This window comes from Canis lupus, chromosome 15 (assembly GCF_003254725.2).
Source record: "Canis lupus dingo isolate Sandy chromosome 15, ASM325472v2, whole genome shotgun sequence".
NCBI lineage: Eukaryota > Metazoa > Chordata > Mammalia > Carnivora > Canidae > Canis > Canis lupus.
This window is the reverse complement of record NC_064257.1, coordinates 4238288-4310376: the sequence shown is the minus strand read 5'-3', so window position 1 is coordinate 4310376 and position 72089 is coordinate 4238288. Positions and strand designations below refer to the sequence as shown.

Here is a 72089-nt window from a genome sequence, read left to right as displayed (position 1 = left end):
TGAGCCATTTCACCCAGCGGCCATTCAGTCTGAATGCACAAGTCTTCAGTTATAAAGGATTAAAGAAATACCATGTGTTTTTAGGATTTGAGTCAAGGAGGCTCCTTTGTTCACTGATCTTTTTCTCGCCATCTTCAAAAGTTTCTTCTCCGTCATCAGCTGCAGCTTCTTTACTCTGCTGGTATTCCAATACCAGATCAGCCTGTCACTTTCTACTTTCGTGAATCCCACCCCATCCATCTCTTCTCCTATAAACCAGTGAAGGAAGGCCTGGTGACCATTACAGAAAACCGTTCCCATATGAGTTTTTAAGAATTCATGAATAATGGTGATGTTGCCCCTAAGCATGGATGCCAGCTCCAAGCCCAAGGAGGGATTTCTCACATGACCACTCGGAGGCCCTGAAGAGTGCCCCACACAGCCGTCTTCTTGCTGTTGAGTAGCCACTCCTCAAAGTAGATCTGCTCTTGTTCTAAGCAGTCAGCATCTGCACTTCCTCCTCTTCTGTGGACATGGGGCCATGGAAGATAGTGACCACAGTGAGGCAGGGCCTATGTTTCAGCTCATGGGCTACTGATATATACTTACTTAGCATGGAACATTTGCTGAGTGAGTTCTGGCTCTGGGAGGACCCCATACTGCCAGATGCCTTTAGCTCTCAACAGAGCAATGTTGGCATGAAGAGTTGGTCTTTCTTTCAATCTTTCTTTCATTAAAAGAAACGGAGAGGTAGGTAATCTAAAGCTAGCATGGCAGCTTAATCATCATCAAGGACTCAGACCTCTTTCATCTTTCTGCTTCTCCATCCTTAGCCAGGGAATCCACCTTAAGTTGGGGTTTTAGCACTCCAAGTGGCAGTTAGGAAGGTGGGGAGAGCAAATAAGGGCATCCCGCCTGCCTCTCCCTTTTAAAGAAGTTTCCAGGAAGTTCCACCCAACAAGTTCCACTTATATTGCCTAGGTCGGGACTTTAAAACTAAGGCTATTTCCACTGTAAAGGGAGGTGGGAAATGTAGTCTCCTTGTCATGCGTACTATGACACTGAATAAAACCAAGAAGGGAGGAGCAGATTTTGGATGGGAAGATCACAGTCTCGGTCATATGGAAGGAAGTCACAGCATCCAGAGCAAGAGCACAGCTGGGCTGCTTGGGTCAATGATGTAGGAATCTCTTCTCCAGGGGACACACATAGTATTTGCTTTGTACTCATGTTCTTCTCACCTGCTGTCTGTGTAGCCTGTGGTTTCTGCTCCCTATAACTTGAGCCAACTCTAACCTCAACCGTGCATTTCAACTGGAATTCCCATCACTGCTGACCAGGTGCTGACTCTTATTTAAATTCTGGAGTAAGATGGTTTGGTTGGCCGATGGCTGGCCTTGGGGCAAGTGTCCAGCTCTGGTCCAAATATGTGCTTGGGAAAAGGGAAGGCAAGAACATGCAGAACATGGAGCAGCTCTTTAGAGGTTGGGAGGACTCTCTCAAAGGGGCTTAGGGCAAGGTGAATGATGACACATTCTTATTGTGTATGTTTGGTGGTAATGGTTATCAGAGGTTTGATATTATCCTGCCTCAACCCTCCACATAGTGGAGACACACAGTCATTTTAGGATTGCCAGCATAAAGTTTACCTAGAGTTAGTTCTAGATTTTAAAGTTGGTGGGATTGAAAAACTTCCACTTGGAGGATTATGAAAAGTATCTGCTTCTAGAGGGAAACAGGAAATTTTTGTTGAGAAGGCTCTCATTTCATTCTGTAAAGAGCCATTAAGGGCAATTCTTTCATACTCAAAATCACAACACTGTCTTAGGCTAGTAGGTATGTCCCACCGTTCCTGGGTAACCACAGAACCGGTGACATGGCCCAAATGTAAGCTGATATGTTGACTATTCCTGAGGTGCCATAGATCAGCTACATCTTTAGTAGGACCAGGCCCTTGTGGACAGATCATTCTTCTAGAAATAAATTTTAGAAGGATTACCCAGTAACGTCCCACTCATTTCTTGGGAGATGTCTGTGTGTCTTTTTCAAATATATGTTATTGAGATCATGAGCCTATATTCAACAAGGGGGTATGCCTGATATTCTTTTCATCTCACACTGGAGGTGAAAGACTGTGAAGTAGAACTGGAGGGGATTTGGTGTAATCTTTGGGAAACATACTATTGACTAATGTGACTACCTCTCAGGCTATGGGGCCTGACCTTGACCTGGGGATGGAGGTAGGGTATTTGCTTTGTAAGAGATAGATGTTCTCGCTGTCAATCTTCTGGGATGGAAATGAAGTGTGCCTCAGAATATGGAAAAGGTGGATCCTACAGTCTTTCCAGGGCTTATTGTCCATGGAGAGGGACAGAGTCAATACGGCCTTCCTTCTGGCCCAGGAACATGGCAGTAGTTCTGGAGGGGGAAGCAAATGTGGCCGGGGATGACTTAGTGGAGAGCACACATGATGGACTGTAGGAATAGGTCTATCTGATATCTGGTTCTAATTTTCTCTTTTCTTCTGTTAGCCTCATACCTGTACTTTCCCACTCCTGCCCACTGCCACACCCCCTTACCATGCAGAATGATCTCCGGGGGAATGAATAGAAGGTTTTGTATCCAGGCTTGGGTCAAAGCAGCAAAGAACAACTCAGAGCAGCATAGAGAAAGAGCTACAGAATAGCCAAAGATGACCTAAGAGAAACCTCCAGTAAAAGGTAGCAATCAGGGAAGCCTGGGTGGATCAGTGGTTGAGCATCTGCCTTCAGCTCAGGGCATGATCCCAGGGTTCTGGGATCGAGTCCCACATTGGGCTCCCTGCAGGGAGCCTGCTTCTCTCTCTCTCTGTGTGTGTCACTCATGAATAAATAAATAAAACCTTAAAAAAATAAAAAATTTAAAATATATAGCAATCAATAACCACTATCATTTAAATATCTTTAAAAGATAATTGACTGTTTAAAGGAAAAATAATAATAATGCATCATGAGGTGTGGTGTTGAAGCTGGATCTATGACTAGAGTAGTACAAAAGCTGGGAGAGAAGACGTAGACATGTTGAATGTACTAAGTTAAAGATGTATACCATAAACTCGAAAGCAATTACTAATATAGCACAACAAAGAGCTACCACTAATAAACTAACAAGAGATAAAGAGAATCAGAAAAATATACCCAATTAATTCAAAAGAAGGCTGAAAAAAGACAAACTAGGAATCAAAGAACAAAGGACAAACAAAGCAAAATAGATGGCAGATTTAAGCCCAATCACGTAAATAAAAACAACAAACTTACAAATGATCTATATAATCCAATTAAAAGGATTATTAGATTAGATTATAAAATAAATCTATTCTGCCTATAAGAAACCCACTTTATTTTTATTTTTTTTAGAAACCCACTTTATATATAAAGACACAAGTGGGTTAAAAGTAAAAGGATAGAAAAAGATACACCATGCTAACACATCGAAAGAAAGTTGGAGTGCCTATATTAATATCAAAATTGATTTCAGAATAGAGAATATTACCAGAAATAAAGCATATTATTTCAGAATCACAAAAGGGGCAATTTTTCAAGAAGACATAACAATCCTAAATGTTTACACACCCAATAACAGAGCAACAAAGTATGAAATGAAAGCTGATAGAACTTAAAGAGAAACAAATCCACAAAGATAGTCAAAGATTTCGGTATTCCTCTCTCAAAAGTTGTCAAAACAATAGGTGGAAAATCAATAAGAATATAGAAGCCTTGAACAGCATTATCACCCAACTTACTGTCATTTATAGAACATTCTACCCAGTAACAGAAGAATATACATTCTTTTCAAGTATATGTGGAACATTCACCATGATAGATCATATTCTAGACCATAAAACAAGTCTCAATACTTTCAAAGGATGCATGCCATCAAAGTATGTTTTCAGACCACAAATGTGTTAAATTAGAAATCAATAACAGGAAGATACATGGAAAATCTCTAAATATTTGGAAGTTAACACAATTTAAATATCCTATATCTCAAAGAAAAAAACAACGAAAAGAAAGTTAGAAAGTATTTTGGCCTGAACATAAGTGAAAATATACCATATCACAATTATGTGATGTAGCTAAATTAGCTTGAGGGAAATTTATAACATTAAATTCCTATCTTAAAAAAGAAGAATGGTCTCAAATCAAAGGCCTCAGCTTCCAACTTAAGAAACTAGATAACAGGGGTGCCTGGGTGGCTCAGTTGGTTAAGTATCTGCCTCCAGCTCCAGTCATGATCCCAGGGTCCTGGGATTGAGTGCTGCTTTGGGCTCCCTGCTCAGTGGGAGTCTGCTTCTCCCTTTACCTCTGCCCACCCTCCCCACTCACTCTCTCAAATAAATAAATAAAGTCTTAAAGAAAAAAGAAACTAGATAACAAAGAGTAAATGAAACCCAAAAGAAGCAGGAAAAAAAGAAATAATAAAAACCAGAGTGGAACTCAGAAAACAGTAGAGAATAGCAGTGAAATCAAGAGCTGGTTTTTTGAGATCTTAAAATTGATAAATCTCTAGCCAGCCTGATGAGAGAGAGAGAGAGAAGACACACTCTCATTAATTATTAAGAAAATGAAAATTTTAACTATAATAAGACACTCTATACATCCACCGGACTGTCTAAAAAGAATAACCATACCAAGTTTTGGCAAAGTAGTGGAACAACTGAACCTCATATGCTGCTGGGGGGAATGTAATAAAATGGCAGAACCACTTTGAAAACAGTTGGCAGTTTCTTAAAAGGTTAAACATTCACCCACCATATAACCTGGCCACTCCATTTGTAGGCACTCACCAGAAATGAAAGCATAAATCCATACAAAGAATCTTGTATAAATGTTCATAGCATCTTTATTTGTAATAGCCCAAACTTGGAAACAACCCAAATGTCCATCAACAGGTGAATTAATAGAAAAATTGTTGTACAGTCATACAGCAGAATCCAATCAGTAATAAGGAATCAAATATTGATACATGCAAGAATAGAAATGAATCTCACAATAATTTTATTGAATGAAAGAATCCAGACCACAAAAAAGAGTATATATGATGCTATTTCATTTATATAAAATTCTGTAAGTGAAAGCTAAATTATAGGGACAGAAAGTAGATCAGTGTTTGCCTGGGTAAGGAGAGATGGAGAAAGGGTTATAGAGGAGAACAGGGAAAATTTGGGGTGTGGCAGATATGTTCCTTTTCTTGATTGTGGTGATAACTTCACAGGTGTATACATGGGGCAAAAACTTACCAAACTATTTATTAAAATGTATCATTTATTATATGTCAGCTATCCCTCAATAAAGCTGCTAAATGCATGAAACTATCAGAAAAGATCAAGATTTGAAGAACCAAAGATAACCTAAAAATAAAATATAAGAACCAGTGAACCAGAAGACAGAACTGAAGATATCATCTGGACTGCAGCAGGATTAGTTAACGGGAGAACCAGAAAAAAGATAGAATATATGAAAGAAAATTTAGATGAAATGAGCATATTCTTAGAAAACATAACTTACCAAGAAGTAGAAAACCCAGAGTCCCATAATCATCAAAGAAATTGGAATAATTAAAAGTCTTCCCATAAAGGAAATTCCAGATCTGGAAGGTTTTCTCAGTGAGTTCTACTAAACATTCAAGGGAACAAATAGTCCAGTCTTATATAAGCATTCCAAAGCACCCAAAATGGGAGTAGGAGCTACCTGCTTTATGAAGTTAGCATCACCATGATGCCCACTTCTGACAAAGATAGTATGAGAGAAAGTAAATTATAGATCACTCTCCCTCATGAACCACAGGTGCCAAAAATCTTAAACAAAGCACCAGTCAGTGGCATCCAGTAATGTGTCTAAATGATAATACATCTGACCAAACTGGGTTGATTCCAGGAATTCAAGGTCAGTTTAACACACAGAAATTCTGAGTAGCTAGGAAAATCCATTTTTGTCCTCCTGCTACTTCTTCTTCCAGTTGTCATGTAGGACATATAGGCCGAACCATGAGGTGACCTTGAGGAGGAGAGCCATGCTCTAAGGATTGCAAAACAGGAAGATAGGAACCTGAATCCCCTATAGCACTGAAAAACCACTATGCCAGCCTTGGACTACTAACCTTCTGGCTTCTTCTATGTGAAAGCAAAATAAAATCCTATATTGTTTAAAGTATTGTCATACTTTTAAATATAAATATGTATACATATATATATATATTACATTAGCAGAAGCAAATCCTCATGAATTCTGACACCTGTAGCAGATTAGTGGAAATGAGAGGTGTCAGGAAAGATTTCATGGAGCATATAATGTTTGAGTTGGGGCTTGAAAAATAAGTAAAATTCTACTAGATAGAAAGGATTAGAAACAGGAAGGCATTCTAGACACAATACCAACAGTGTGGAAAGGTACAAAGAGTAAAATAGCATAGTTTGCTCAGAAAATAACAAGATAAGTATAGCATGTGTATTTCTTGAATATTCAGTTTGGGACTTAGGCCTGGGCTGGGCCTGGGCTGAATTCAACTGGAGGAGAAAAGGGTCACTTTGCAGCTCCATTACATGCAAACCAGCACCTCTGGGGGAAAGCAGTGACCTTTCGCAGGAGCTGTGTGAGTAAACACATATTAGCCAGGCAGGACACAACTCAATGAGGGGCAGCGAGACCTTGACTCCCAAGAAGGTGATTTGAGCTCGAGTCTTTGCCTTTAGAGCAGAGAATGTGCCTCAGACAAAAGTGACCACATAGTCCTTTCCCTGGTGGCTCTGCACAGGTGATCCTGCCTAAGCTCCCTGCACCTTCCACCAGTGGGGCAGAGTCCCCAAACAATACAGTTCCTAAGAAGGGAAGTCTCTGCAGAGGAATGGAGAAAAGGGCTCTCTGTCAGTATATTGGTGATTTGGTTGCATGACATTTTTTTCCTTGAGAATCAGGAAGCTTTAGAGGAAGTCAGACCCTATGGCATGTAATAGCACAATGCCATACACATTCCCATTTTCCTGAGTCGGTTGTGATATATTATTAATAGTGCCCCCTTTTACTCTCAGAAGTATCCTACTTTGTTTTTTGTTTTTGTCTTTGTTTTTTTTTAGAGAGAAAGAGAGAGAGAGAGAGCACACAGTGAAGGGGGAGGGGCAGAGGGAGAGAGAGAGTCTTAAGCAGACTCCAGGCTCAGAACAGAACCTGACCTGGGGCTGGATCTCATGACTCTGAGATCATGGACCTGAGCCAAAATGGAGTGAGACACTTAACTGACTGTGTCACCCAGGCATCTTAAAGTATCCTATTTCAGATAAAAAGTTTTATGATTACCCTACTCACTTGTGTAAGGACTTCATAATTTATAAAGGAGCTGTTATACCTTTGCTATTGCTTACAGTTATTTGGGGATAAAGCAAATAACTATCATTCCTTTTCTTCCAAAGAAATTTGGGGATCAGAAAGAGATTCATTTATCCTATTGTTTCAGACAGAGACACTCTGGGGGGGAGGAAAATGCTTCTATGGCATACTGAGATCAGTGTTAATTTTGTAAAGAATAGAGTCGAAATGATAACAGGAGGAATATGCATTTCTCAGATGAGACTGGACTGTGTAGTCTTTGGAAGAAAAGTGAAACTTGCTAGATGAAGCTATGACTGCCTTTGGTGATTCAAACTAAAACTAGCCATTAGAAATGGAATTGTGGTTGTAACTCTGCCCTGTGCTTGTCCATCACCCAGATAGTCAGAGGACTGGAGCCCTAGTCCTTCCATGGGTGCCAGAAGGAACCTGAGCAGGGGATACGACTCCTTCAGACTCTTCCACTAACTGTGGCTAAAGTTGGAGGGGTCTGAGTCTGCTAGGCACAAACTCTATAGGGATTATTAACCCCTTTTCCAATTGGAGATATTGACACTGAGGAGTTATGTTGACTTGCTTGAATCATAGCATTTATAAATGGCAGAAGTGGAGCTTGAAGATTAGGAGATTCCTTGATGAAAAAAATAGCTAAAGGCGCTCGAGGTTCCCCAGAGAAAACCCATGGCCTGAGATGAGGCAGGAAGAATTGGGAATTTTAGCCTGAAGACAAAGGAGCCTTGGAGGCACAGGCTATGATCTCTGTCATCAAACCCCTGATGGGCTGCCACATGGGAAAGAAATTATCCTATATAGGTTGGACCTAGAGAGTGAAACAAGGACTAATGAAGGGAAGATAAAAGGAAGCAGATGCCAATTTAACATAAAGAGAAGGAAACTAACATTTCCTGAATATCTATCTATGCCAGGCATTTTACACGTGTACTTTTGTTTAATTCTCACACAGAGAGAAAAATCTGTGAAGTAGATATGATCCTCATTTTTAAAAAATGAGGAACCAGGAGACTTCCAAGTTAAGGTAATAGTAGAGTAGCTTGTATTATACTAATTGTCTTACCCGCACTAATTATAAACTCTGGACAAAATAGAAAGAAAGTTAACTGAAGGTACTGGAAAATGACTAAAGCCAAGCAGAAACTAGAGGGGATTTGATTCTTGAAAGAAAGGAACCACACTGGGTAGTATCCATTTATCCAGCTTCTCATTTGAGGGCAGTTCCCAGTCTACGTGGTGCACTGGGGCACTTCTGAGAGAGCTCACACAGAAAGTTGCTGTTGTATTAGCCTAAGGAGTCAGGGGATGGACTTTGGGCCTGCCAGGGCAGTTGGAAATTGAAGAAGGGACATCCTAGAAAGGACCATAGAGAGAGGAGCTCCCAAAGCTGCATATACATGTCATTCTAATCCTTGGCTGACACCCTAACCCTGAATGTGTGGGTGAGACTCCAGGTAGCCAAGGGGGGAAACAATAGCTGGAATTCTGGGGGAAAAAAAGGACTGAGCAGAGGATTCAGAAGCTGCCTACCTTGGAGGTGGAGTTCAAAGTTGGAATGGAAGGGCCTCAGTAAGTACCTCAAGCTTTCCACTGAAACCTCAGAAGGACCACATTCTAGGATTAAGTACCACATCCGAAGATTAAGGCACTCATCCTGGGACTAAGGGAAAAACCAAAACAGACTTGCTTTAAAGACTGAAACTAAGTCCTCACAAGATCAAGGAATCCAGTGGTAATTTACCTACTTGCTAGAACAAACAGTGCTCTTCAGAGAAAAATAACAGAATGCAGAGTTCTTTATATATAATTAACTTTTTTAAAAAAAAAAAACTCTTAGATGTGTGAAGAAACAGACAAATATAACCTAGTGAAGAGGAAAATCAGTTGATAAAAACAAAGTGACAAATGAGGCAGATACTGAAATTAGCTGAAGAAAACATTAAAACAAGTATGAGAAACATGATAAACAATCTATAAGAAAAGGTGTGTTAATGTGTGAAGAGATAGGGAATTTGAGAATAAATATGTATACTGTGAAGAATGGAAAGGAAATTCTAGATCTGAAAAAATAAAGTATCTGAAATCTAAAAAATATTTATTAAAAAATATCATTGTAGATTGGATAAAAAAGAAGACAGAATCAGTGAACTGGAAGGCAGTTCAATAGAAATCATCCAAACTGATGCAAAGAGGGTGAAAATGGTTGAAAAACAATTAATAGAACCTCATTAATTTGTGAGATGGCATCAAATGGATGGACAAATGCACAACTACAGTCTCAGAAGGAGAAGAGTGAGGGATAGAGCAGAAAAAATAGTTGAAGAAATATTGGTCAAATATTTTCCAAATTTGATCAAAAAAGAAACCTACACATCCAGAAAGTTTATCACATCTCAAACAAAATAAATACATACAAAGAAATCACATATAGGCACATCAAAGTTAAATACCTAAAAACACAAGTAGACAGAAAAATCTTAAAAGCAGTCAAAAGGGGCAGCCCGGGTGGCTCAGCGGTTTAGCACCGCCTTCAGCCCAGGGTGTAATCCTGAAGACCTGGGATCGAGTCCCACGTCAGGCTTCCATATTCCATGTAGGAGCCTGCTTCTCCTTCTGCCTGTGTCTCTGCCTCTCTCTCTCTGTGTCTCTCACGAATAAATAAATAAATAAAATCTTAAAAAAAAAAAAAAAGCAGTCAAAAGTAGCTGATTCCTCATCACAAACAATGAGGTCAGAAGACATAATTAAAATGCTAAAAGAAAAACAGGAATAAAAATCCTACCAACATAACATTTTATATCAAGTGAAAATACCATACAAAAATGAAGATAAAATAATTTCAGATAAACAAAAGGCAAGATAATATATCATCAGGAGACCCAACTGCAAGAAATGCTTAAGAATGTTCTTTAAGCTGAAGAAAAATGAGACCATATGGAAATTCAAATCCACAGGAAAGAATAAAGGCACTGGAGATGGTAACTCCATGGAAAAATATAAAGGAAAGATTTTCTTTCTTTGTTTAAATATTGAAAAAGTTGAATCAATGAGACTTTCACTTCTGGCCAAGATGGAGTAAATGGGCTGCATTTAGCCTCCCACCTGAAACAAACAAATAAGACTGAACAAAATATGTGAAATAATGGCTCTGAAGGCCTTGGACATTATGTAATGAAGAACAGTGATCCCTAAGTGACAGGAAACAAATACATCCCTATTATTGATCCTGTTTACTGCCTGGAATAGCCTTGCCATGTTCCTGAGTCGAGGAGGCTGAAATGGAGGTCCAAGAAAACAAAGACATCTAGAATTCTCAATTCAGTGTATTGAAGACCTGAGCTGCACACAGGGAGAACTTCAGAAATCTGTAGACATTTCCCTTGGGTATTTCATTGAATAATTATCAGCACATGTATGTGAGAAACTATCTGAAGCCAAGAAAGGAATCACCCAAAAAGGTTAGAAGGAACAGTGCTTGCCACTCACACAGGTTAGAAGTAGTGCCCATCCCCAACACTCAGAGTGAAACACTTCATAAATCCTGGACATCAGTTAGAGTACAAGTAAAGTCTTGCCTTAGCAGAGGGAAATGTTGCTCTAGTCCCACCTAATTGGGCTTAAAAGGAAGAACCAAAAGGATTAAGCTGTTTGTAAGTAACTTAATCGCATCCTAAAACGAAGCTCAAGAATACCTTTAGGACCATAAAAATATTCAGCACCCAACAAGGTAAAATTTACAATATCACATAACCAGTAAAATAATTGTCAAGTACACAAAGAACCAGGAAAATAAAAATCACAATGAGGATAAAAATCAACCAAGAATGACTCAGAAATGATATAAATGATAGAATTAATAGACATGCTCCTTAATACAGTTATTAGGACTGTATTCCACTAACCCAAAAAAAGCTGAAGTAACTGCATTAATCTCCAAGTAAATTTTACCACAGAAAAATGTTAAAAGGGATAGAGATGGTCATTTCATAATGATAAAAGGGTTAATTCATAAGGACATAAAAATCTGAAATGTTTATGTACCTATTATCTCCAAAATAAAGTAAAAACTAATAGAACTGCAAGGAGAAATAGGTAAATCCACAATTATAGTTGGTGATTTCAGTCCTTCTCTCTCAATAATTGATAGAACAGGTAGATAAAAATTCAGTAAGGATGTAAAAGACTTGAACATTATCGCCAAATTTGACCCATTTAACATTTTTAGAACACTTCACCCAATAACAGCAAAATGCACATTTTCTTTCAAGTACACATTTACCAAGATAGAGCATAAAATATCTATGTCTGGGCCATAAATTATGTCTCAATACATTAAAAATGATTCAAGTCATACAAAGTATGTTCTGTGACCATAAATGGAATTGTGTTAGAAATCAATAACAGAAATATCTAAAAAGTTCCCCAATATTTGGAAACTATATACCACAGTTCTAAACAATTCTTGGGTCATAAAGTAATCAAAAAGTAAATTAGAAAGTATTTTGAACTGAAACAAAATGAAAACACAGAATTTTGAAATAATATGGAATACAGCCAAAGTAGTACTTAGAGGAAAATATATACTCCTATAGGAGAAAAGAAGAAAGGTATCAAATCAATGACTTCAGCTTTCACTCTAAGAAACTATAATAAAAAGAGCAAGTTGAACTCAAAGTAAGCAGTAAATATGGAAATAATAAATATCTGGATTGAAATGAATAAAATAAGAAAAAGAAAACAATAGAGAAAATCAATGTAACTAAGAGCAAGCTCTTTGAGAACATCACTAAATTGTTAAGCCTCTTGGAGGCTACTCAGGAAAAGAGAGACACAGTAAGAGACAGAGAGGATACAAATTACCCATATCAGGAATTAAAGAGGTGATATCTATAATTGGAGATACAGATTTTGGAGTCTACAGATTTTAAAAGTGTAGTAGGGTAATATTATGAACAACTTTATGCCAATAAATTATAAAATTTGGGAGATGGGCACATTTCTTAAGTGACTCAATCAGTCAAATCTCACTCAAGAAGAAATTGGTAATGTTAATTGACCTGTATTTATTAAAGAAGTCCAATTTATAACTAAAAACCTCCTCACAAAGAAAACCCCCAGCCCAGATAACTTCACTGGTGAATTATAACAAATAACTCAGAAGGAAAAAAAATACCAATTCTCTATAAACACTTCCAGAGGTATAAAGCCACTCCCCAGTCATTCTATGAGGCCGGTATTATTTTAATATCAAAACTAGACAGATATTAAGGAAAGAACACTAAAGACCAATTTCCATAGTGAGTATAGATGCAAAAAAATTTTTTTTTCATTTTATTGATTTATTTGAGAGAGAGAGAGAGAGCAGCGGGAAGGGGCAGGGGGAGAAGGAAAAGGAGTCTCGAGCAGACTCTGTGCTAAGCATGGAGCCTGACATGGGACTCCATCCCATGTCCTTGAGATCACGACCTGAGCCAAAACCAAGAGATGGATGCTTACCCGACTGCATCACTCAGGCACCCTGATGCAAAAAATTTTAACAAAATTTTGGCAAATCAAATGCAGAAATATATAAAAGTGGTAATAAATCATGACCAAGTAGAACTTAGTCCCTGGAATAAAAATTTTAGTTTGACATTATCAAATCAACAGACGTGGTTCATCATAACAAATTAAAAACCATACCATTTTTTCTCAATAGGTAGAGAAAAAGCATTTTTAAAAATTAGCATCTGTTCTAGATAAAAATTTTCACAGACTAGAAATAAAAGGGAACTTTCTTAACCTGATGAAGGGCATCTGAGAATATACAATAGTTACCATCATACTTCATGATGAAAAACTGAATACTTTCTTTCTAAGATCATGAAAAAAGCAAGGATGTTCACTCTCACTACCTCTATTCAACATTTCAGTAGAAGTACCAGCTAGGGTGATCAGGCAAGAAAAAGACATGAAAGCATCCAGAATGAAAAAGAAGAAGGAAGAATATCTTTATTCACAGATGACATAATTGCCTATGTGCAAAATTCTATGGAATAAAAATCAAAGACCTAGAACTATGAGGTTAGTAGAATTGCAAGATACAATGTATCTCATACAATATAATTACCCAGTATACAATAATTATGTGCAATTATGCAACATAAAATCAATATAATTCAGTTTATCAGCAACACAAAATTGGAAAAGGAAGTTAAAAGTAATAGCATTTACATTGCATCAGAAATAGGAAATAAGGATAAATCTGACAGAATAATTTAGATCTGTATACTTGAAAACCACAAAACACTTTTAAGAAAAATTAAAGAAGGGACGCCTGGGTGGCTCAGTGGTTGAGCATCTGCCTTCAGCTCAGGTCATGATCCCGGGGCCCTGGGATCGAATCCTGCATCAGGGTCCCCCATGGAGAGCCTGCTTCTCCCTCTGTCTGTGTCTCTGCCTCTCTCTGTGTATCTCTCATGAATGAATGAATGAATGAATGAATGAGAAAAGAAAAATTAAAGAAGATATAAGTAACTGGAGAGATGTGCCATGTTCATGTATTAGAAAATTTAATATTAATAAGAGTTAAAATCTCCCCAAATGGATTTATAGATGCAGCTGAATCCCCATCAGGCTTTGTTTTTCTTGTGGAAATTGAAGAGTCCATAATTCATATGGGAGTGCAAAAGATGTACAATAGCCAAAAGAACTTTGAAAATGAAGATCGATGTGGAAGGACGGACTATCTGATTGCAAGCCTTATTATAAAGATACTGTAATAAAGATAATGTGGTGTTTGCTTCAAGACAGATAAATGAATGAATGGGACACAACAGAGAGTTCAGAAATAAACACTCATATTATTTAGCCAATGGATTTCCAACAAAAAATACAGAACAATTTGGTAGAGAAAGAGGAGGCTCTTTTAACAAATGGTGTTTGGACAACTGGATAGCAATATGCAAATAAAAAAATCTTTTAGGGTGTCAGGGTCGGCCCAGGAGAGGCAGTGCTAGGGCAGTCTAACTGTATGACAAATGTAGGAAACAGCTCCACTGAAGACAGGGGAGGTTCTGACCTAAGTAACTTTGGAAATGAGTCTGTACAACTAAAGGTAACACAAAAAACAATCTGTAAATAACCACCGTACTCTAGTTGATAATGTTGTTTCCCATGAGGGTGTGAGTTCACAATGCTCATAGCACTAAGCTTGTGTACTGGAACCGGACAATTTGTGAATGGATGGCAGGTGGTAGGAGTCAGGTTTCTCCCTGTTGGAATGAGAGGTTACAAGTAAGCAAAGGGAGGAGGCTAGCATGGATTACAGTAAATGCATGAAGTAATCAATTAATAAGTAATTAAGCAAACATAAGCATGAACGCATGTTTTGATTAGTATAGGTATAAATGGCTATATACAGAGATATATAGAGAACCTAGAAACAAGGACTCACCAGTAGCAATGACCACATCTAATGCCCTGATTTTACTTTCTAATATCATCCTCCAATAGAAGGAACAAGGACTCTTTGGAGAAATGGTTGATTTCAGGACTGGAGCAGAAAATATATAAGACGATCCTGGAGTGTCTTGCAGTGTCACAAGAAGGCAAAAGCAAAAACACAGGGATGGGGGTATGTCCAAGGGATATTGGAGTTCCAGTGGCCAAGATTGGAGTTATGCAATCAAATAAATAAAGTAGTATTGGATTGTAACCCAAAGTATAAAATAAAGATCCACGAGTCCATAGTGACCTCAAGAAATGGCCGAATAAATTAATAAATGGAGCAGAAGAAACAAATCCCCCATGCAAAAGAATCCCAAATAAATTGTGCAGATAGCCTGTTCTCATGGAGCTGGAGCATGACTCCCCACAGACAGGTTCTGGGGAATGGTTGAAAGAGTTTGGGCTTTAATTTCAACTAATCGTGAGGGGGAGACCCCCTCCCAAACCTTGTTAGATGTGTGATCCCAAGCATTACCCTTTCTAAACTTTAGAGTTTTTATTTGCAAAATGGGGATAATAGTATCACTTAGCTACCTGTCAGAGTCGCTGTGAAGATGGAATGTCTATACGGTTCTCAGAATGGTGCCTGGGACATAGTACTCTATAAAATATGGTATTATTCTTTTTTTAAGGTAGTGTGTTCGCCTGTCCCAGCTGCTATAACAAGATCACACAGACTGGGTGGCTTGAACAACAGAAATTTATTTTCTCACCATTTGAAGGCTGGAAAGTGCACAATCATGGTCCAGCCAGGTTCCATTTCTGGTGAGAGCACTCTTCCTGCCTTTGCAGATGGCTGCTTTGTCCTCATGCGGCCTTTCCTCCATCCGTGCTTGGGGAAGGGAGAAGTCTGGGACAGAGATCTCTTTCTTTTCTTATAAGGCCACTAATCCTATCAGACTCTAAGGCCCCACTCTAAAACTGCATTTAACCTTAATTACTTCCGAAGGACCCCATCTCCAAATACAATCCCATTGGGGGTTAGCTCTTGATTTAGTAATTTTAGTAGGGGGACACAATTCAGTCCATAGCAGGTAGTATGAGATACAGAACAAGGCAACTTGAATTTTCATTCTAGCTGCACCGTTTGCTAGCTCTGTTGGGGAAATCTCTCAAGTTCCTCAGGTTTTGGGTTTTTTTTTTTCCATTTAAAAAAATTAAGGTATTATTTTTATCCAATAAAATTCACACATTTAAAAATACCGTTAAGTGAGCTTTTTAAAGCAAAATTTTAAAAAAAGTTTTTATTTTAGAACAGTTTTGGATTTACAGAAAAATTGCAAAGATAGTACAGAGAGTTCCCAGATACTCTGCACCCAGTTTCCCTATTATTAACATCTTAAATTAGTATAGTACGTTTGTTACCGTTAATGAAGGCATACTGACATATCACTAGTTAAAGTTCATACTTTATGTGGATTTTCTCCACTTTTTATGTGATATCCTTTCTCTGTTCCAGGATCCCATCCAGGACACCACATTACATTTAGTCATCTGTTTCCTTAGGCTCCTCATGGCTATGACAGTTTCTCAGACTCCCCTTGCTTTTTATTGATCTTGACAGTTTTGGGGGTACTGGTGGAGTGTTTCATACAATGCCCCTTACTGGGATTTTTCCAATGATTTTCTCATAATTTCACTGTGGTTATCGGTTTAGGGCTTAAGACTACAGAAGAGTATGCGCATCAAGGGTGCGTACTATCAACATGACTGATCACTGTTGCTGTTGACCTCCGTCACTTGGCTGCATTGGACAGTTTCTCCAAGTTACTCTCCCCTCCCCCTTTTCCATTTTACATTCTTTGGAAGGAAGTCACTATGCATAACTCATACTTAAGGGGCTCTACCTCCTTGAGAAAAAAAGATCTACATAAATTATTTGGAATTCTGCATGTGGAATCCGTCTCTTCTTCCCTATTTATTCATTCAATGTTTATGTTGGTACAGACTAACTGAAATATATTTTATTTTGGGGATTATAACCCAGCATTATTGTAATGTATTCTGTTGCTCTAATTGCCCCAGCTTTGGCCATTGGGAGCTCATTCAGATTGGCTCCTGTGTCCTTTTGACATGGTCTTGTCATTTTTCTTACCTTCTGTTTTTCTCTCTCTCTCCCTTGCTCACTCTCTCTCTCTTAGATCTTCTTCACTTGCTGTCAGTATAAGGTGTCTGAGGCTCATCTTGCATTTTCACATCCCAGTCCTAGAATCAGCTATTTCTCTATGGAGCCTTAGTTCTTGTTAATGGAGAGGGGTATTTAGAAACCAAGATCTGGACATTAGATGTGATTTTTGCTACTGGAGTGTCACCACTTCAAGGCTCCAAGGAAGTGGTGAGAAAAGGCAGTGTGCTTTGAGCTGAGTCCTGGAGGATGAGAAGAAGCAGCAGTCACTTTAGACCTAGCAGAGAGTTCCAGGCAGAAGAATTGCTAGTAAAAGAATATAAGGAACAGGCTTGTCTCATCAGAGGGATAAAAAGAGGGCTAGAGAGGCTAGAGCAGGTTGGAAGAGGAGAGGCATGAGAGGTGAGGGCAAGGAATGACCAGAACATGGTGGAGTTTGCAAACTAGAGGGGGCATCTGGACTTTCCTCACGGGGAAATAGAAGCCACTGAATGCTTTTAAACAGGGTTGATGCCAGTTGATATAGGTAGGATGATATAACTTGGGTCCAACTAACCAGGCTGAGGAGTCTAGTTTAGTGATCTGAACCAGTCCCAAAGCATTTAACTAGCAAAAGCTTTATCCTGCCTTAGATGAGACTGGCAGTTGGACAGATCTATGGGGTACTAGATTGCAGGGTGGGCCCTGGTGTGCACGAGCTTATAAAATAAGGCAGTTTCCTGCTATAAAGCTATGATTAGAACAAGCCCAAACTGATATGTGGAAAATGGAGTCCTAGGAAGTCCTCAGATTTTTAAGTTATCAAACATACTACCCAGCCCTGGTGCTGCTGCCCAATCTTGGATGATGTTGCTTGACCAAAGTCATCCTTGGGTGTGGTTCCCTAGCCTCTAAGCATTGTGCAGTCTAGTCTATAAGCTCTGCTCCAATAAAACCATTGTGCTTACTGGCCCAGAATACCCCACATCATGCACATGTGCCTCCTACCTCCTTCCTCTCAGTTCATCCATGTCCATAAGTTCATCTTCTAAGACCTGCTTTACATACACCTTCAGGAAGACTTTACCAGTGGACCCAGCTCTCTCTTCGGTGCAAGTCCAGTCCAGGTTGGGTGGCCTCTATTCCACAAGAAGATATGTGAGGCTTCCCTTCCACATTAAATAGAAAAGGTAGGCCTGTTGAAGTGTGGTATTAAGGGCATCCTCCACATCCTACCCTAGGTGGGCACCGGAATCAAGGAGGTTACTCAGAGGAAACAAAGGATGATATAGGTTGATCGAGTTGACACTGGTTGATGTAAGATCATATAGACCAGACCCAACTGATCAGCCTAAGGAGTCAAAGCTATTGTCCCAGAAAAATTAGGTATTGTTAGAAAATATAGAAAAATATAGAAAAAAATTGCTATAGACTTTTATGGTAAAGTGGAATATTTTGTGTTTGAGATTGCATATCTCTATGCTTTCTTGTAACCATTACTGTTTCTCCCACCATAAAGCAGTTGCCTTCAGAGGGTGTAGCTGAGAAAAAAAGAGTCCATATTTTAGCTTGGGAGCTTCTAAGTAGATACTTGTAAAACCAATAATGAAAGAAAGTGTTGAAAATGAAAGTTTTCAATCTAAAAGGTGAGCTTAAAGAAATAAAGGTTGTTGTAGATTTATTTGTTTACTGTTTTTATTATAAAAGTTTGGTATTGAAGTACAGAAAACAGATTTAAACACCAAACTATATAGTAGAGAAGAATACATGGTGATGTAAGTACATTTTCCTTCCCAAAATAGATGGGTCAGATGAGAAGATGGAGAATATGAAGGCCATGTATCTGGAGCTTAGATGCTGGTGGGGTGAGGGAGAGGGTAGGGTGGAGTCTCAGAGAAGAGGAATATAATACCCTGGCTTCCCAAGGAATAGCCTGGGGAGTCAGCAAGACTCTTAGGGGAGCTCTGATCCAACATGACCTGAGAGGAGCAATATCAGTGGCTGACTGAAATTTCTAGGCAACTGAGCTCCTGGCCTAAATCACAGAATATCATGCTTTCCAGCATGGTAAGAGAAACTCACACAGAGGTTTCTGTGGCTCCCAAGGATGAGGTTGGGCAGATCCAAAGGAAGCAAGAGTGAGGGAAAAGTGATCTGGGTTACCCTGAGGCCCTGAAGCCATCATCAGTTGTAAAAAGCTGATATCCAGAGAGAAGGAGGGAAGAAAGGAGGAACCCCCTCACTGTGGGGCCAGCAATTCAGAGCAAAGCTCATAGCTCCAGCACCATCTGACTATACTCACATTGCCATCTCCCCACTCCATCGCCCCAACCAAGATGACTGGAGAAGAGAAAGAAGAGGAAAAGAACCATAAATCCACTATATTTAAATCTGGAAGTCATATGATTTACCTTGAGTTGGGAAGATGTGGCTTTCTACTACTCAGAGGAAAGATGGATATGAGTTAACTAATCAGTTGTATTATTATTATCTATATTAATATATAATAATAATACACATTACTATTATTATATTAATAATAATAATAATAATACACATATATGGCATTTACTTCATGCCAGGCACCACTAAACACTTTAATGCACTAACTCATCTGGTCCTCCTAATACCTGTGTGAGATGGGGCACATTTTAGCACACCTGAGTTTCACAACCACTACTTGCAGCACTTAAATGCTTACAATATTTTATTTTATTTATTATGTTTCTCTTTGTACATGAAGAAATAAGGCTTTTGAAATAAGAATTAAATAATAAAAGACTTGCCCTAGGCCATATGCAATGGGCAAGTACAATACCTGGGCTTGAACCCAGAACTTCAATCACTTAGTTTGAGTTCTTTTCACTATCATAAGTGTTCAGTAAATATATATTTTAAATAATTGTATTTATCATCTTATTCTGGAGAAGAGAAGGGGAATTAGGACTGGCACTTGGAGTGATTTCACACTTAGAGCCTGATTGAAGTAAGAGAGCAAAAGATACTGTGAAGACATGTCGAGTGAAGGAGGAGATAAAACGGGGGAGTGTAATATCACAGTCCTCTAGAGAAGAGAGTGTTCTTAAAAGGAGACAGTGATCCCAGGAAAAATGGGCACAAGCAGTGCCCAGATCTTGGTTCCTAAATATCAATCTCCACTAAAAACAATGTGGCTGATGGCAGGGCTGGGGCAGGGAGACTACAAGGCGAGCCTGGAACTTCTTGTGCCAAAGAACAAAGAGGTGCTCCACTAACAAAATGCTGGGGGTCCTACGGAAATAAACAAAGACCACCCAAGTGAGATCAAGCAAAGTCTAGTTATTCAGAGCTTACAATAGGGTAAGAGTCGGCCACCCCACTTGCATTTTGGTAGAAACTCAAAGGCATGAACAAGAGTGGAAAAAGCTTCATAGTAGGGGAAAAGGAAGCCTTCAGGTATGCCCTAATTGGAGGCTGTTGGCATGGAGGAAGCTGTAGGTGGGCTAAATAGAAACAGGGTATGCTGTGTAATTGGTTAAGGGGCACATTCGGTTCTCTGGTTGGTCCTAAATTGGCAGCAGGGACAAAAATCAGGGAAATGGCAGTCATTAGTCAAATCCTGGCTATTGGGGGCTGATTGTTACAGAGGATAATGATTGGTTTCTTGGATCAGTTGCTAAAGATAGTAGTCTGACTTGTTAAGAATCTGACCTATAGTGATAAGGAAACAGATTAGCTTCCTGGGCTAGTTGCAGCAGATCATGGGTCAGAGTTCTATTTTTATGTATGGTCTGGCCATTGTTCATTTGTATATTCAGTCTCTTAGTAGGTTAGAAGAGAAGCAGGAGCCAACCTGAGAGAGCTCCCACTGGCCAATTTTAGAGTAATTTAGTTATTAAAGTGATTAATAACAGTAATGGATTATAACTCCTTGAATGAAAAAAATCAATAAATTCATAGATACAAAACCAGAAACCAAAAAGAAGTAAAGTGAGCAGGGCGAGAGGAGGGAAAATTTTCCTTACAGTGGAATACCAACTACGAAGTATACAGGAGATGAAAGAATAAGAAATTCAACATTTTGCAATAATTGATTCAGGTAAAAATCATTAATGGATCTAAGACTCTTTCATCGGGGGGTCCAGATCAGAGTACCTCACCACAGACCATCTGCTAAATACAAAAGGAAAGAAATCCCTTTACAGTGGGGGAGTCTGTGGGGTTCCACCTTAACTGAGTGATCGAAGCGGACGTGACCAGTGGTGGAGTCATGAATGGATCAGCGGATGAAGGCTATATGGGTGTTCATCAGAGTATTCTTGAAAATTTTCCATGGGTTTGAAAATTTCCAAAATAAAAAGATAAAAATATGCAAAAAAAAAAAAAAAAAAAAAAAGGAGGTGGTGGTCAACCATGCTGAATATTGCTGACAGGTCACATAAGAAGATTCAGGAACTGGCCATTGGATTTAGCAATATGGCGCACCCTGGTGACCAACAGGCAGTCCTGGAGGGGAGATGGGGCAGGGATTCAGTCAGGACTGAAAGGAACGCCCACGGAGGGAGTGGAGAAAGCAGCTTGAAACTTTTTTTTTTTTTATTGGAGTTCAATTTGCCAACATATAGCATATCACCCAGTGCTCATCCCGTCAAGTGCCCCCCTCAGTGCCCATCACCCAGTCACCCCAACCCCCGACTTGAAACTTTTTAAGACTCCCCCCCCCCCACCCCCGCACATTTAGGTTAGAACTGAAGGAAATAAGTGGATAGCTTCTGTTATGTCTTTTTCATCCTATTGTAATCATTAACTAGTATCTATGACTATTTAGACCAATCTGGCCCAGATTTAGTCCTGAAACCCGATAAAACACTTTGCTCCTGAGAACTTTACTCCCTCCATGGACTCTGGATTTGAAGTCAATTTTGTGTCAAAAGCTCATACGATCGTCTCCCCCTGCTGACTGGACATTCCCTCTGGGGGGAATGTCCCTAGTGGTTTTTTGCCACCCAGTGGGAGGTGGCCTCTCCCTCCCTTAGTTCACGAAGAAACTGATAAAGCACTTTGTAGCCCCATTCTCCGCAGGGGCGGCCTCCAATCCTACAGAGCTCTCTCTGCTTCATCATTTCTTCACCTCTCCTATTTTCCTCTTCACTGGCATGAATTAATTTAAGACTTTGTGTTTCTTATTCATTGTTGAAATCTGCATCCTTTGCCAAATCATTCTTTTGATACAGAGCCTAGAATTTCAAGCTATAAAATTCTAAGTTCATACATACCTATTGCCTCTCAGGAACACCATCTTCCAGGTCATTTAAAATATACCTATTGACCTACGCTAACAATAACAGGGTGCTCTCATGGTTTCTCCACATGTCAGTGTAATAAGTTTTTCTTAAGCCAATTCCAGGAATTGATGATGGTTCTGGTAGGATTTCCTGCAGAGAACCACGCATGGCCTTCTTAAATCCAGTCTCCAAATCTTTACGGTTTTCCTATGTATGATCAGAAAATGTTAAGAAGGACTCCGGATACACACCCTTCTCAAATCTCAAGCAATCCTACCAGCTTTGAAGGTCAAGAGTTTGAAATGTTGACTCATTTTTTTTTTATGTTGACTCATTTTTAATGCATAGAGGACCTGCCAGGTTATTTTATTCTCCCCACTTTACAGATGAGAAGACAGATACTCAGAAAGACCAAGCCTTTCTAGACCTAGAGGATTAGGGACCCAGGATTTAAAATCTGGGCAGCCCTGGTGGCTCAGTGGTTTAGCACCTTCGGCCCAGGGTGGGATCCTGGAGACCCGGGGTCGAGTCCCACATAGGGCTCCCTGCATGGAGCCTGCTTCTCCCTCTGCCTGGGTCTCTGCCTCTCTCTCTCTCTCTATGTTTCTCATGAATAAAGTAAATTTAAAAATAGTTAAAAATATAAAACCCGTGCTTTTCCCACTATGTCAAGCTGCCTTTGAAAAAGGATTTACTTCCTCCAATTGCTCAAAGGAATGAGGACTCAGGCTTTCAAATATTTTGCTGATTTTTTTTTTTTTTTTGGAAAGACTCAAATATGAACTCACCATACCTAAGAAGGATGTTACAGAGAGGTTGCATGTGAAGTTAATCTTTGTAAATTGAATCACATTGTAAATGCACCGGCTATTTAAATAATTCCTGAAGCAAATAATTTTGTATTTGTGACTGTGGATCTTCATCGGTGTATCCTATTTGCCTGCTGCAGAAATTACCTGTTCTCAACTATCCCGAAATGGAGGCAGAGACCATCACCTAGAAGCAGGGAATAGAATTGTATTTCAAGGGAGGGTCACTGCCCCACAGAAAGCACTCAAGATAACAGACAGAGGATGTCCAGCTCACAAGTAGCTTCAGTTGAGTGTGGCAGGTGTGTATGATATGTTCTCTTTGAATACCGTGGGCAAGGCTCCCAGAAACAGTGATGGAGGCAGAGGGGGCAGGAATGGAGAAAGAAATAATTAATGTCATGTGATTGGTTAAGGGGCCCATTAAAGGATGGAAAAGATGGAAGGAATAGGAAGCGAGGAGAATGGGCCAGGCCAAAGGAGAGGAGAGATTCTGAGAGGGAACACCAGCTAGAACTTGTGAGGATTAGGAGGAGATAGGAAAGAACCGGGAGATGGAGAGGGCGAGGGTGGGGAAGAGGAGGTGGGGAGATGGAGAGCCTCATGGCACATCTGTCCTGCTGGGCTGCCTCTCATCCGTGTCCTGCAAAAGCACTGGGTCCAGAGCCCCTCCTTCCCCACCCACGTCAGCTGTTCCCTTCTGCCAGGAGCCTGGTCTCAGGGCCCAGCTAGCCCTAGAATGATTCAGCACCCAGAACCCCTCCCATCTCCCAGTTCTTTTCTGGCCAGGGCTTTGCAGCAGCTGTTCACTCCCGTCCCTGGGAGGGCTGCCGCTAAGCCATCTCACCCAGAAAGTCCCCAGTCTCTCCCTGAAGCTTGAGACCTCAAGGCCAATTCCTCTGAGTATGACCAGCAAAGACAAAACCTGGAGGGCCTGTCTTCAGGTCTCTGATGGGCAGCCTTGTGCCATGAACCCTTCTCTGTGCAGCTTCAGAGGCCAGAAATAGGATCAATGAGGAGGGGCCTATGGATCTGGGTATAAGAAAGACCCTGCCAATCAACCTGCCTTAAGATGGAATCTGCTGCCCTAGGAGGGGGTGAGTTCCCCGTCACAGGCTGTATGTAATCATGCCAGCAGAAGCTGGATACCAAACCCACCTGTGATTGGGCTGAATGACTCAGATCTCTTCGGCGACTCTGATTTCTCCTGAAGCCCTTGGAAAATAGCTTTTAAAAATCCATCATTAGCCATGAAACCTTGCCCTATTTATGTGATTAGAGAAGTCTTCCCTTTGCATCAAGTTCAAGGAGCAAGTTAATCCGAGGCCTAGTCACATGATCCCAAATTCTGAGTCACTGGGCTTTGAATTAGTGGGGTTTCCCAGGGGAATTCAAACGTTCCACCCAGGAGACACGGGAAAGAAGGTTCGCGCCTTCCGTGGGAACACAGCCCAGGGAAAGACGAGGAGATGGCAGGCGACTGCCTCCTGTGCATCCCAATAGGCCTGCTGCTGCGCGGAGGCTCCGTGTTCCAGCCCCGGAACAGTTGGAACAGACGGCATTTCAGGAAAGGATTGAGGCAGACCTGCCAGTCACTCAGACATCCGGCATGAGTGGGGGCGGTTTCTCTGGGGCGTGTGCCAAGATCGGGGTGGCCCTGACCCTTCTGGAGATTGCCGTCAAAGCCATTGCTCCCACGAGGCCCGTCCTGGTGCCCCCTCCTCGGGCCCAGCATCACCCCGGGTGTGTGGCTCACACATGCTGCAACCCTGGGTGCTTCGTGTCTGTCTCCACTAGGCTGGCACGGAAGCCACACGCTGGGCATTTACCCCCCGGGATGGAAGCACGCTGAGGGCCCAAGAAAGCAGTACAAGGGCTTTTCTCCCGGTTCCTTGGATGCTCTTTGTTTTCCCCGATCTGGCCAGTTTGGGGTTGTTTGGTCTTTGCTTTCTCCCCCCCCCCCCCAAATAGCCCTACTTACCCCATTGCTGGGTCTTCTGGTTCTTGTTCTCAGTGCTGTCGTATGTCCCACTCCTCTCCACTGGCTTAGATAAACCCTCACACTGGGGTTCCAGCCTCCTCGGGATTCACCCCACCCCGTGCTGCCGAGAGGAGCTCTCTGCCCTTCTGGGTCCTGGGCTGGCCTTCTGTGCAATCCTTTTCCAGGGTCAGGGCCTGCGCCAGCCCAGCCTCTCTGTTTCTCCCCCAACCATCTGGACATGCTGAGAACCCCGTGACCACAGGCACTGTGTTCCATCCCTCTGTGGATCCCTGGCCCCTACAGCAGTAACGAGCAGTTAGGACATGCTTTCTTGCACAATGGGAGGTTTTAGAGAGGAGGACTTAGGAAAATTGGGGGTTGGGAGGTGGGCTAACTGAGAGATTTATTGGTTACCATTTCTCTCTCTCCCTCTCCTGCACAATAATTGATTAGATCTTATCATTACTTCTTAAAATGACCCTTGGGGATGGCCCAGTGGAGGCTAATGTCCTGGTGCCCTGGTCCAGCTGGGACGCAGCAGCTGCTGCCTAGGGCAGCACCACCATCTTACTGCATCTACTTCTCAGTCTCCCCTGGAATTGTCCCGAGTCACCCTCCTCGTTGTGGGCACCACTGGCTGGCAGTATCCAGCCACCATCCTGCCTTTAGACTCCCTCATTGCATCCAGGTGTCAGGGGAGCAGGGTGGAGGGAGCCTGATGCTCTGTTATTTATTTGTCCCGTAAACATGATTTCAATCTAATTCTGATTTCCACCTGCTGGATGACCCCCACAAATGAGCAGGAGATTGCTATGTTGCTGCACATCACACTGAATTTGGCCAACTTCAGAAATACCCTCCAGTAGATGCCTCCTTGCAAGTCACCAGGTCTTTTGTCATTACATCCCTTCCAGTGAGCAGCCCTGGGTTTTTTCTATTCAGTAGTCTTCTCACTTCCCCACATAAAACAAAATCCATACAATCCCTGTGGAGACTGGTGTGGATGCAGTTAAATAGCCTTTCATCATTGACTCCCAGCCCCTTTTCCAATGCACAGATCTGACTTAGGACAGAATAATATATTGCAGGCCACTCCAGCTCGAGAAATGTTTGTTGAGTGCCTACGGTGTGCTGAACCCCATGCCAGGATCTGGAGACCCAGCTGATTTAGGGGCTGACTTTCTGTTGCATGTATCACAGAGTCCAGGAGCTGGGTTAAGCAGCATTTAGCAAAGGGTGAGCATGAGTGCTGTTCATCTAGGACTTGGAGTTATCACTCAATGTTTTTCATTCAGTAAAAACTCTTCATACTAGCCTTGCTCGAGGTGCTAGGGAAAGAAATGAATAAGATGATTCGTGTTCCCAAAGAGCTCACCATCTGGGGGTGGAGGAGACAGACAAATAAAGAGAGGACTGCAGTAGCACGTGATGTGTGCTGTGATGGGAGGAAAATGTGGGATCTGGGGGACCGCACCTGACACGGACAAGGGAGGGGAGGCAGATACGAGGGAAGGCTTCCCAGAGTATGTGATGTTTGAGCTGAATCTTGAGGAATGAAATAGAGCTTGCCAAGGGGTAGAGACAAGCAACGTCCAGGCAGCACATGCAAAATCACAAGGAGAGGAAGCCTGTTCAGTCAGGAATGCTAATTACAGAAGCATCCAAGAGGAGGAATAGGAGAGATGCATCTTGTGCGGGAGACAAGGGTGAAATTATAAGGAGTTTCTTAGGTTAGCCAAGGAATCAGGCATTGTCCTAAAATGCTGGCATCCAAGAGATTGGCTGGAAGGCTTTTGTTATAACCCTGAAGAGAAATGATGAGGAACCAAACAAAGGGAGTAGCAAGCAGGGAGAATAGAGGCAAGGTGGTTCTAAGACACCTTTTGAAGGTTAAAGCTACAGGACTTGATGAGGCATTGAAAATAGGAGGGAAAGAGAGAAGGGTAGATTCAAAGATTGCATCCATGTCTCTGGCTCAAGTAAAGGGCAGATTACAAAGGCTTGTAAGAATAGTACTGATAATATAACAGGCATAATAATAACAGTGACAATAATAAAATAGTATTTAGAAGAAGAATCACTAATGTGGGGGTCTTGGGAGTAGAGCTATTAAACTCCTAAATAAAAAGCTAGGATAAAGCGATGGGGAGAAAAAAGTCATATGAAGGACCAAAAGGAAAAAGGAAATTAAATTGAAAAATTAAAGATAGGGATCCCTGGGTGGCGCAGCGGTTTGGTGCCTGCCTTTGGCCCAGGGCGTGATCCTGGAGACCCAGGATCGAATCCCATGTCGGGCTCCCGGAGCATGGAGCCTGTTTCTCCCTCTACCTGTGTCTCTGCCTCTCTCTCTCTCTCTCTCTCTCTGTGACTATCATAAACAAATAAAAATTAAAAAAAAAAAAGAAAAAAGAAAAATTAAAGATATTTTCAAAGATACATATAGAATATCTATAACAGAAGCAATAATCAAAGACATAATTTTTAAGAATGAATAAAAGCCAAATTTTTTTGAGCCATAATCAAAGTGAATATATAGATCAAAAGGATCCACCAAGTTATGAATAAAAATAAACGAAAGGAGGAATGGTAAAACCTTTCAATACAGTTGAGTTTCTGATGATTTATTCTTATATTTCTGATAGCTTTTTGCTCTATATTTTCGGATGCAAAGTTATCTTGTGCCTAAGAGTTCTTGAAATTGCACTTTCATGGCAAAGTGTGCATTCTGTCAAAAAAAATGCAAGGTTTCCAGCTCTTACTAGCACGTGGAAGCAAATGACACCATAATTTCAACCAATCTTGCTCCCACACATAGGATCTACAGACTTCCTTGGTCTCTTTCTGTTGTACTTAGGAGTCCGCCAGGGAAGGTGTTCACATTTGCTCATTAACAAATTCACTCCACAGAATACCCTCTCTGCGCCACCCAGCACCCACTTAGGAGCTCTATATCCTCTAGAAACATAATTTCCCATCAGAATTCTGTTGAGGACTGCCATGTCCATCTGATGCCTCTACCCTTCCTCTAGGTTCATGAATGATATTGATATCTACCTTTCTTATAGCACTTTTATCTGTTCTTGGCATCAAGAAAATGCCAGCCTAGTAAAATGAGTTGGGAGGCGTTCCTCTGCTCCTATTTTTTTAGTTTGTGGAGGATTGTGTTTGGTAAAAATCTATCATTGAAGCCATCCATGCCTGCAGTTTTCTTTGCGGAAAGATTTTGAAATTATGAATTCTTTCTTAAACAAATATATGAGACAACGCAGATTTTTCTATTTATTCTTCAGTCAGTTTTAAATTTGTGTCTTTCAAGGAATGTATTTTAAATTTGTGTCTTTCAACTTCATCTAAGTTGTTGAATGTATTGGTATAATATTGTTGCAATATTTTCTTCTCCTTTAATGTCTGTAGGATCTGTAGGGATGTCCTCTTTCTTTCATGGTTGATCATTTTTGTCCTTCCTCTTTTAGTCTTGATAAGTCCAACTAAAGGTTTGTTCATTTTGTTGACCTTTTGAAATAACCAGCTTTTGGTTTCACTGATTTTCTCTATGTTTATTTTCTATTTTATTGAACTCCACTCATTAGTTTCCCTGCTTCTGCTTATCTTAGGTTTAATTTGTTTTTCTTTTCCTAGCTTCTAGCTTTTCATGGAACCATGATCTATAAGACACATCCAGGCAGAAGTCTGGAATACCTGTAGAGCTTACCTTGTTTGTTTCCCCTTTTTAAAAAATATTTTTTAAATATTTTATTTATTTATTCATGAGAGACACAGAGAGAGAGAGAGGCAGAGAGAGAAGCAGACTCCACTCAAGGAGCCCGACGTGGGACTCGATCCCAGGTCTCCAAATTCACATCCTGGACTGAAGGCGGCGTTAAACCGCCGAGCCACCAGGGCTGCCCTGTTTCCCTTTTCTAAAGAATCACAGCACTGCAATACCATTGTCCAATGCCTGGAAAGAGTTATTTCATATCTTTTGTCTAGATCCCTATATGGTGGGAGGAAATGTGGGAGGTGATCCCAATTGCTCCATGATGGCTATAAGTGGAAGTTCCACTGCCCCTCTTCTGGGCATGTATGGGATACAACCATGAATCTATTTGGTAAGCACCCCAGTTTTATGCTCTACACCAGTGACAGTAGGCTAGAGCCCTTCTGATGCCAAATTGCATTTCTCTCTTAGATTACTGTAATAGCTTCTAAAATATCTATTCTCTCTCCAGACTCACTCATTCCATATGGCTGCCAGAGTGATACTTTGGAAACACCAATCATATTGTATGGTAATCAATGCAAAATTGAAGTGAATGAATATCCCTCGCCACCTTTTATGTTATATTCTAAGGATCTCAAGGACACATTTAAATATTTAATTATAGTTTCCATGCTTTGTACAAGACGTAGATTAGAAAAATAACAAAGAATGGACCAAAAGGCGAATCCCAATAATAGATACCACACTGTCCTAAGGAATGCTTCACCTTGTGGTAATTATGATTTCCTTCCCAGGTCACATCGTTGCACCTGGTTTCTTTATCTATAGTGATGAACCCCCTAGAATCTCAGGCAAAAATATTTTTGGCACAGAAAGGGCTATCATCTTTTTAGGTATGCCTCAACCACTGTATCTCAACCACTGTAGTGGACACAGCTTGAGTTCTCTCCTAAGAGACCCTCAGCCTCAGTTCACATCTCAAGAAAAATACTCAGCGAATCCTAAGTCCCACTCAGGCTAAAGCTGGGATTCCCTCTACATGAAACAAGACTCTTTTTCTTGTTTCTTTATTGCTTTGAATTAAACTTTGCCCAATTAATGTTGGGGTCCTTGATTTCTGTTTGCCTGAAGCATCTGCCCATCTTTTTTTTTTTAATTACTTTTCCTAACTTTTATTTATTTTTTTAAATTTTTTTTATGATAGTCACAGAGAGAGAGAGAGAGAGAGGCAGAGACACAGGCAGAGGGAGAAGCAGGCTCCATGCACCGGGAGCCCGACGTGGGATTCGATCCCGGGTCTCCAGGATCGTGCCCCGGGCCAAAGGCAGGCGCCAAACCGCTGCGCCACCCAGGGATCCCTTTTCCTAACTTTTAGTTGATTGTCTTGTAAATAGAGTATAGTTATTGTTTGCTTGTTTTTTTTTTTTTCAGAGGGAGAGGGAGAGAGAGAGAGAGAAAGAAGGACAGCAAACAGCAAGGAGGGGCAGAGAGAGAATCTTAAGCCCAACATGGAGTTCAGTTTCATGACCCTGAGATCATGACCTGAGTCAAAGTCAGGAGTCGGACACTTAACTGACTGAGCCACCCAGGTGCCCTGAGTATAGTTGAATTTTATTTTTATAAAATCTGAAAGTCTTTGCATTTAATAGGGGATTTGATACATTTCTACACATTGTTATAGCTAGCCATTTCATTTTCTCTTGTTATCTTGTGGTAACTGTCTTGTCTCCTTTTTTACCTGCCTATTGGTAGATGAATTCTATTTTGTTTGCATTTATTTCTCTAATGTATTAGAAGATAAATGTTGGTGCCAACCCCACTATTTATAACCTTGACATTTTTCCAAAATAATTCCTAATTTACATTCTTTTAATTATCAGAATCAAGTGTGGATTGGAGTCTTCTGAGATCTTCTTATTGAAGAGAAATAGTTAAGTATACTTTTACTCTCTTCTTTCAGTTCCCTGCTGCATCTTTTTTTTCTTTTTTTTACTCAGGTCTTAGAGGTGGATTACTATACCCTACTATTCTCCTTTTATATCATATAAAACTCTTTTTTCAAGATAAATATTAGAAATTTGGGGGATACCTAGGCTTTCACAGTTGTTTAGATTTATCCTCATTATTCTGGTTTCATTATTCTCTCCTAGACATTTTACCTTTTAGATCAGGATTTCTCCATCTTTGGACCCTTAATTTCGTTCATATCTGTCTCTTCTGTGGCACATGTATGGGTGCTTTCTGCTTTGCAGTTGTGGCAGAGATAGTTAATCCGATGCCTACTCATCCTCTGCTTCCTTCTTAATAGAACTCTAATTTTGTTGGAGGGATAGAATGAATACTACACCCCCAAAAGAAATCCAAAAAACCCCCAAAACAAAAAACATCTCACTACATTTTCTATTTTCTTTTGCAGATGGGGTGACCAAATAAAAGCAGAAATTTAATGCAAGGTTTCTAGAAAAGCTCAAAGTAGCTGGCTTAATTGAAACGTGCATTCTTTTTTTTGCTCTTTTGTCCCCTTTCTCATCCTTTTTTTCCTGGAATGAAAACATAATGGCTGTGGCTCTGGCATCCATCCTGTGACTGTGAGGTGATGTTGAAGATGGAAGGCGCAGTAAAGGGGATAGAACGGAAGAATGGAAGGAGACTGGGTCCTTGATGATGCTATTATGTCACTGCTGGCCCTGAATTAGTTATCACTAAACCTCATGTTACATGAAAAACAACCAACAACAACCAAAACAACCTCCTACCTGCTTTAGCCACTCTTATTTGGAGCCTCTCTTTTTAGCAGCTAACATGCAATTCCTAGCTTTACAGCAAAGGATGGGAGAAGGACGTTGCATATTGAAAAAAAAGCAAAAACGTGGAGGTGTGAAAGTACAGTGAGGTCAGAGAATAACAAAAACACCAATGTGCCTGGAATCCAGGATACATGGCAAGATACAGAGGACATCAAAAGCCTAAGTAGGAGGGCATGTCCCAAATCTATTCACCTCTAAGAAGCAGGATAAAATTCAAATCCCATTATCCTGGTATTCAAAGCCTTTCACCTCTTGGCTGCCATGTTTCCAGCCTTATTGGCCACTTCTCCATACCCAGAATTCCAGACACATGGCATTGCTGCAATTCATGAATTTTTCATCTTCGGGTCTTTGTACTTGCTTCTCCCTTTTCCCCGCTTCTCTGTCTGACTAACGCGCGTTCGGTGCTATAGACAAAGCCCAAGATTACCCCTGTCCCTGTCCCATGGATCTGGCTGCAGCACTGCTCCTTGACTTCGCACAGCTTTCCATTACTAGCCCTAGGAGACACCTCATACTCTACTTAGGGACTTGCTTATCTGCCTCTGCTCAGAGATCACCGGCTTCTAAAGGTAAGAACGCTCTCATCTTTAATTACCGTGCTCACCAGACATCAGACAACCTACTACATATCAAATCCTCAATAGGTAATTGTTCATTGGATGAATGATTGAGGGACCAATGGGATGGAAAGCGTTGATAGCAGGTTAAGGAATTCAGACTCTATCCTTGAAGCCATGGGGGTACTAGAATGAAATGGGAAGCATGTGTGGTTTGGAAACTCTGCTCCAATGGCTAGGACGAGGGAGGGACTGGAAACCAGGAAAGCCCAGAAGGGGGAAGACTTGTCAGGAGGCCTAGCTCGGGCAGTTCCTGGCGAGGGGCCCCTGCCCTGTCCTGAAATGGTTAAGGTGGTCAAGGCACACGCCTCTGCAGAGGAGAAATTTCCCTGTCCTTGCCTAAGTGAATGGCTGGGATTAAAGTGACAGCCCACCTTAGTGATGGCGGCATAATTGGTTGTTCAGCTCTGTCCTTGTCAGAGCGCTGACAGTTCTGCAGATGTCCTGCTCGGCTCTCCAAAGGTTAGCCTCAGCTGGTGCGGCTGTTCATTAATCATTCCTCCCTGACAGGCCTCGGTGCAGCCCACAGCTGCCACGCCAGCCCCCGCAGGCCCGCCCCACCCAGCCAGGCTGGAGGCAGCGTGCACTCCGCTCCCCCGGGGGGCTGGTCCCCACATGGGGAGACAGGCGGTCTGTGTCCTCTCCACCCCGCCTGCTACTATGCTGAGCGAGAAACACTGATAACGGAATTTCCCTGGGTTCCTGCTTCCCAGAACTAGGGTCTGAATCACCTTACAAGCTATCCTGACATCCTTGACTTTATCTGCTCCTCTCCTCCACCCTCACAGAAGCTTCTTACTGAGATGAGGGCAACCCTAGCCCAAGAGCTCCAGAAAGACAAGAAGGCCAATGGCTTTGGGCCGCTCATGCTGGGAAGATGCAGAGCCTGGCTTAGGGCTTGAATCCTGGGCAGAGTGCGCATTGCCTCCATGCTGTGAATTCCATAAACTGTAAAAGATGCTTGTGAGTCACTATTTGTGACTCAAAACAGAACTTGTGTATTTGTGCATAGGCTGGTTCTAGCCCAGGAATATCAAGGAAAGGACGACTCTTTTGGTCCTTGGGGCAGTATAACCTGACAGCAGGCTGAGGAATCTGATTTCCTGGGTTTGAAAGAGGCCAGTTCCTCTCTGGGGCTCCCTCCCTTTCTCTCTCCCAACTAAAGTCAACATGACGAACCACGCCAAGATGGCAGGTGGGATTCTAGTCAGAGCAAAGAGGTTGGTGGAAGGCTGGAGGTCTAGGTGTGGGGAAAAGAGAACAGGGAGGAGAGGGCCTGCCTTGGGACCGAGCAAAAATTAGAATCTGGGTCAGGAAGTGTGGTCAGAGAGGGGGGCAGGGTTGCAGTTGGGAGCATGTGGTAGGGTTGATTAGAAAACATCATCTGCCCATGCCCAGACCGAGGGTGGAATGCCTCTCTCAGCATCCCCGGCCCAGGCTCCAAATATCCTCAAGACCTCCTCCCACTTTCCCTTTTCTTTTCCCTTTTAGTTTTTCCTGATTTCCAGGCTCTGATTTTGGCCCTGTGCCTCGTTTCCCCCTTCTCCCTTTGCTGCCTCGTTTGATGTCCAGAATGGATCAGGTCTTGCTCCCCAGCCAACCAGACCCCAGATTAGGAATTCTACCGAGGTTCCCTGCACAGCCTTCCTTCAAGAGTAAAAGCATGTTCCCAAGGCCTGGGTCTCAGCTACAGGCTGCCAGTAGGCTTGTGCACAATGCAGGAGTCATCATTTCCCCCCATTGATTAGCTGTCCACCCGCAAAGTTTCCAGAGGAGCAAACAAGGACACTGGGAGATTAGCATTCAGCTAGTCTTTTGGACTCTAAACCACAAACACCTGCATTTTCCCATCCAAACACCCTACGTACTGTCAGCCCAGAAACCAAGAGAGTCCAAACCGAGCTCCCTCAAACTCACACTCAGATAAATAAGAGACTTTCTCCCAGTGCTTCCAACGACAATGGCCACCTCCCACATTACCCAGCACCTTTCCTCCTACATCATTCTGCTTCCTCTTCCCACTGGCTTCTGGAGGGAGGTAATACCATCCTTATTTTATGTGGGAGAAAACTAAGGTTTAGAGAAGCTAAATGACTTGCCCAAGAGCAAGCACACAGCTAGTATATAGGCACTGGCATGCTTGAAGCCAAGCCCGTAACTTTGCAGGTTTTATCTCCTTCCTTTTCTTTTTTTTTTTTTTTTAAGATTTTATTTATTTACTCATGAGAGACACAGGGAGAGAGAGGAGAGAGAGAGAGAGAGAGAGAGACAGGCAGAGGGAGAAGCAGGCTCCATGCAGGGAGCCCGATGCGGGACTTGATCCCGGGACTCCAGGATCACACCCTGAGCTGAAGGCGGCGCTAAACCGCTGAGCCACCCGGGCTGCCCTCTCCTTCCTTTTCAACGTGCTCTTACTGATGGGCTTGCTGTGACTTTAAGTCAGGGTTTTTGAAAGTGGCACTCCTGGCTTCTGGGGCCTATAATTCTTGGCTATGGGCACTGTCCTGTGCATTGTAAGACGTTTAGCAGCATCCCTGGCTTCAACCCACCAGATGCAGCAGCATCTCCTGCCCCAGTTATGACACCAAAAACACCTCCTGACCTTGCCAGGTGTGGCAACATCACCTCCAGTGGAGAACATCTGTCTCTGTCTTCCCATGCTGTGGTGGCCTACCTGAAGCCAGGGGCTGTTTTCCGTGCATGGGCCAGAGATGCCTCACTACGTGAGGAGAAGGCAAGAAACAGAGCAAGGTCAGACTCCTCAGGAAGACCACTGGCCATGATAATGCAAAATGAGAAGGGCATTTTTCAGCAGAAATCTGAGAGATGTATACTGGAGGAGCGTTCCATCAGGCAGGAGATCCAAGCCTGCATCTGTCCAGCTGCCCACCTGTCCTTCCCTCTCCCATCCACTGTATGTCTCTCTACTCTGCAAGTATTCCCTGATATAAGGCCCATGGAGGCATCACGTAGGAGGAAGAGTTGCCGGGATCCTTTGCACAGTGCTGGGGGGGTGGGGGGCGAGGTAGAGTCCCAGTCTCAGTCTCCACCATAGCGCAGGTGCTCAATGGACCTCCGAGCTTTAGTTTCCTGAAACTGAGGATAATAATACTGTCCTTGCAGAATCGCGGTGAGGACATAATGAGCTAGTGTATGTGGAAAGTGCTTTATATGCTATACAAATGTTAGCTATTAGAATGGGCGAATGTCGGACAAGTACAAAAATAACTATAATATCAGGCATTAAGTGTTAAAAGATACAATAAAAAAATGAGCAGAAGATTTGAACAAGGAATTCACAGAAAAAGAAATGCAAATGGGCAATAAATAGAAAAAGATGTGCAAATTCACCAGTATTTAGGAAAATGCAAGTTAAAATGATAAAATGCCGCTTGTCACGCAGTAGATGGGCGGGAATGTAAAACCCTTAGGTTTAACATCTAAAACCTGGTGGGAGGGTGAGGGTACAGGCATCCCCTTACTTCACTGATGAATCACATCAACACCTCCTATCCGGTAGAAACTACAAGAATTACCCATGACATCCCTTTTGACCCAGAAGCCACATGGTTGTGACCCTTTCCCGCAGAAACATAAACACCGATATAAAAAAAAAAATACATATGAAGACTGAAGAACAGAAAACAGTAAGAGATGAGTGGGAAATATCAGAAAGGGAGACAGAACATGAGAGACTCCTAACTCTGGGAAGTGAACTAGGGGTGGTGGAAGGGGAGGTGGGCGGGGGGCGGGGGTGACTGGGTGATGGGCACTGAGGGGGGCACTTGATGGGATGAGCACTGGGTGTTATTCTATATGTTGGCAAATTGAACACCAATAAAAAATAAATTAAAAAAAAGAAAACAGTAAGAGATGAAAAATATATGGAAAAGTATGAAGTCATAGGATGAAGTAAATATACACGAATTGGCCTGAAGAAATGACTACAATATATTAAGTTTTTTTTAAAAAAAAGAAGGTAATTGTGTATATATATATGTAGTATGATCCCATGTAAAAATTAGAAGAAAAACTCTTTACATATGTGAGTATATGAATTAATATGTTCGTGTGGGCGTGTATTCCGGAAGATGCAGATGAAACAGAGCATTGGTGACCCAAGGGGACCCAAGGGTGAGGGGGAAACAGAAAAGGAGAAAATCTTAACTTTTTTTCCCTTATAAGTTTCTGTCTTGTTTGGCTTGTTAGAGAGAGTATTTCTGGTCTGCAGTGTGAAGGAAAGGATTCACCGGGGTCATCCTGAGCTCGATGGAGCCCATCGGAGCCCATCGGGTGAATGGCCAGCTGATTTCTCCCGGGGCAGCCCCTTGGAGGGAGCTTTTCCTGCCTCCCCTGCTGGTGCTGGAGGAGAGGAGAAAGGAATTGCAAAGCCAGTTGGAAAAAACCTTCCCTACTTCGTCTTTACTATTAAAGAAATGCAAAGGTGATGAATTAGGCAAATTGGTTGATGTCAAGTTGTATCCATCAGAATGATTCAGAGCCTGGAATGAGTAATAGTAATGGAGAATAGCTGTTACTAAGAGTAACCAAATTAGCATTATCGAAAAAGACAAAGGAGAAGCGGCGGCCAGCAGGCACCCTGTCCCTGAGCCTGTCCCCGCGCGTCTGCACTGGGAGGCCCACCCGGACCTGGGAGGCGGCTCCTCGCCTGCAGGGTTCCCGGTGGGGTTGGGGCTTCTTCACCAAGAGCAAAGGACGGTCGCATCTATTATCTGATCTGATGGGACTCTCAGCAGGCCAGGGACTCTGACGCTGGTTCACAGGAGGGCCATGGAAGCTCCGCAGAGTGAAACGGTGCCGTGGTCCTGCAGCCAGTAGGTGCCAAAACCTAGCTTTTAAACTCAAGACTCGGGAATCTGAATGTAGGACCTAAGTCCCTGTATTTTTCACAGAAACTCCATTTAAAAAAATTATCTACTTCTCTGCAGAGCCATTAGCAGTGCAAACTAGGAAGTAGATGGTGTGTGGAAAGGCCGAGGGGGAGGAGAAGAAAGACCTCTAGGCCCAGCCCAAGGTCGGAAGAGCTCTGCGCCAGGTACAGGGTTGGGGTGGGGGTACATGGGACATGCTTGGGACGTTTGACCTCTCTGGTCTTTTGAGCTTAAGGAGTCCTGCTCTGTTCCCCCAAGAGCCCAACGCACCCGGTTACAGTTGACTGGCCCAAGGGCAACCACGAAAGATGGCCAAGGCCAGATGCCTCTTGTATGGGAAAGTCGAACGGGAGGCAAGGAGGACACCAGTTGCTAGCAGGCCCATGTGGGTAGCTTGGGGTATCCCTTTCCTAGGGCGGCTGTAACAAAATACCACAAACTGGGTGGCTTACAGCAATGGAAACGTGTTCCCTTGTAGGCCTGGACGCTGGAAGTTGGAAATCAAGAGTTCAGCAGAGCGGTGCTCCCGGAGAAGGCTGGAGGGGAGAGTCCCTGCGTGCTCCCTGCTGCTGCTGGCGGTTGCCAGGCCTGCCTTAGCACTCCTTGGCTTCTCACCACATTATTCCAATTTTCACCTCTGTTCTCACATGGCCATCTTCCCTCCAAGTGTCCTGTGTATCTCTGTGCCTCTTTTTTTTTTTTTTTTTTTTTTTGCCTCAGGACACCAGTGATTGAATGTAGGGCCCTCCCAAATCCAGTGTGACTCATTTTCCTTGATTACATCAGCAAAGACTGCTTACACATTCGCAGCCACCTGGGGTTAGGGCTTGAACATATCTCTCGAGGAGGGGGTGCTGACGGGAAGCGATTTATCCCACAGCACTGGGCCGCAGTAATAAGGGAGAGAAGGCCCAGGGACAGCTGCCTCCAAGGCCCCCAGAGACGCCTTCACCTTACAGCTCCCTCCGGTCAGCACACGGGTCCCTGTGAGAACCCTACTTTTGAATTCGGTGATCCCACTGCCAGTTTCCTCCCAAACTCCTCTCTGTGTTTGTGTGATGGTTTGATAAAGGTTATTCCTTGCAACCAAAATGAGCCATAAACAAAACTGACTTTCATGTTTATTTTTCCTCCCATAAGTTGGCTTAATTTCTTTTTTAAGATTTTATTTATTGGTTCATGAGAGACACAGAGAGAGAAGCAGAGACACAGGCAGAGAGAGGAGCAGTCTCCCCCTGGGGAGGCTGACGTGGGACTCGATCCCAGGACCCCGGGTTCATGACCCGAGCCGAAGGCAGACGCTGAACCACTGAACCCCCCGGGTGCCCAAATTGGCTTAATTTTATTATTAAGACTCGAAAAGAAGTAAGATGCTTCAGAGACTACTTTCATAGGAAAGTAGAACATTTCTCTGATGTGCTGGCCCAGCCTAGTCATGGTGATGAGTTTTTTGTTTTTTTGGACTTTTTTTTTCCCCCTGAAACAGCTTCTTGTCACCGGGATAAACCGAGTATGGCCAAGACACCCTGAGGAGACCTGAATTAGAATCACTGATGCATCCCTAAGATGACTTAGGTTAGATCCTAAAGAAATCAGACCAGGAAACACAGCATTCTTTTAGCAAGCCATGGCAAAGCTGCCTCCGTGGGGCTGGCCTGCCTGAGTCATTGTTTCGTGGGAAGGCTTGAGGCCAGCTGTCCCAGCCGGCTGGGGTTTGGATTTCTCTGCAAAGTCACACTTCATGCAAGTCACACAACCCTCGAGGGGATGGCTGAGGTCAGAATGGCAGCTCTGTTCTTTCTCCCTTCTCTCTCCTCTCAAGTCATCCTCCCCCGGCAGAGACCTGTCACGCACCCTTCTGTCCCCCAAGGGGCAGAGGCCCTCAGGGATGGTGCTGGTGGTAAATACTCCGACCAAGTGTGAGGAGCTGGAGAGACAAGAGGCCCTTGCACTCTGAAATGATCAGCTGCCATGACTGTGCTAATTATATAAGTTCCAGAGCTCGGCATGTATCTATTGAAAAGACCGAGGGTGTGTGTGTATTTGTGTGTGTGTGTGTGTGTGTGTGTGTGTGTGTGGAAGGGTGGGGGCTGTCAAGAATTATACAACTTCAAGGCCCATGAAACCCTCTATATGGTCCTCACCCAACGTCATGAGACTCTCACGGCCTAGTCAAGCACCCCAGAGTACCCCAACCTCCTGGAAAAATCCCAAATCCAGTGCTTGCAACACTCACCACTCACACACCTTGCATGAGCTCTGTGCTTCTATGGACAGGTATGTGCAAATCACAGCGCTCACCCTTTTACAACATATAACACTGATGTACAAACAACAGACGGAGCAATAAGGAAATCTGAGAAGCAAGCTGGGCGCTGTCACCACCCCCCACCCCGCCCTGGGAGTCCTCCCTTGCACCCTCAGCATTTCCCTGGAAGAGGACTAATCCTGAGCTCAGGCAGCAGGAACTTTAGAAACTCCAGCCAGTGCTTGGGACTCAGCACCAGCGTCGTTGTGTGAGCCAGACCTTGACCAGCTACCTACAAGGTCCTGTCTCCCCACAACCCCTCTGGACTGTGATCCAGCTTGTTTTTTGCCTCTCTCCCATGGAGGGTGGTCCTGGTGAAACTCAGACCAGAAGCCACCTGACAACAAACCTTCCTTCTACTGGTAGAGTGGGTCAGGTCAGGAGGGATGGGGGGACAGGTGGTGGCTACTGCTTCCCGGTCCTTCCCGAGCCACCAGTCCTGCTGCGGTGACCTGGTGTGCACCCTGTCGTAGGAGATGCAAATACGAAACATTGCGTGATGTGAGGCCAGTACGGAGGTGAATGGTCCCGACTGCCCAACTCAGACCTTTCTCTCGGAGGAATCCAGCACTGAACACTCGACAGCTGGTTCTCAGAATGTTTCCCAGGATGGGAATCAACAGAAAACCCCATGCTGTTAGTCCAAGGTTTCTGGACCTAGAAGGGCCCCTAAAATCATCCAGACCAACCTGCCATTTCAAAGATGAGAGAACTGAACTCTGGACAGGCAGGGGGTTAAGATCAGAGGCGGAAACCCTACTCAACTGTGCATGCTGAGAGCTACTATAGACCACGCATTAGAGATCCAGCCTACGCTCTTGGGGAGCACCATGGACAGAGGACAGACCTAAGCAAAATGCAATCCGGCAGGGGAGGCCTGGGTTGGTGGGCAGCACGTGATGGGCCTCTGGGGGGCCAGGGGAGGCTGACTGGGGCCAAGGAATGGGGTTTGCACCTTCAAGACAGTATCTGCCCAGCTTGAGGGGTGAATATGGTGCATTTCACCTTTTCACTTCTGACACTAAACCAAACTAAACAAGATAACAGATCGAATCAGAGAATTTGTTATGAAAACTGGCATATTGAACAGTCTGAAATCAACAGCATATAAATAGGAAAAGGCTTTATTTTTCTCCAACCACCGCCTTTATGCATTCTCCTGGGTCTGAGAAAGGAGTGGTATCTACTGACCATGGAGAAGAGGGTTTTTCTTCCACTTCTTACTCTTCTTCTCGTGATACTCTTGGTTATTCTAGAATCAGGGCAGGAGGTGTGGGGATTAGAAAGAAAGAGCAGAAGTCCCATCTTTAACTTAACTGGTCCTATCTTCTCTCTTGGCCAATGCTGTTGGCATTGATGCCCTTGACGTGACAGGCCTTCAAATGCTGGTTCTCTCATTGGAAGGTTCCTTCTGGGACCTCGATTCTGAATAGTCACCTGACATGAGCAATGTGCCCTCTAATAGACCTCTCATAATCCTCCTTCCCCTCTAGGACCTCTCCTGATGGAGTCCCCTTGCCTAGAGGGTAGGATGATTCACCACCATGATTACCTGAGCCCGCTTACCTGCCATAGCACCCACTTCCCTCATGAGGTGTTTGCGTGGCCTTGCCACGTTCCACGGTGATGCACAGGCTGGCCATCCTTTGGCCTACCTTTGGCCTCACAAGTGACTCCAACTACCACTTACTCTCAGAATCTTCCAGGCAGCAGTTTCTATATTCATGTACATTCCAGGGGATGCACGCCAAGCCCTCCAAGAGCTCTCCCACCGTGCTCCACTCCCGGGCATCACCGGGTAGGCTTGGAAGTTTCTGCAGCTTGGCAGTTATCCGGCTGGAGAGTAAAATGCCTGTTTGCACTTTCGCTGGCACCTCAGGCTCTGAGTAATTCTCTTGGAATTACTGTCACTTGGCTTTGGGTAGGGGGAACACTCTTCTTATCTTCCCCGTGGGGCAGGGAAGGGAATGGCGCAGCTCTTCTCGTGAAGCCAACAGCTCTCTACTCCTCCGAATTCCTTCCTTCAGGGAGCTCCAGTCCTTCCATTTACATGGCAGCAGATGGATGGTGGGGAAAAGACTGGGGACCACTTCAACCCTCTTCTGGGAAGCTGCGGGCAGGGCATGTGGCAGCTACGGTTTCCATCCTCGGTGCCTTTGTCAACATTTCTAGATAGCTGGAAGGTGAATTCAGCATCCTATTTCATTTACATTATTGCTTTCGTATATGGGGGTAATTGGTTTAATTCCTAGACTTTAGATGATCATGTAGCCCATTTCCCTTATGTCACAGATGACAGCCTGAGGTCCAAAAAGAGGAAGAACTTGGCCAAACATGGGTCAGGACAGATCTAGACCTACCCCGAGGCCCTGACCTGAGACCTGTGCTCTACCCCATGTGTTGCTCTGGCTCATCTCTATCAGGACAGTGAGTCACCTCCCTGTGGAAGGGGTGTCCAGAAGGATCTTCCGTTTACTGAAAGTCAAGCCTTCTGGAAAAGCCCAAGGCCTGGAGTTGTGGTGCCGACTGTGCGGAGACTGGGGGGCAGGGAGTGGATCTCTGGCTCCAGGAAAGGGAGCAAAAAGCTAATGCCAGGCAGGTCAAGAGCCCTGAAGGAAAAATGTGACAGTAATTAAGGAGGAAGCTGGCCTTCTCGTCCTGGGTCATGACCACTCCCTACAGTCTCTGTCGAGGTCACTTGAAGCGGAAGATTGTATCCGGCCAGACACTGGAGGCACAAGCCCAGTAAAGCGTTCAGGACAGCTTTATCTAATTCCCCGTCCATATGGAAATGCCCTCCACGGAATGGTTTGGAAGCCACAATTGCATTAGCCGTCTGGAGCTCCCATAAGCTCAATCAAGCCATAATCAAGGATCTTCTGTGATTGTCCATTATCTGCCTCTCAGCCAGAGAGGCACGTTCTTGGGGGAGAGTGATCAGAGAGCTGCGTTCCTAGCACTAATTACACGCTAGCCCGCATCTGTGTCCCTCCCGTGGCTGTCAGGAGCCATTGCCGATGGCCCGGGGGCATCACACTCGCTTCTGCGCAGGTGACCCCGAGCAGGCTCAGAGCCCAGAATAGAGTCTACACAGCAGCGCAGGCTGAATACGGCTTCCCAGGCAAGACAAGGTCTCGCTGGTTTAAACGTGGCTGTGTGTCGTACACTGAAAGCACCCCGGGTGCTCAGGATGGGGCGACTGCTGGATCAGCAGATAAGTCGCAGCAGGAGTCCAGAGAACATCTGGAGACGCCGTGCAAACAACCAGATGGGCACCTCGTGAGAACGTCAAGGGTGGAGAGGAGGCAGGCGTCAGAAGCACCAGGCGAACAAGAGGCCATCCTTTGGGGTGCGGAGAAGGGCGAATGGAGAGCAAGCCCTGCCACCATCGGACTTCAGCCGATTTCTAGCCACATCCTCACACTCCCCACAGGATCCCAATGGGCTCCCTTGGTGCTGGACCTTCCCACCTCGCTGCCTAGTTGTCCCTCGCCCTCAACCCAGGATGTCCCACCTTTGTTTGGATCCACTTGCAGGCCCAGCTTCTAATGCCAGGCGGCTATAAAGCCATCCATGTTCACCCAAGCTCGTGGGGGTGCCCTCTGCTCAACTCAGACTGTCCTCTGGCACCAAGTCTGGCTGCAGCCACGTGTCGGGGGACTGAGAGCTCCTTAAGAACAGGAGCTGTCTCCAGCTTTACTTTTTTCCTTTAAGAGATGTAAAACCTGGGGCGCCTGGGAGGCTCGGTTAAGCATCTGACTCTTGATTTTGACTCAGGTCGGGATCTCAGGGTCCTGAGAGCGTGGATGTAGAGTCTGCTGGAGGGTCTTTCCCTCTCTCTCTCTCTCTTTCTCTCTCTCGGCCCCTCCCGCACTATCTCTTTCAAAAAACAACTTTTTTTTAAAGCTCTAGGCCCAGCGTGGGGCTCAAACTCACAACCCCAAGATTGGAGTCACATGCTTTACCAGCTGAGCCAGCCACCTGTCCCCATTTCATTTTTTTTTTTTTTTAAGACAGAAAGTGTTACAGGTTGATATCACCTTAGCATAGCTGTTAGGAGACCATAGAGCTAGTAAGTGACTCTGGAACCAGATTCTCTGGGTTTAAATCCCACATCTGCTGCTTATTAGCCAAGTGGCCATGAGCAAGCTGCTTAACCCTTCTGTGCCTCAGTTTCCACATCTGTAAAATGGATGGGGAACGTTGTCATGAAAATTCAGCAAGTTAACAGATGTAGGGGCCTTAGGACGGTGCTTGCCTGGCACATAATAAATGTTCAATAAATGCTAGCTCTGACTTATCCTCCAACCCTAGACCTCTTTCTCAATGCTCCTTCCCCACCCCTACCAGAGTCAACTGTATCATGAACTGAGCATACATGCTCTTGGTCCCTGGTTTGTACTTTCACTTCCATATGTCTATATCCATGAGAAAGGTATAGTATTTTTTGTATGTGCTCTTTTAATTTACATAAATAGCATATTAGTTAGTATCCTTTGAGTCGCAAGTACAGAAAGCCCAACCCTAACTGAGGATTTCCTAGTTCCCATAACTGAAATGTTTAATGACAAGGAGGATTTCAAGGTTGATTTGATTTAGCAATTCAACAGTGTCATCAAAGACCCAGTCTCTTTTGTCTCCTGGCTCTTCTTTCCCTGGCTTCAGGGTCATCCCAGGGCTGGTTCCTCCTCCCTAGAGGCTGGCTGCCGTGCACTCGAGGATGGTATGCTCCTTGTCTGCATCCAGGGAGAGAGGGTGCTAGGTATGAGGACGCATCTTCTCCAGGAGCTCCAACACCCTTCTCCTCATTTCTCATGGCCTAAAATTGTCCACACAACTGGCCCTGAACAAGACGTTATAGCCACGGGGTGGGATTCTATCCACAGGCATTGGCACAGGACACATCGTGTGCTATGAGTGTAGAATCAGCCTTTTCAAAAGCACACAGGCTGCACAGTTGCTGTGGGTATTTGCACAGAATTATGTCAAGAGAAGGGAAACATGCAGAGGCCGTGACAAGGTCCTCTACAGATGGTATCCGACACTTACTAGCCAAGAGTACATGGTTCTGCATCTCGCTTTTTCTCACTCAGCATTTTGTTTTTGAGATCCACCCATTTGATAACAAAAAGATCTAGTTCATTCCTTTTAAGTGAGGAATATTATTCTACCATAAGAGGAAGCCACATGTAACTGGCCACTTTCCTCTTGATGGATTTTTAATTGTGACCATTGCAAACCTGGGGCCATGTATTCTTATGGACCATCCCAATCATCTTTGTGTTTGTCTCTGGCTCCTTCTCCAGTGGTCAAACCCATGGGGGACCTCAGCCAGTACTTACGACAGGCACGAATGCATGAATGAAGAAGTGAATACTTCTCTTTTTCCCAACTATCAGCTATTGAAATGGTCCTTCCAGGATGCTGGTCATGGAACCCTGCAATGCTTGAGTTTAAATGGGGCCTTTAATTTCCAGAGGAGCAAATAAAAGCTCAGAGAGGGAAATGGCTAGCCTGAAGACACCCTGCACTGTCTGGGTCAGAACTGGGCCTTGAACCCTAGGCCTCTGACTCCAGACGGGGCTCCTCACTCCAGTATACCCCCCCCACTACTGCCCCAGGCTGCTCAATTGCTCCTTTATCTAACTTCTTTGACTCTTGTGATCTGTCCCACAAAATCATTTGTGAATTATCTTCAGCTTTGCATGTGCTTCTCTCCCTGATGAGTATAGGAGCTCCTGCGGGCAAGGCTCAGTCTAATATTTCTGTCTTAGCTAAAAGCAAGGCAGAGTCTAAATATACCCCACGTTCTCCTCAACAAAGCCCCTCCTGAAGGGCAATGGCACAGAATTTCTGGCAGGAAGAGCCACAAAGATATCCTCGTCCAATTACCTGGCAAGTATCACAGCACATGCCTTCCAGCTCCTTCTTGGTCTTTCCAGTAATAAGGCACTTATAACCTCCCTCAGTGGCCACTGTGTTTTTAGACAGATCTGTTTAAAAGTCTCACCTGCCTCTAGCATCTACCCAGGACTACCACTCAGTCTTCTGGAGCCACTGAGAATAAAGTCAAATCCATTTTCTATGTGTCAGTCTTTCAAATCCTGAGGGAGCCTGAGCCTGTTCTACCTTGGGGGGAAAAATCCCCAGTTCCCAAATCCAACCCACATACAATGGTTTCTAGACATACACACACACACGCACGCACGCACACACACACTTTGGTTTGATGATGTTCTTGATAGAATGCTGGCACCAGGACAGGACCCGCTCCCAATGGCCTGAGTAGCTCATACTCAACCTTGTGTATCAGCCCCACCATCACATCCTTTGAGGAGTCTTCCTTGAATTCCCAAATCTGAGTTAGGTGCTCTTGTAGGTGCCCTCCCAGCATCCTGCAATGGATCGTTCCTATCCTAGTAATCATCACCCCAGATTCCACAGCCTGTATTCTTGTGTGTCTCCCACATGACTGAGATCTCCATGAGAGTGAGAATAATGTCTACTGTGTCTACTGCTTTATCTCCAGAATCCGGCACATTGCCTGGCTACTTGAAGGCACTCAATGCATATTTATTAAACAAATTAATGAGTGGGATCATTTTCAAATGAGAGTGAAAGAAAGAGAAAATAACCAAAGAAATCATGCTCAAGGGGGTTGGGGGGATAGGAAAAAATTAAAAAGGAAAAAAATATATGATTTGATTTGTGAAAAAGCAAGAAATCATCCCTTCCCTGCCTCCAGCCACAGCCTGCCTAGCCAAGAAGCCTGAAATGCCTTTGGCTTCAAGGCATTCCACAGCCTCTCATACTATCAGCTGCTCCTGACAACTCACTCCCGGAGGCCTTTCTCTGGAACAGCTGGTCTCTTCACTTGCTGCTGGGAAAGCCAGAGCAAGAGCAAGACAAAGAGCAGTGGGAGGTGTGATGATATGCCAGGTGTACAGGAGGCCACAAGATAACAGGGAGCATTGACCTGGAGCACTGATTTTACATGAAAATTTGGGTGGGGAGGAGAGGGAACAAAACAAAATGTCTTTAATATTAAAATAAAATTGGATATATAGAGAGTGGAAGGTAAAATCTATCTTCTTTTAAAGTTAAAACATAATCCATCAAGGAAATTTCATTGTTGTACAAGATAAACCCACAATTCATTCTTTCGTTCATTCATTTATTAATTCATTCCATTTTCAGTAAAATTCCTCCCTGCCAGATACTGAGGATATAACAGTGAACAAAACAAATAAAAATCATTGTTTCATGGAGCTTGCACTGTAACAATGGGAGATAAAAAACAAGCAAAATTTTAAAAATATATGGTATATTAGAAGCTCAGTGGTATGAAGAAAAATAAACCAGGGAAATAAAGGGAATGGGAATGTTGGTAGGAATGTATGAATGAGCATGCATGGGAAGATGACATCTGGGGAAGACACAAAGAAGGGAGGAAAGCAGAGGAGGCACAGGAGACTTCTAGGAATGGCCTGCCTGTGAGGAGCAGGTTTGGGCAGGAGTGAAGAGGAAGTCATCTTAAATTTGCTAAGTTTCAGGGAATGGGGAAAATCCAAGTGGGATCCAGAAAATGTGGGGAAAAGATGGAGGTCAGGAAACAAGTGGATGTTGAGTTTGAGGTAGAAATTTGTAGTTGTCAGCAGAGAGGAGATAGCAAAACCACAAGAGTGAGTGAGCTTCCAAAACAATTCAAGGCATTGGGACACCTGGGGGACTCGGTCTGTTAAGCATCCTGCCTTTGGCTCAGGTCGTGATCCCAAGGTCCTAGGGTCGAGCTCCATATTGGGTTCTATGCTCAGTGGGGTGTCTGCTTCAGGATTCACTCTCACTCCCTCGCCCGCCCCCCCCCCCCCCCGCTGCTTGCATTCTCTCTCTCTTTCAAATTAATAAATAAATCTTAAAACTAAGTAAGTAAGAAATAAAAGAGGGATCCCTGGGTGGCGCAGCGGTTTAGCGCCTGCCTTTGGCCCAGGGCGCGATCCTGGAGACCTGGGATCGAATCCCACGTCAGGCTCCCGGTGCATGGAGCCTGCTTCTCCCTCTGCCTGTGTCTCTGCCTCTCTCTGTGTGTGTCTCTCATGAATAAATAAATAAAATTCAAAAAAAATTATAAAAAAAAAAAAGAAGAAATAAAAGAATTCCAGGCATGGATTGGAAGCTATCTATCTATGCACTGAGTCTGGCACATGCTTATGTTTTGTTTGGTCTGGTAACTGGCTGGAATATTGGGTTTAAAAACTTAGGTTCTGGGGCAGCCCGGGTGGCTCAGTGGTTTAGCACTGCCTTCGACCCAGGGCGTGATCCTGGAGACCCGGGATAGAGTCCCACATCGGATTCCCAGCATGGAGCCTGCTTCTCCCTCTGCCTGTGTCTCTGCCTCTCTCTGTGTGTCTCTCATGAATAAACAAATAAAAATCTAAAAAAAAAAAACCCAAAAAACAAAAAAACTTAGGTTCTGGCATCAGGCTACCTGCATCCCAAATCCTGCTCAACATTTACTAACTAGGTGACTTTAAGCAACATTCTTAACTCCCCTGTGCCTCCATTTACCTATCTAACAATATATGTTACATAGACTTGTTGTAGGGATTTGATTAGTAAATTCATGTTATGTAATTAGAGAAGTCCCTGGCTCTACAAACATTAGTGCTGCTATTATGGTCATGATTGTGATTGTGATTATTAGGTATTTACACGGGAGCAAATGTTTTCCAGTTTGCTCAGTCCCTGCAGGACCATTTTGTTTATTTAAATGACTTGCCTGGTCCTTGTGACAGCCGATGTGAAAAGAGGACAAGGACAGAGATTGAGGGTTGACTTTGATCAGTGAGGCCAAAGACAAAAGCCTATTTTCAACATTGAGACTTTCCATCCATTTAGGAATGTGTTGGTATACGGTGTGAGGCAGGGATCCAACTGAGTGTGTTTCCCAAAGGGCATGCCAGTCATCACAATATCATGTACTGAATCATCCATGTTTCTTCACTGTTTTTAAATGCCACTTTTGTAATATCTCTATATTTTTAAAATATTTTTAAGCCCATAACTGGATTGTCTCCTTAGTTCCATTGATCTCTTTATGGGCTCCTGCAACAGTGGAACAACTCCATGAGGAAAAGGATGTTATTTGATACCATCACTGTATTCACATAGTAGATATTCAAATATTCATTGAAATGGTGACTAAATAAATGAATAAGTTATTGCACTTTGAGAACGTTAAAATATATCTGCTTGGGAAAATCCCATCTTTTTAACTCTACTTTTACAAAACACTCAGCTAGATTTGTGCTTTTATTCCCCTGAAAGGAATCAAGAGTGAGGAGGGGGAATCAGCAGGAGATGAGGCTGGAGAGGTAGCAGGGAACAAGTTACGAAGGGTCTTGTACCCAAGTCAAGAAGGTTAAATTCCATTCTGCAAGGCATCAAAGGGTTGTAAGCAAAACAGAAACGGTCAGATAGATGAGTTCAGTAGATCCCTCTGTGGGACCTGTGAATGTCAGGAGGCAAGACTGGGGATCTAGACCAGGAAGTAGTTGCTAAATGGACTTGAGAGCCACTTAGTAGATGGAATCAACAGACTATGAAATCTTATCTGATTTGGGTGATGGAGGGAAGGTGGAAGGAAATGAGGATGATCTTCAGGTGCCTGGCCTGGGTGACTGCCTGAAGAGCCTCACCCTTTATGCACTAGGGACTGGAGAAGGATCAGGCTGGGGAAATGTGCAGTTCTGTCATGAACTTGGTAAGTTTGAGGCATCCACGGGTCTTGTTCAGAACGTAGTTCAGTCCTGAATGCAGACAAGAGAGCTGGAGATAAGGGTTTTAAGGTCATTAGAAGTTGAAATCCTAGGTGAGGTGAGGCAGCCGGGACCATGTGTTGTCCAAAGATATACTGTGTGGAGACTATTTTAAAAAATATTTGTTGAGTACTTACTAGGAACAGGGCATTGAACTAAGTGCTTTAAATTTATTCCATTAATTATCATAGTAACTATTGTTACCTTTATTTTGGTGTTTAAAAACTGAAATTGAGTTTAAATAACTTTCCCAAAGTCACACAGCTAGTAAGATGCAGGTCTCTTTCAACACAAAATTCATGCTCTTAACTACTAGTCTTTCACTGAAGACAATATCCCACAGATCTACTCTCACCCCAGCTCTTGGCCTTCAGCTGCACTCACTGGGTCCCCAGAAGTGGATTTATTTCAAAGGTTCAGAGATGAGCTCCCAGCCCAGGGAGGAACTACTCTGCTTCCCTCCCTTATTTAAGCAAGGAATTGACTCAAAGTCTCAAAGTTTCCAGGAATTTGCTGTATGATCCAAACCAAGTCACAGAGCTCTGGGCAGGAAGGGGTTTCCTTACCAGCTAGCTCTCTGCCCCGTCACCCTGAAGCAGTGGGGCATCTGTGGGCTCTGTGGGCACAAGAGCTGGTGAGAAGGGGACAGACAGTCTGGAGCATCACCCCTCTCTCCCTCTGACCCACAGCCACCTGCCTCACAAATGTTAGAGAATCAGCCCTGAGCATCCAACCTATTCTTTCTTGCATTATGTTTAATAAATGCAAATGCATGATTAATATTTTCCTCCACTGATTCTGATTTCATTCTGTTAGTGATTATACTGATGGCAACAGTTGAGGGGATTAAAAATCCCATTTAATTCGCGTTAGATTTTTTTTAAACTTTGCTGATAAATTTTAAATGTCAAGTGCTTTGGCGTCTTCCACAAGATGCAGAGGCCAAATGAGGAGGCCAACAGTAGCGAGGAGCTTGGAAACAGCTCAGAGAATGTGGGAACTCAGTCGGATGACCCATCTCTCACACAATCCATGAAAACCAAGCAGAACTTGACCTGGGACAGTGCTCAGCTACCGGTGGCTCCTGAAGCCCTGATGTTAACTGTATCTTTTCCACTTAATGATTCACGATAATGAAGGTACTAGGGAGACCTTGCCATATAAAGAAACTCCCTTGGGAATCCTTTTGTAAGACAAATATTCACCCCTTGGTTGATCTCTTTATAAGTTGAGTGTGTTTTTTATGATTGAGTAAAGCAGTGCAGGTAGATAAAAATCCACAATTTTCTCATTTCCACACCCTTTCCTTTCCATCCCAAATTCTATTCGTCTGTTTCTCAACATATGATGACAATTATTTGAGATGAACCCAGACCCTTGGTTCCCCCAAATCCCCCACACTCTGGAATTCTACTAGTGAGGGTCAATATAGCAAGTGAATAGCTGGGAAATTAGTTTGGCTTTGTTTTTTAACTTGCCCACAGATCCAGAGCACTACCTCACTTCTATTGTACTGATGACCCATCTGCCCAGAGAAAAGATGTCTTTGCCAAAACACACACTCACTAATTCAGACTCGGTGGGGGCAGGCAGGAGCCAGAAAGAGTGGGTCTGAATTAGTGAAGTCCCACCACGGAGCTTCCCCTGACTCCCAGAGTTGCCCTCCTCCCTCAGCCACTGGGATGTCCCTGCTTGTTTGCTGAGGCTTTCTGCTACCCACTCTCAGTATCTGCAGCTTATGAGTCGTGGGTAGTCAGTCACTCAGGACACAGCCAGTTGAGGGGGTGAAGTGGTTCCATCGATTATCATTAAAAATGCTCTGGAGCTAAAATCCCCATAATCAGACCTTGACTTTCTTCACAATTAAGGACCTCCCACTCCCCTGAATACCTGGAGCCCTTTGTAGTAGCTCTTCTTCCACCAGGGGCAGCCCCAATTTTGCTCTTTTTGGTATCAAATTAATTGCACACAAGGTCTGGTCTCCACTATTTATTGGTAGTCCCTTGGGGCAAAAGTATGTTTGCTCCTCTCTTCCCTACTTCCTGTATGACCCCTCTCCGATCACCGTATTTTGCTGTTTGGGACTTCTTTCAGTGCACAACACAATCATCTGTGTAGATTAAACAAACAAGCAAATATGATCAGATCATTCCAGATCACTGAGCTAGAATCTCCCCAGGCAAGAAGGGCACCATTCTCACAGGGAGCTCCCCAGGTGATTCTGATGTAACCTTTAGGTTAAGAAACTTTGCCCCAGGGCATGATGGGCTCAGGAAGAGGGAGAGAAAAAGACAGAGAGAAAGAACAAGATACGCAAAATAACTAGACTGAAATTAGTCTTAATCTCCTCATGCCCCTGACTTTATTTCACATGCCTGTCATTGATCGGGTGCAAGAGTTGCTTCTTCTCTTGTCCCTTGACCACTCAAAGCTCCGAAAATCTTGATCGGACCCAAACTGGAGCAGGTCATTGCCCTCCTTACACCTGCTCAATGGTGGCCATTGCATCTAGAATGAAATATTCCTTCCCACGGCCTTCCCATGGCCTTACCAAGCTCTTACCATGGTCTCACCATGTAGCTGGCCCCTACCCCTGGCTTCAACTTCATCATATACCATTTTCCCCCTTTCTTACTATGCTCCAGCCTCTGCAGCCCTTGTAGTCCTTGAGCTGTTCTTTGTACTGAGCCTTGTTCTTCTGATGAGATCTTAGAGCATTTGCCTTGGGATTAGTGATTCACACCATTGGTTCCTTCTCATACTCCAGTATCAGCTCAAATATCACCTTCTCAAGTAGATCCTCCTCCACCTATTAATCTGAAGTAGCAAGCCTCCCACTAACTGTCCATACGACCCTGTTTTACTGCCTCCATAACACTTCTCACTATCAGAAACTATCTTACTCATTGAGTTGTTATTTGTCTCTAACTGCCTGTCTCCCATCCACTAAGAGGTAAGTTCTAGGAGAGCAGATAGCGTATCTGTCACGTGCGTTGTTATATTCTGTTTGATGCCTTGCACAATGCCCGGCACATGGAGAGAGGCTTGATCAAATGCTTCTTGAATGAATGACTTATATAGTTCTTATTGTCAAATATGACCTATTTTACAATAATTCATTCAATAATGCTTCCAGGAACTTGTAGGGAAAAGTGGAATTTTTTCGTATTTAAGTTGCAAAGGAAAAGAAATGTGAGGTTGCTAATTTCAAGTGCATACTTTGTTCCCCAATATTTCGAAGTAGAAGTTGTAACAATGTTACTTTAATTAGTAGACAAACTTATCTGTAATTAGTATATCAATTATATGCAAATTAAACTGCCAATATCCTTGAATACATTTTGTCCCCTTAAGCAATTGAAACTTCCTGCCCCCACCCTGTAATTTTGTTTATGGGACTATTTTGCTTAGCAGTCTCTAATTTCATAAACAGTATAAAAATAAATATCAGTCTTGCACCAGGCAAATTATCACACATCCCAAATCACTGAAAACCCAGTTATTAAGTGGTAGGATCGTTTCTGAACAAGCGACAAGTGAGGGATAGATTAGCCACGAGCCCAAATCACACTTTAGAAACATAAAGCTGTCTGAAGGCCTTCACTTTCTTCTTGAAAACTTCTAGCACCTTCTTGAGATATTGGTGGTAGCGTTGAGAATGACGTCTTAAAGAATGACATCATAAGTGAGCAATCATGAGGAAAGAAACAACCTTCTGACGCTGAATTTAAGATCAACTCTTACCAACTGGAACTAGCCTCTCAGCTTTCGAGGGCCAGGGATTAACCAAAGATAATCCTTAGAGCTTGCAGACTTCCTGACCTGGAGGAGTGAGCAATGGGCAAACGGAAGAATGTGATTTCCCACAAAGGATCCAAGTCAGAGGGCATCATAATATAACTTTATGCCAAAGAGATACTTGCACGTCTAAGTTCATAGCAACATTATGCACAATAGCCAAGAGGTAGAAGCACCCCAGATGTCCATCAGGGGATGAATGGATAAACAAAATGTGGTATACACACAATGGACTATTATTCGGCCTTAAAAAAGGAAGGAAACTCTGGCACATGCTACAATATGGGTGAACCTTGAGGACATTAATCTAGATGAAATAAGCTAGTCACAAAAATACTATATAATTCCACTTACGTGAGGTGTCTAAAGTTGTCAAATTCATAGAAATAGAAAGTATAATGGTAGTTGCCAAGAGCTGAGGAGATGGGACAATGAGGGTACAGAATTTCAGTTTTGCAAGATGAAAAAGTTCTGGAGATCTATTTCATTGTTTAAAGATACTCACTATCTAGAATTATTTTTGTGTTTTTAATTGTGGTTAAAAAAAACCCAATAATTTAAAATTTACTACCTCGACTGTTTTTAAGTGTATAGTTCACCAGCGTTAAGGAATTCACGCTGTTGTGAATGAAATAGATCTCCAGAACTTTTTCATCTTGCAAGTTCTAACCTTGGGACCTTGGTTGGCACCCTGGTTCTAACCGGTTCCTCCCATGACTGGGATCCTCTGACCTTCTTCTGCGTCCTGGCAATGACCTCCCTGCATTTTGGTGGTGACACCTGAATTTCTGACTCACCCTGGTCTCAGCCTCTTGGGCTTTCTCTCTTGCCTTCCCATTCAGCAGCCAAGGCTTCTGCAGTCCCTTCCCATCCCTGGGGCAGGGATGGGGGGAGCAACCCCTACTTTTTGAAAAATGACCAGCACACCGGAGCGTTATGAGCACCTCCAGCCCCGCAGCAGGCCTCGTCAACCTGATTTTGAAACGAGAGAGGAAGTTGGAGGACAGGGCTCCTGGTGGCCCTGCCATCTCCAGGGTTATGCAAAGATCAAGGGAGGAGGGGGAGGAGGAGGAGGAGGAGCGGAGGAGGAGGAGGAGGAGGGGGAGGAGGAGGGGGAAGGAGGAGGGGGAGGAGGAGGAAGGGAGGAGGAGGAGGGGGAGAGGAGGAGGGGAAGGAGGGGGAGGAGGAAAGGATCCTCCGAATGTGAGCACATTCCCAGACCCGGAGGACAGAGAGGTATTTAAAGTAAACTGGAACAAACCCGCAACATCAGGTGCGTTCTGCCTTCAAAAATAGCTGGCAGTTAGAAAGGGTTATTTACATATTGATTTCATGCTAACTTTGTAAGGGAATGTGCTGCCTGCCTGCCTGAGACCTAACAACTGTCATCATAATTTTTTCTAAAAATACAGTCAGAGAAAAACACTCCGTGAACCCTCCGCTGGAACCCGGCTGCGAAAGAGCCCGGGGCCCAAGCCTGCTGGGCAGGCCACCACCGAGGGTGGCGAGGGTCCCGATGATACCCAGCCACCAGGGCCCAGGGAACATTTCGCAGCCCCGGCCCTTCCTGCTTCCAACCAGCTTGCACTACCTTTTTTGTTTTTAAATGTCATTCTAGAAAACCCGTCTTGTTCTAGGGTGAGGGAGATGCCCTCCCACCCCACCCCCCTGCAGAGCAGCCTTTCTGGAAGGCTGGCCCCGATCAGAAAGGATGTGTGACCCAGGGCCGAGGCAGCTGAGCAGCTCCAGTGCCCCAGCGTGGGTGCGTCTGGGCAGCGGTGTGTCCCCAGCGGCTCTCCACCGAGGGTCCCCACCTCCCAGCCCCGGGGTTCCTCACTCTGGCTCCCCCCACCCACGGCCCCCCAAGTCTGTCTCTGTGGAGGCCGCAGGCCTGATTCCCGGCAGGGCTGTCACTGCCGTCGGGCACAATACTAGCCATGGAAACGCCTCTTTGCCAGGCCCGGCTGGGCTGACCGGGTGGCGAGCCCTGGCACGCGGATGGCGAGGTGACACGGGTCCCAGGAGGCCGGCGGGCCCCAGCGCCCGGACAGTCGTGTGAGCAGCTGCGTCGGCCGGAGCCAGCCGTAACTGCTGCCGGCTCGTCTCCAGCCGGGCCCCACCGCTGCGGACAAGTCTTTCATTCACGAAGACTAGCTTGTTAGGCCAACCCCGGGGACTCTAAAGCGACTTAATTAAATTGTGGAAAGTCGCTTGGCCCTGGTGGGAAATTTGCACACAAAGGCAGGGTGTCTGAAGCTCCCTTTGCCAACAAGCCCCACAACAAAACCATGACCTTACGGCTCCCGGGCCCCCCCGCGCGTCCCCTCTGCTCCCAGCACCCCCTCATTAGAGGGCGTTTGTTAGGGGACGTTTTCCCAGCGACTCTCTGACAGGCCTTTCATTGCTCCGTCGCAATCAGGGGCGGCAAGTACAGGCTGAGAGCCCTCCAAGGCCTGATTGCTGAAAGAATTTCCAAAAGTAAAGAGTGTAAACAGGTACATTGAAAAAGCCTCTTTTGAACAATTATGTAAACATTCCAAACACTATTTGAAAACTTTCACAGTGGAATTGTCAGCTCGGAGCATTCTTGTTTAATTGCCGGGGCACAGTGGCTGCTCTGGGGGCCTCCCAGCTCCAGGGGAACCCCACTCAGGGGGATGGTTGGGGGGGGGACGTGGGGGGCTGCGGGTGAAGAAGCCATGAGTTTCACTGTCAGGCCAACAGTGTCGTTCTGCGTGTGTTTTTGCTCCCTGGCTTCCAGAAACTTCTCCTGGGAATGGGGTAGGTGTAGTAGTCTCTCTCGGGATCCGCTTGCCCCGGGACCTGGTCCTGTGCTCTGCGCCAGGCAGGTGGCTAACCTTGCACACGAGCTGCACTCCTAGGGTCACTTCTGTCTCCTTTAAGGTTTTCTTCAAAGTGCCAAGTGATCATTCCGTGATGCCACCGGGACTTGTGGGCAAAGTTCCCTCCACCATAGGCGCGGCTCCTTGCTCGCCCTTCTCCCTAGCCCCCGTTAGTGTGCTAGCCTTCCCTTTTTTGCATGCAGCTCGGGTTCTCACGATTCCCTTACAGCAGCACCAGTGGCCCTGACCGAGTTGCAAGGAGTTGGAAGGGTTGAGGCCACGTGAGCAAACCGCCTGGATCTCCTAGTCGCTGGAGACGCTGAGGTTTCAGATGACTGTTTGGACACGTCCTTCCTGGAATCAGCAGAGCTGGTTTGATCATTCGGCCTGACACCGCCCCCCACAAGTCTTGCAGGGTTTACGTGAATAAGAGCTATGGTCCTGGAGAGTGGGGCACTGCTTATTTTTACTTTTGTATTTTAAAATCTGTTTCTTGGAAAAAAAATAAAATAAAAAAAATAAATAAAATCTGTTTCTTGGGACACCTGGGGGACTCTGCGGTTGAGCCCCTGCCTTTGGCTCAGGGCGTGACCCTGACCCTGGGGTCCTGGGATCGAGCCCTGCATTGGGCTCCCTGCATGGAGCCTGCTTCTCTCTGCCTATGTCTCGGCCACTCTCTCTGTGTGTCTCTCATGAATAAATAAATAAAATCTTTAAAAAAAATAAATAGAAAAAATAAAATAAAATAAAGTCTGTTTCTTAATAGCCTAAATGTTCAATAAAGGGGATTGATTGAACATTTATGCACAGTGAAGTCTTACAAATGTGTCATACGAAGGCCAAGTGAAGTCAGGGAAATGTTATGAAAATAAAGTGAAAGATCAAGCCACAAATTGTATTTGTACTATATTGGAAAAGAAAAAAGAAAAAAACTATGTCCGTGTGCGGCCAAGGACTGGAAAGGGCCACAGCAGAATGAAAACACTTGTTCTGGGGAGTGAGAGTACCAGCATGTTTTACTTTGCAAGCCTATCTTTAATGTCATCACATTGTGTTGTCAAGGCAGGGTCTGGGAATGCTGGAAAGCACCCGTGTACATACAAGGTTGAACATAAAAGGCCACCCCAGTAACCCACAGAGAGATGTACACACCAGCCAGCAGCACTGTGCATCCTTACCAAGGATGTGGATCAGAGCTTCAGAGTAAATTCCTCAGGTCTAAAGAAGGAGCTCAGGCTTGCCTGCTTGCTGAGTCCCCAGGAGGCAGAAACAGAATCACAACTACAAGATAAATCAGAAATGTAGTTGGTAGAATTGGTGATGCTCAACAGGGTCAGTTGTAGAGCAGGAACCAGAGGGAAAAAAAAAAATCACCTCTCTCCATTTTATGGAGCTCTCTCAATATAGAAGGGCTCAAAGTGTGTCTGAATAGGCCTATCTCGCAGGCGTATTCAATTTGATTAAAGTCAACATTTATTATGTACCTACTCTGTGCCAGGGCCAGGGTTACATGCTGGGCATACAAAGTCACAGGATAATTTTGATCCCCAAAAGTTAATTCATAATTAGGTGAGGAACCAACCAACATCTTTAAACCTGTGCACGAGTCAATGGGATTTGGACAGTGGTGCCAAGACAATTTGATGGGCAAAAATGTCTTTTTAACAAACAGTGCTGGAAACCTAGATATGCACATGCCAAAGAATAAATCTGGGGACACCTGGGTGGCTCAGTGGTTGAGCGTCTGCCTTTGGTTCAGGGCGTGATCCCAGGCTCCTGGGATTGGGTCCCACGTTGGGCTCCCTGCATGGAGCCTGCTTCTCCCTCTGCCTGTGTCTCTGCCTCTCTCTGTCTCTCTTGCCTCTTGTGAATAAATAAAGTAAAATAAAATAAAATAAATAAAATAAAATGAATTAATCTGGACCCCTACCTCACATCATCCACAAAAATTACCTTGAAATAAATCAGACATAACCATAAGAGCTAAAACTGTAAAACTCGTAGAAGAAAGCATAGATGTAAATCTTTGTGACCTTGGATCAGGTGATAGTTTCTTAGATATGACACTAAAAATCGCAAACAACAAAAGAAAAGGTAAATAAATTGGGCTTGATAGAAACTGGAAACTTTTACGCTGCAAAGTTCACTATCAAAGTAAAAAAAACAACCGACAGAATGGGTGAGAATACTTATAAATCTTGTATCTGATAAGGGCCTAATATCCAGAGTATATAGAGAACTCTTACAACCCAACAATAAGAAGACAACCCATCAAATTGGGTTGAAATGCACGAAGGACTTCAATAGACATTTCTGCAAAGAAGATCTACAAATGACCGGTAAGCAAATGAAAAGATGCTCAACGTCATTAGTCATTAAGGAAATGCAAATCAGAACCATAGTGAAACACCACTTCACGCCCGCCAGGATGGCTGTCATCAAAAAATCAGACAATGGAAAGTGTTGCAGGGGATGTAGAGAAATCGGAACCCTTCTTGCATGGCTGGTACAAATGTAAAATGGTGCAGCCATTACGGAAAACAGTTTGGTGGCTCCTCAAAAGGTCAGAGTTTACCACATGATCTAGCAATTGCCCCCGGGAGAATTGAAAAAGTGTCCACACAGAAACTTGTATGTGAATGTCTGCAGCAGTGTTGATTGTAATCACCAAAAAGTGTAAACCAACCCAAATATCCATCAGCTGATGAATGGATAAACCAAACGTCGTCTAAGTCGCACAATGGAAGGTTATTCAACCATAAACGGGGATGAAATACTGGGACGGGCTGAGCCAGACACAAAAGGGCACATAGTGTAGGCTTCTACTTCTATGAAATGCTCAGAATAGGCAAATCCATAGGAACATAAAGTAGAATAGCAGTTGCCAGGGGCTGGAGGGGAGGGGTGGCTGCTGAAGGATGCAGGGCTTCCCTTTGGGGTGAGGGAAAGCTCCCTGTCCTTACATGGCAGTGCCAGGTGCACGTCTTTGTGACTATACCGAAAACCACTGAATCTTTTACTTGAAAAGAATGAATTTTATGTGTGAATTATATATGCTTCAAGGTTTTTTAAAATGTGCATCTGAAAGGTTCTGTAAACTAAAATATCACACACGATAAGATTTCTGTGGTCAGAGCAAGAGGTCCTAGGTATTTCATGGAGCTCCAGAATGCCCATCAGCCTCTTTTATTTTTTTTTTATTTTTATTTTTCCCATCAGCCTAACTCTTGAGGCCCCTCTCAAGGTTCCTGCCAGCGGTTCCCAGGATGGACTGCCTGCAGGTGCCTCACCAGGGTGCCCATGCATCCCTGATTTTCCAGGATTTGCTGGGGCACGTGAGTTCTAGATCTGCTGAGCCCCCTCAGGATGGGAGGATGGGGAAATTACAAATAAGCCTGCCTGGAAAGCCAGCACAGACAAGGAGGCCAAAGGCACTGAGTCAGAAGCATGGGGCTCAGTCCAGGATTCCAGGAACCGGGCAATGAGCAGGGACTGCCCCTCCCCTCCTCCCACGAGCAGACACACATACACCATTGAGCTCTTTCATCAGATTTGGCCACATTGTACCTTCAGATTCTAAGGAAAGTTTCTTCCACTCATTCTGTGGTCCTACAATGCAACCAGAGTGGGCAAGAGCCCTACCCACCCACCAAGCACGGCTGTGCCAGAGGAGGCCTCTGTCGCCTGGGACAGAGCGGCTGCAGTGACTGTCTTGGGGCCACAGGAGCTGGACCTGGTGTCAGCTTGTTTCCACCCATGCCCCACTGGGATTCCTGAGCCATATCCCTGAGTCCTACTTGGAAGTGGACCCTGATTCCCTGTATGAACTGGTTGCTGTGGCTACATCCACATCCAGGAGCCAACCTAGGTTTCAAATCAGCCCAACGGCCCCAGCCATCGTTAGACATAGTCTTCTGAGCTCTAGCCTGGGCTGGCCAGAGTGGCTGGGACCCAGGGTTCAGGAAGTGGCTCGGGCCTCAGACCATCCCTACATTCAGATCATCTGAGCTCTGCAACCCCTAGTGATCAGGCCTCAGGCTATCTCTGATGTCATCCCCTCCCTTTCCCACCTTCCTTGATTCCACTTGGGCCACCCTGACCTCTTGGGGCTCCTAGCAGGTCGAACATGCTCCTGTTTTGGGATCTTTGCACCTGCTCTTCTCTGGCTGAAACAATTTTCTCCCAGGTCATGTGGCTGGCTCTCTCGCTTCCTTTAGCTCTTTGCTCAAATGTAACCTCCTCACAGAAGTCTTCTCTGACCATCTTGTATAAAGCAGCAGCCCTGTCACACTAAATCCCCCAACCTGCTTTATTTTTCCTTTTTTCTGTGCTTTGTGTCTGTAGCCCCTTCTAGAGCGGAAGCACCATGACATGAGGCCTGTCTTTTGTCTTGTTCCCTGATGTATCCTCAGCACCCCCAGAGTGCTTGGCACTTAGCTGACTCTATACATATTTGTTGAATGAATGAATGAATGAATGAATGAGCAAATGAATGAGCAAATGAATGTATTATCTCATTAGAAGCCCCTGGCAGCTCTGTGAGAACGGCAAATTATGGGCTTTGTTTTAGCTCTGAGTGACTTAAAGCACAAGACCATAAATTACTTGTCCATGTGCACCGGGCGTTGGGGGTAAGAGAAGGCCTCAGGCATCTCAAAGCCCTCTTCCATCCAGCCATCCTTCCTGCTCTGTGGGGAATCCTCTATGTGGAGACCTCCTGTAGGATTACAGAAGAGCATGAGCCCATGAGGCCAGGCCTGGGGCAAGAGAGCATGGAGTGGGGGTCGGGGGGCAGGTCTAAAGGGCTGAGATGACAAGCAGTCAAGGGAGGAACTCTGAAATCTCTTTACCCCCAGTGCTGCTCAGGAGGCCTTGGGTGTGCCTTCTACCACAGTAAGGCCCTCACTAGAGACTTCTCTGGAGACTCCCGGGAGCACACTCTGCCTTGCTGGTTCTCAAGTAGGTCTTCAGAAATTTCTGGGCAGGAAGCTGGAAGAAAGCCCGTGTTCTAGACCCAGCCTCAGCACCACCTTAGCACACTTAGGTCAACGGGGAGACGGTGTCTGTCCTACTGCCTTAGAAAGGGGAGGAAATGCAGGTGCAAAGCATGCTGTAAACGATCGCATCACCCCACTTTTGTTTGGAGAGGGGTCAAACAAAGGCAAGAGCACCAGGTTGGGAGTTTTGAATTCTCGCCGGAGTTCCAGTCCTCAGAAGCTCCATGATGGACAGTCTCATTGCTCTGAGCCTTGATTTTCTCATCCATTCAACGGATCTAATAAACTCCACCCTCCAGGGGTGCTGTGAGGATTTGGGGACCCGCACATTGTCTGCTGAAGGTCAGTGCCGTCTGTGAGAGTGTGGTACGTTTCATGCACGTGGCAAGGCTAGGAAACCACATGAAGAAGGAGAGAAGAAGAAAACTAGCTAACCAAGCTCGAGAACATTCCCTCTGTGTGCCTCCACTTTCTCATCTGCAACGTGGGGGTAATAATAGGACCTATCGCATAGGACTGCTGAAAAATAAAATCTATAGAGAGTGCTCAGAGCCCTGCCTGGCCTCCAGAGAACCCATAGTGGAGGTTAGTTAGTATTGTTGTTGCTATTATTATGGATGTCACAGATCAGTATTATATCCTATAAATAACGACGTATCAACCAGGAGGTGTCGACGCACCTGCCTCCACTTGGGCAATGTTGATTTTCCATTCCACGTCTACTCTCCATCCCAGGGTCCCTGTCAAAGGGGAATGACTCACTTGTCATTTCAGCTCCCTCCGTGAACATGCATCTCAGCCCCCCCCAAAAAAGACCTCAGCTCTTATACACAAAAAGCATTTAAGAGGTAAAAGATATTATATTGCTTTTCCATGACAAGAAATGTTTGCTAATTTACATCTCTGTGTGAATTAGTAAGGAAGTAGGAAGCTGTGAAATAATTGGCTTAATAAAAATTAACTACCCATGAGGTGCCCAACCTAGAAATGCCAGGGGTCCTTGCATGAAGAGACAAATGCCTGCACCCACAGGTTGCTTTTAACTATAGAAGAGGGACAGATATATTCTTCATGCATCGGGGGTAGGGCCGGAGCCAGGGATGCAGATATAAGGAGGCAGATTGCAGTTCAATATTAAAAAAAAAAAAAACAAAAAACACTTTCCACCAAAAGAGCTGCTTGCAAATAAAATAGCCTGACGCAGGAGGAAGAGTTTGTTCCCTGCCACTGGATGTGATCACATGGAGGCCCCTGCTGCAGAGGAGATGAATTCATGGGGAAAGGCGTGAGTTGCATTACTTTTAAGGTCCCTTCCGATTCTAAGACTCCATGACTCTCTGAGCGTCATGAATTGTGGAGGTGGGAGACAGGAAGCCACGCAGGCTTGAGTCTCAGATCATGATTATATGCACAGGAAACCCAAAGTGCTCAACACTTGCCTTTGGCCACCTCCAGAGCACCAGACAAGAGGTTATAAAGACCTCTTTCCTTCCCCCTCCACTCCTGGGCTAACAGCTCATCTCTTCCCCACAGCAGCCACTGTAACCAGCACACCCCACCAGTGAACTGGCCCCAGGAGAGGACCACTGAGAGGGCCACCCCCTTGCTGCTCGGCTCCACTTCCCACACACTCATTCAATAAATGCTTATTGAGCACCTAATTACTGCAGACACTGCTGGGTGCTGGGGATACTGAGGCAAGGAAGTAAGTATGGTTCCCCCCTCCTTAGGAAACCTATAGGACAGTGAAGCATTCAGAGAAGTCAATGAATATTGTATTACCATGTAAGAAGCTGTGAAGGTGACCTCCTAGAGGGGCAGGGGCTCTAATCTAAGCTGGAGAGGCTCCCTGGTGGAGATGACACAGGCTGAGGTCACAGAGGAGTAGCTAGACCAGTGCTGGCCAATAGGATTTTCTCCAACGATGGCAATGTTCTATAACCTACCGGTATGGGCAGTCACTAGCTACATGTGTCTAAGGAGCCCTTGAGATGCAGCTGGTGTGGTTGAGGAGCCGAATTTTTAATATTATTGGGATTAAAATGTGGCAAGATCGGACAGGGCAGATGGGCAAACAGTGAGAGTAGGTTACAGCTGCCATGATAACGGAATTTCGAGGGAGTGGGGTTAGGGACAAGGCCACGGAGAGCAGGGGTAAGGGGTCAACAGGAGAGAGCACAGAAGGGAGCCCTAGAGAAGGCTGACATTTAAAGGGTGAACCACAAAAATCAGAGAAGCAAAAAGAAGTCCAGATTAGTGTCACCAAAACAGGGAAGGGAGAGTTTGTAAGGAGGAGTAGCCAAGATGTCAAATGCCATAAGCACTAAAAAGATGACAGGGGAACTGGCAATTAGGATACTGGGGATAGGGCGAGGGGGAGATTTAATGAGGTGTTGGGGGGCTTCACACCCATCTGGACTTGGCAATTCAGGCCCGTTCCTCCCCGAGATAGCCTGCTCGCTCCCTAGGGACCTGGGCTCCTGCGGTTTTGAAACAGATTGGCGTTTTTAAGCCTTTTGGAGTCACAAATGCCTTTGACAATCTCAGGAAAACCAGGCCTCCCCCCTCCAGAAAAATTCACCCGCACATAAAATGTTGCATCTCATTTCAGGGACCTCCTTGAAGCTCAGCCGTGGACCCCCTGGTTTGAGAAAGTCTAAATTAGTTCTTATTTGCGGAGTTCTGGCTGCAGATACCTGAGTTAGGACCAAATCATCCGCTTTGCGGGAATATAAACTTAGAAACCTCGCTCCTCCACCCTGGGGGCCCCCAGCCTCCGCTGCAGCCGGGTCCCTTCACCTTTCCGGGTTTATTGTCCTGCTGCCTGTCAATCAACTCCAAACCCTCAAGCAAATTAGCATGTCTAAAGCCCCCTCGGCCGCCTCTGCCTCCGGCCGAGTAACTGGTGTTTCCCAGGGTCCTCAACCCTGGATACAAAGGCCTGCCACCCCCCACGATGCCAGTGGGGCTGAGGGGGGCTGTGCTCCCGCCCTTGAATCTTGCCCCAGCCCCAGCGCTGGCGCCTTCTCTTCCCATCGCCAAGCCTTGGCTCATGAACCCTTTTTGGCTCTCTCTTCTGGTTCTTGAACATACCTAGGAATAGCTGAATTAGCTCAAGTTCCAAGCCTTGTCCCAGTTTAAAACCCAGATATGGTTTGGGTCATTCCTAAAGAAGGAACATGACATCAATGTGTGTGTGTGTGTGTGTGTGTGTGTGTGTGAGAGTTTTCCAGGAGAAAAGAGAGAGAACAGGTGGACACAGGGAAGGGAAAGAAGGAAGAAAGGAAGACTCACCTTGTCTCTATCTCAGATTCTTAAATCAGTCTTAGTTATAAATCCTTGAGGGAGTGGGACACAGCAGTTGCCGACACTCACGTCCGCGAGGACTGCTTACACCTAACGGTGACAATAATAATAGTAATAAAACAAAAGCCTCTCATGTCACTGTTCTTAAAGCGATTTCACCAAAGTGCCTCCTGGCTGGAGGACTGTCCCCTGGGAGAGCTAACCCGAATGGCAAGCTTCTGCTTGGCTACCGGCCCTGAAAGCTGGGGAAAGCCAGCAAACCTCCCCACCAACCCACCCTGCACACATTCCCATGCTGATTCCAGAATGCTCTCTGCTACAACTTCTAGGGCGTCAGTAGGGGATGGAGCTCCCCAGACGGCGCTGGCTGTTCTGAGCTGCAGAGAGTACGATATGGCCCTTTAGATTTCACAGACACCCTGTCCAAGTACAAACACACACTCACACACGCACAGACACACGCACGCCCACTCCATTAGCAGGCTGCGTGGTGCGTGCAGTCAGAAGCCGTGTGGGAAATGTGCAATCACACCTCGCTTTTCAGAGGCAGTGAAATCTTTCTTGGTTTGGGAACGACAACAGTTTGCATGTTGAGAGGGTACGGGAGGTTTCCAAGCACCCTGCGTGTAGTTTGGTGCACTGGCATAGTTCACCTTAATTCCCACTTTGCCAGATCCTTCCCGGAGGCCTCCCCCCACCCCACCACAGCCTGGGGAAGGCCCTTGGTAGAGCGACACGTAGACGTGGTTCTTGTCGGTTGTCTCAAAGATAATGCATTGGTTCGCTCAATATTTGACAGTTTACACAGATTATGTATACTCCTCATCTCATCTACTTCTCCCAGAGGCTTGGGGAGAGTTCCCGAACAAGAAGCATCGCTCCTCTTTGACGGAGGGGGGAGGAACGTGAAGTGCAAAGAGGTCAAAGGACTTGCTCAAGGTCAGTGGGGCCGTATGTGGGGTAGTGGGGAAAAATTATGCTGCTACTTGTTGAAAGCGAGCAGTAAAGAGGCCTTTATTCAATGCTATTGCAATAGGAGAGAGACGTGGGGCTGAACTCCGCAAACACTGCAAAGGTAGCTGGGGATTTAGAGCCAAGGAGGAGAGGGAGGGCGTCGGTGGGCAGGGAATCCTTGCAAAACGCCCAACAGTGGGGGCTAGAGAACCTACCTGATCAGCTCTCGAGGGTGGAGAATTCTCTCTAAATGCACTTTAGCAGGATTCTTGCAAAACTTCAGCTATTTGGGGACAGACTTGGAGCGCCAAGGTCAAGACCTAGTTGAAAAGGAGACTCAGAGGAGCCAGAAGAAAGTTTGCTCAAGGAGAGTCTTTGTGGTAAGTGGGAGGCTGAGGCCAAAGCCCTGGCTTGGAGGTCGGGGCATCCCCCCCACCCCCAAGCTGCCTTTGGGCCAGCCGTCATCTCCACTTGTCTCCACATTTATTGGTGACTTTATAGCACGTCAAGTTCCGTACGGAATTCCACATAATGTTTCATTCTGCTCCTCGAATTAATACTAAGAGTATGTAGTGCTTTCAATTTGTTGATTCTGAGTCTTTCTTGTCCTTCCAACCCGAAGAATTAAGAGACTATCAGAAAGAAATGTTTATCTTAAGGCAATGCTGGTTGATAAAATACCTTTGGGGAGCAAATGATGATCCTCGGATTTCAGTTCTTGAGTCATGCAACCTCAAAGGATTTCTGCCTGGAAGAGAGAGAGACGTCCAACCTAGTGGGCTCTGGAGCCCTGGCCAGAATCCCAGCTCCACCACTGCTCAGCTGTGTGGCTTTGGACAAGATCCCTGAGGCTGAGGGAGTGGATCGAACTGGCCATTTGACCTGGAAGTAGTAAGATATTCTGGGGGCCTCGAGGGGCCCCATTACTGCTGCTCACGGGGTTCTGAGTGGGGAGAGTACGGGGCAAGGGGAAGGCCTCTTTGGGTTCTGGGTGGAACCGCAGTACAGTGGCGGGTGACGGTTGGTTCCAGATGGTAGGAAACAAGTACCACCATGTGCCCCAGGTGGAGATTCAGAACTCCAGGCAGGGGCCTGCACCCACCAGTCAGCCGGTAGCTGGAAGTTGGTTATTTTAGGATGACCCCCTCCCCACCTGCCTCCCGGGAGCTCAGAAAGGATCTTCACTGTCCTTCTGGGACGGGAGGATTATTAGGTTAAACTATATGAAATTGCCAATATTCAACTGTTTGCAACCTGCAGAAACAGCAACCTCATACGATTCCACATCATATTAACCTCTCGTGAATTCATTTGTCTGTACCGCTTTGTTCGCAGACAGGTACCTGTAATCCAATGATTCACTGGCTCGCTCTCTCATTCCACACACATTTAGTATCATCTAACATCTAGGCTGGTGCATGTGGAGTTAAGGGACAACCAGCATCCCTCTGTCCTGGCCGCCTGAGTTCTTGACCAATTGAAAGAGACACAGCCAGGCAGGGGGGAGCTGTTGGCTTTCCTACTGATAAGATTGGTTCTGGAGGATGTGACTTGTCCCCAGGTGATGATGGGCTTTCTGGTATTGAAACCCGGGATTGGGCAGCTGACCCCACTCAGTCACAAAGATGGCTGAAAAGCTGTCACCCCAGCTTTTACTGCTAGGGCTGCCCATGCGCAGGTTCACCCCTGAGACAGCTCCCAAAATGAGGTGGGGGAAAGAGGCTGAGCGATAAGCCAGGTTCCACTTCCAAACTCACCAATTGGTTCTTCCTCCTCCAGCCCAGGGACAAAATGAGGAGTGTCAATTCAAGGCAAGCTTATGACTTGCCATCCTTCCCCATGGAAACTAAGCCAACAAATAGTAATAGCAGGAAAAAAAAAAAGAAAGAGAAGAAAGAAAGAAAGAAAGAAAGAAAGAAAGAAAGAAAGAAAGAAAGAAAGAAAGACACACAACCTCACTCGCTAAAGACCTACCTGCATGTATACAAGAGATTTCATTAAAGGTTTTGAGGTCATGGAAATGGACTTATATCCCAATTATTTGTTATAATTATAACAAACTGTAATTTGTTATTAAAAATCTTTTTCTTGGGACGCCTGGGTAACTCAGTGATTGAGCATCTGCCTTTGGCTCAGGGCATGACCCCAGGTTCCTGGGATCAAGTCCTGCATCAGGCTCCTTGCAGGGAGCTACTTCTCCCTCTGCCTCTCTGTGTGTCTGTCATGAATAAATAAATAAAATCTTTTTTTTTAAACTTGCAAAAAATGAATAAAAATCTTTTTCTTAATAGACTGCCACTTACTTCCATCATCTCGTTTCCCCTCCCCATCCTACCCCTGCCTTCTGCTCTCTTCCTCTCTTCTCTCTCTCTCTCTCTCTCTTTTTTTTTTTTTTACCTTCCAGGAGCATCCCCTCTTCCTTTCTCCCATTTTATTATGTAGGAAATTAGAGGTTCTTTTCAACCTCTACCCCCAGTTTCGGTTGAGATATTTCTCAGCATTTTTTCCATCTCCACAGGACGTACTTCTTTCTGCAATATAGAGGAAGCTAACTTAAGAGAACATAAATAATTCTTCCTGAAAACTCCAGATCGCCTTATGACGTCCCTATCCTTCCTGCCACAGAATAAAAACCTAAAAAGATAATTCTCAATCATGCCTACATGTGATAGGTGTGCAATTTTCCTCACCGTATCTTTCCCGAACATAATTATTCTAAGCATTGACCCTGGTGAAGTTTAGTGTTCAAAGAGCAACACTATAAACTATAACCTCTGGTCTCCAGAGTTAATGCTCACACAGGAAGCTTCACGATACAGAGATAAGTTCATCTCAGTCCAGATTATTGATTGCCATTCCCCCTCCTCATCTTGAATTAAGAAAAAAATGAGGAAAAGCTAAGAAATTAAGAGAAATCACCCATGACTCTTTCTCCTTAAATAAAGGAATCCTTTCTAGTAATCAACTTTCAGGAATTATGGCTTCTTTTCCAACGATTAATCATACATATGACAGATGTGGGGAGAAATGTAAATTTAAGGAAAAATGCATTTTTTTTTATTTATGATAGAGAGAGAGAGAGAGAGGCAGAGACACAGGCAGAGGGAGAAGCAGGCTCCATGCACCGGGAGCCTGACGTGGGATTCGATCCCGGGTCTCCAGGATCGCGCCCTGGGCCAAAGGCAGGCGCCAAACCGCTGCGCCACCCAGGGATCCCGAAAAATGCATTTTGATAGGATTCTAAAAACCTATTTCGAGCATGCAATCAGTAGCACAATGCTCCTAGGTGGTCATCTGTAGTCCTGAGGATCGGGGTAATAAAATATGGAATTTAGGAGATGCTTTAGAAACCAGCCGGTGCTCCCTCCTTGTAAAGACCTAGTTCCCATGGCTCGCCCAAGGCCACCCAGGGAGTGAGAGACAGAGCAGGGACTAGACCCCAGGTCTCCTCCACTCGCCACCTTCTGCCTTCCCCTTTTCTTGCCTGTTGTCAGGTTCTGCTGTAAAAAACACCAGAACATCCAAGCAGAGATGGGGGTTTTCCTCTTCCCTCGTGGCCTATGATAATGAAATTCTAATTGGTATAATAAAAGAACACCTAGGAATAAAATCCTACAAAGTATTTGGAGCAGATGAACTTGGAAACTTGACTACATTCCTCCCATCTGTCCAAGACACTGGAGATAGCGATCCCTACCCTGCTGACGCGAGAAGCAGCTCTGCGCTAAGACCTCCTGCCTCCTTCCAGCAGGACCACTAGCCCACCCCTCTAGAAGCATCACCCCCTTCACACCTGCTCTAGGGAGGTCACAGTTTTCACTTCTTTAGTGAAGTGCGCACACCAGCCTCCTATAGCAGCGCCTGGGTAGGCCTGGGACTGTTTCTGACCCTTGTGCTGGAGATAATGTGCTTACTTCACACCTTATCGGACCACGCAGAATAACAGTGCGACACAGCGCGTGTGACACAAGCTTTCTTTAATCCATGTCCAATCCTAATGCCCTTAAAAATAAATTTTAAGTTCTTTTTTTTTTTTTAAGAGTTTGCAAAATTTGAGAGAGAGAGAGAGAGAGAGAGTTGGAGAAGCTGAGGGAGAGAGACAAGAAGACTCCGTGGTGAGTGCAGAGCCCGACCTGGGGCTCAATCCCACCACCCGAGATCGTGACCTGAGCCAAAATCAAGAGTTGGACGCTCAACCTACTGAGCCACCCAGACGCCCCCAATTTTTACTTATTCTATGAGCTCATTTGTGTATTTGCTCTCAGAAGTGAGACCCGACGACTACATTCTGTGTATATCCTGTTAATAGTCTACATTCCCCAAATGCCATCAGATGCATCCCATTCAACTTTGGAATCGGGGCAAGAGTTATTCTTTACATACTGGAAAAGGGGAAATAAAGGCAGCATGAGGAGGGGCTCCTCCTTATCTGAGTTGACTCCCCCAGAGCAGAAGCAGTGGAAGCCTGTGTTGGAAGGCCGGAGTTCCGTCCCCAGGCCAGTACCCTTGAAGGAAGAGACTTCTCATCCCCACCTGGTGTCCCCAGACATTGGCTCCGCTCTTCCCCTGACTTGGGGAGGAGGGGGAAGGGGATGAAGGAGGATGTCACAGACAGTTGTCAGAGGGATAAAGAGTTATAGTTCGGGAACAAACACCTTGACTTTGCTGAGGCGTAAACTTCACAGCGGGAAGCCATTATTTCAGTGACAAAGCTTTGTTCGGTTGACATTATCTCTTAATTATCTGCATAAGAATACATTTGTCAAGTTTCACGAGATGGGATTGATAACAATAAACTTGCATTTCTGCACAATATTTTAATTCCAAAGGCAGAAGCAACACAACAGACAAGGAGAGACCAGGAGACTGGCTGTCTGGGCCGCTGCTGGCTCTGTGCGGATGGCAAACCCATCACCAGAAGGACACCCGGTGACCAGCCCAGCCAAAGCAGGCCACCAGGCTGTGGAGGAGTTTGGGGGCCACAAGGGTCCTGAAGCGTCTTGGCCCAAACGTTCCACATCTTGGAAAGGCATCATTCTCCCAAGAACACAGGGCTGGTCTGGTTCCCAGCGGGCCCAGTGGTCCCATGACTCCCGGTGGTGCTCGTCACCGAGTATTTCCCACCAGCCACCTCCTGGCCTAGTCCGCATGGCAGCAACATCCCAGCTCCTCCCACCCCATCCTTTGCCCCCAAGATGGAGGAGCTCCAGCTCCTCCCTAAATGGTCACAGTGATTTCTCTCTGGCTGTCCCTCAGGTGCCTTTCCTGAAGTACAGTCACCAAGGAGACACCCAGCTGTGGTCCGAAACAGGGAAGAGTTTCCTGTTGGATGACCTGACCTGACAGGATTTTCATTCTTGAAGTCATTGACAATAATTTGTCGGGCAAATACAGCTCCTTTTATCACTTCCTAAGGTATATTTGACGCTTCCGCTGTCAGGGAGTTTAGAAGACACTCCTTGCAGGCCTAGACCACACCACGTTGCAGGATCTCCCCGCAAAGGACAGTGAGACTCATGTGCACACTCTACTCTGGTGGTAATCTGATCTGATATTTCAGATTCCAGGTTGGGCCTGTAGGTTAGTGTCCCGACACAATCCTTATTACGGGGAGCTGAGGACAGAAGCTTTGAGAATACTCACATTTAAAGATGGGGGGCGGTGGGTAGGCATCTACAAAAGAGACCGCCAAATTAAACCATGCAGAACTTGCGTGTCTGCCCACGTCCACCCGGCCATGCCCGTGTCAGAGAGCACCTCTAGGGGACCCGGACGCCGACTGCGACAGGCTGTGGCAGGATGGCCTCTGACTTGTTCACACCTCCCGGCAGCTACGCCCTTGAGCGTTTCCCTACCACACTGACTCAAGGCTTATCCACGTGACTGGCGTTGGCCAAGGGGACAATAACTACTGTGATGCCAGCTGAGACCTGAAAAGTGCTTGCACCTGGAAGCCTGTGACCGCCACCCGGAAAGATGCCCTGGCTAGCCTGCTGGGTGATGAGAGGTGCACGGCCCCTTCCCGCAGCTGACAGCCTGCTGACCGCCCCCCCCCCCCGCCCCCGGCACATAAATGAGCCCATCCTGGATCGTTCGACCATGGCCAACCTACGCACTGACGGCACCCGCATGGGTGAGCTCAGCAGGGATCGGCCTAACAGCCCAGACCAGAAGAACCACACTGAGTGGTTTGTTTTGCATCCGCAGATAATCATGGATACACTGACAAGACGAATTCAGATTAGAGGATCCCAAGTGTGATCCCTAGTTAATTTTATGTGTCAACTTGACTGGGCCACGGGGTGCCCAGATATCTGGTCAGACATTCTGGATGGGCCTGTGAGGGTGTTTCTGGAGGAGATTAATATTCAGACCGGCAGAGTAAAGCAGATTGCCCTCCCCCGTGTGGGTGGGCCTCACCCAATCAACTGAAGACCTGAATTGAACAACAAGGCTGAGTAAGAAGGAACTCCGCTTGCGCACTGCCGAGCTGGGACATCAGCCTCTTCCCGCCCTCAGACTCAAACTTATGCCATTGGCTTGCAGGTGTTCGGTCCCTCGGACTTGGACGGAAACTTATACCACCAGCTCTCCTGGGCCTCCAGAGTGCTGACTGCAGGTGTCAGGACTTCTTGGCTTCCATAATCACATGATCCAATACCTAATAATCAATCTCTCAATAGATAGATGGATAGAAATATAAATATTATAAATTATAAATGTTACAAGTATCTATAAAACAATTATATATATATATATCTGTATCCATCTGTCTTATTGGTTCTGTTTCTCTGGAGAATCCTAATACGCCCCATTTCCTGATAACCGGTTTTCTCCGCTCAGGGCTGCTCCTGAGCCTCTCCCTGGCACACACACTTCCTCCCCTTCCCCAGAGATGGCTGAGACAGTCTGCAGGTGGGACTCGAGCCTCCCAGACTCCTTTGTTCTAATTGCAATCAGCAGTGACTTTCCATCCGCTGGTGCCACCCATTAGCTCTGCTCCTTGTCCTCCGCTGTGGGAGTGTAGCCG

The 72089-nt window shown here is 44.9% G+C and overlaps 2 long non-coding RNA genes across 2 annotated transcripts; both read right to left on the bottom strand.

The window, feature by feature from the left end:
* Positions 1-56800: 56800 nt before the first annotated feature.
* Positions 56801-62679, bottom strand: LOC112642358 (uncharacterized). Its single transcript, XR_003125209.3, has 2 exons — positions 62582-62679; positions 56801-57083 (listed from the first exon to the last, which is right to left on the bottom strand). It is a non-coding gene; the product is annotated as an uncharacterized LOC112642358 (long non-coding RNA).
* A 1417-nt stretch (positions 62680-64096) lies between these two features.
* LOC118350764 (uncharacterized) lies at positions 64097-70904 on the bottom strand. Its single transcript, XR_004805200.1, has 4 exons — positions 70703-70904; positions 65741-65807; positions 65275-65379; positions 64097-64195 (listed from the first exon to the last, which is right to left on the bottom strand). It is a non-coding gene; the product is annotated as an uncharacterized LOC118350764 (long non-coding RNA).
* Positions 70905-72089: the final 1185 nt, after the last annotated feature.